The 72,089-nt window shown below is 38.8% G+C and overlaps 2 protein-coding genes, 2 long non-coding RNA genes and 1 other non-coding gene across 7 annotated transcripts in view; 1 reads left to right on the top strand and 4 right to left on the bottom strand.

Moving 5' to 3' along the window:
• Positions 1 to 285, top strand: part of LOC131234055 (myosin-binding protein 1-like) — a 10,339-nt gene extending 10,054 nt beyond the window's left edge. For both annotated transcript variants that reach the window (XM_058231030.1, XM_058231029.1), the window contains exon 4: positions 1 to 285. This exon is cut by the window's left edge and continues 254 nt beyond it. The gene's annotated coding sequence lies outside the window, so the exon portion shown is untranslated.
• A 6,130-nt stretch (positions 286 to 6,415) lies between these two features.
• Positions 6,416 to 7,289, bottom strand: LOC131233177 (uncharacterized). The gene is made up of 2 exons (XR_009165112.1): positions 7,132 to 7,289; positions 6,416 to 6,739 (listed from the first exon to the last, which is right to left on the bottom strand). It is a non-coding gene; the product is annotated as an uncharacterized LOC131233177 (long non-coding RNA).
• Positions 7,290 to 30,559: 23,270 nt separating this feature from the next.
• LOC131233904 (uncharacterized) lies at positions 30,560 to 30,863 on the bottom strand. Its single transcript, XR_009165405.1, has 2 exons — positions 30,786 to 30,863; positions 30,560 to 30,670 (listed from the first exon to the last, which is right to left on the bottom strand). It is a non-coding gene; the product is annotated as an uncharacterized LOC131233904 (long non-coding RNA).
• A 9,720-nt stretch (positions 30,864 to 40,583) lies between these two features.
• LOC131232975 (proteinase inhibitor-like) lies at positions 40,584 to 41,652 on the bottom strand. 2 transcript variants are annotated; one of them, XR_009165009.1, is made up of 2 exons: positions 41,296 to 41,652; positions 40,584 to 40,901 (listed from the first exon to the last, which is right to left on the bottom strand). XR_009165009.1 is itself a non-coding variant. In XM_058229517.1 (2 exons), the coding sequence occupies exons 1-2, from the start codon at positions 41,312 to 41,314 to the stop codon at positions 40,708 to 40,710; spliced, it is 237 nt and encodes a 78-aa protein (XP_058085500.1). In that variant the 5' UTR covers positions 41,315 to 41,443; the 3' UTR covers positions 40,584 to 40,707. The 2 variants fall into 2 exon arrangements, 1 of the variants encoding a protein (XP_058085500.1); XM_058229517.1 differs by having other exon boundaries at positions 41,272 to 41,443.
• A 20,256-nt stretch (positions 41,653 to 61,908) lies between these two features.
• On the bottom strand, positions 61,909 to 62,015 carry LOC131234150 (small nucleolar RNA R71). The gene has a single exon (XR_009165558.1). It is a non-coding gene; the product is annotated as a small nucleolar RNA R71 (small nucleolar RNA).
• Positions 62,016 to 72,089: the final 10,074 nt, after the last annotated feature.

The raw sequence follows: 72,089 nt of genomic DNA, 5'->3' as shown, positions 1-72,089 counted from the left end.
AACCTGCAGTGCTTGTAAGAGTCTGGAGAGTTGATTTTTGTGATTGATCTTGAGCATTTGAGTGATTGAAATTGTATAATTGGTGATTTTTGTATGTAGCATTCATAATTATTTGTCGGGTTGTAAAGGTCAGGTTCAAGTGGGCCCATTTGATGATTTTTTGTAAAATTCAACAGATTCATATTCACTTTGTTAGAAGTGATTATATGCAATGAAGTGTGCTTATAAGGATGAACCATCCATGGGTCTTTCAGAAATTATGAAAATCTTACCCTTATGGTTTGACACCATCGCTGTAATGCTTGATTTTTGTAAACCATGAATTGCTTTTATTTCTCATTGAAAACACTCTCTTTGCCATTGTAGTTTCTCTTTCCTCAAACGTTAGAACAAAAATTTGTTAAGGAAAAGGTAGAGGCCAAAATATACAAAAAGAAAAAGAAAAAGGGAAGGAATAGTTCCTTGGTTCAAAACTGTTCTCACTAAATGGTCATGTTGATCACTAAATATGGAAATTTAACCATCCATTTGCAAACCGCTAATGACATTGATGCATGGAAGAGCAAGAAACAAAAAATGAGAAAGATCACCTGCTTCAAGTAGGCAAAACCTTGAATTCAGAAAGTTATTTTTGTATCCACAAGATAAAAGAGAAATTTAAAATTTTATTATTCAATGATCTCCAGAGTTCCTGAGTACATTACTTATAAAGAAAAAGTGAAATCTTAATTAGGAGTCCTAATTTGACTAAACTAAAATTTACTTGAAATAGTAAATTTTATCAAAATAAAATGAACTCCTAAGAGGACTATATATACTAAAACTCTAGAGCTAGAGAAATACATCCAAATTAAAACTTACTAAAAATAGCAAGTTTTTCCTAAAACCACAATTTTGAATGGAGGGAAGTGTTTTCTCACGAAAAGGACTGATGCGACCCGCTATGGGTCAGTTGACCCTCAAATGGCCTGTTACAGTAAAGATTGATAAGTCGTACATCCCATAATGATGCCATATTAAAAGTTATAGCCAATTTATGGTTCAGACTTTGAATGACAATTTCTCCCTATCCGGAATGAATTTTTTTGAACCGGATGCGCTTGGGGCAATTACGTCATGCCTTACTAGGACTTAGCCCAGATTTGACAGATTATGTCCACTTTCATTTTGACTTCTTTCGGTCAAGCTCTGCCAAGAATAGTTCTGCGGCCCGCTCTACATCAGAAATGGCTAGGATCATCTAATGGATTGTAATGTGAGAATCGCCCATCTGATGGACTACCAAATGAATTGCTATAATAACTAAAGATTAGTCGTATCTATATTACATGTCGCATGGTCCTCTAATCTGTATCTATATTAGACGTGGCATGGTCCTCTGATGAGTGTTTTACAATGATCCACGTGGTCCAGCAGGTTAACTACAATCTACTTAAGTAGTCCCCTTAGTCTTTTGGATAAAAGCCTAAGGGCTAGATCCCAGTCTCTCTGATCAGGTAGTCAGCTGTGCCATACCCAAGTTTCTTATCTGTTGGGTTCCACCTTTTTTTTTTCTTCATCGTCGATGGATACGAAACAACCCAAAAAAGGTACCTGACGGGTGATCTTGATTGTCCAATTGGGCCCTCTAATAAATGTGGCATTGGCCCACATTAGCAAAGGGTGAGAGTCGAGGTGGGCCAATCAATGTCTATGCTCATTAGATGGATAGGATTATTCCAAGGAAGCAGTGATCATTTGCTCTATATGTACATGGGAGAGCCGAAGCGGATTGCAAGATGTGGGTGAAATGGGCAGAGAAGCAGTTGTAAACAGAGCTGGGTATAATCCGACCAAGTTAGGGCTGACCTGACTCGATCTAAATTGAAATAGACCTAACCGGAACTTGATCCGACTCAGTATGGAGTCCAGCATGCCTGACCTGATCCGAGTTCGGGTCTAGCCTGGACTAATTCGGCACCGAGTCGGGCCGGTTGCAACGGGTATCCACAGGCTGAAATCACAACTCAAAACCCAGGTACACTTGCCAGAAATGCAGCCTCTCCATCAGCTACATGGCATCTCAAATCTGAAATGTTATACATACACACACACACACCTGCGCACCTTCTTATGTGAGCACCCTGCGCAACTTTGCACACGTGTCTTGGGCACAGAATTTGAATAGTGCACGTGATGCGGCACCCTTGAAACTTCGTGAGCTTAGCTTTCAGCCTGATACAAAACTTTGGTGGCCCATGCAAAAAGGAAACAGTTTCCTCGCTTGATCTGCATCTCTCTCTCTCTCTCTCTCTCTCTCTCTCTCTCTCTCTCGATCTCTCGATGGCCCACTAGAGTTTTGGATCAAATTGGGCCTAGGGGTGCCACATTATGTGGACCATTCAGATTATGTGCGTATGAGGTATGCATGGAAGCTTATATATATATATATATATATATATAGCCACACACACACACATGAGTTGAGTTTCAAATCGAGTCGAGTTGTTGCCGAGTTGGAATACGGGTTGAGTTATTGAGTGAACTAAACTTGTCTTGGTTTTGAGTTTGGATTGGACGAAGTCTACTCGGTTTTGATCGACTCACTCACTTGGTTCGGATTAAGTCAAGTTTGAACAAGTCAAACATTCGAGTTTGCCGAGTCGAGTGGACCCATGCCCAACCCTAGTTGTAAAGGGAGGATTTCTTTTATTAAGGGTGCCAATGGCTGTAAAGCATGCCCAACGAGCCCGACCTTGCTTTGGGCTGGACCTATTAGCAAGGCCTGTGGACTGGGCTTGGGCCTCACATTCTTGGTCCAATGAATTTTCAGGTTAGGCTCGGGCGTAAATCATTTTAGATCCGACCCAACTTGACCCAACTTTACTATCCTACAAAATGCAATCCTAATCCTTCGTTAGGCAATCAATTCCTTTGAAATGTCTCTTTTTTGTGCATATGTGGCCCACTTGATCAATATTAGATTATAAATGTTTAAGCGGTGAATAGGGATGTTATATTTTGGGCTGGATTGGTCGGGCCAGGCCTGGCCCAACCATATTTTTTTGGGCTCAGCCTTGAGCCTTCGGTTTTAGTACCCGGTGCAAACTGCCCATTCCACCCTTATCTTTAATACTCTGGTGGTTGGTTATGCTTCTAAGTAGTGCTTTCTGATTGATGGTGTAGATCCTCCGGCATTAGATGAAATTTCTCTTGATCACTTTGCTGCACTTCTACACTTATTGCCAACAATTAGATGGCTTGTGCGGAAATTACATTGATCTGAACCATCCGTTACCAAGAAGACCATCTTTATAAAGTAGTTTAGATTTCGGAGCCTGAAAGTTCCTCTTACATTTTCCCTCCTTTTGATTTGGATGGCACATCAATTAATGGGCCATGGAATGTCAAATTATCAAATGGGTTCAATCTAAGCTGTTCAAACTCTGGCCTCAACCAATCTAGGCCTCCGTACAATCAGTTCACACAAAGCAATCTACTCACGATGACATCTATTATATTGATTTCTGTGACCTAATGGTATGAAATGTAACTCCTGCTACTGACCGTAACCATTGATTCAAATCGATTTAGTTGTCCCTTAAGCCCGTTTGGATACTACCAAATAAGTAGTTTTTTAAGTTACAGTAGATAAATTACTTTTCTTAAATAAGTTAGTCTGGTCATTAAACTTAAATTAAGTAGTTTTTTTTTTTTTTTAAAATAAAATAGAAAAAGTAACTTTTTATTTATTTATTTATTTTTTATTATTGCTTTTCAACTTCCAAATATAATTTATTTCCTTCATTTCATTGGTGATACAACAACTTAGAAAATTATTTAAGGGAATATGCCTTTAGTGGCCATGAACCCCTTTTAAGTTCATGAAATTTTAAAATCATCCAATGAATGGGTAGATGATTTAGTGGGCCTCACATGATGATGACCCATATCGAGGTGGTCCCACATGATGGATAATCGACATCTCTATTGATGAATGGCCCACATCCAAGGCGAGCCTCACATGATGAGCAACCCACATTGAAGGTGGGGCCTACATGATGGGCGACCCAGAATGACGGTGGGGCCTGCATGATGTGCACTTAATAATGGCGGGCCCTACATGATGGATGATCCACGTCAAGATGGTCCTCACGTGATAGAAAATCCACATCAAAGGTCTGCCTAATGATGAGTGGCCCATATCCAAGGTGGGTCCCACATGATGGATGACTAACATCAAAGGTGAGCTCACATGATGGACGATCCACATCAAAGGTGTACTTCACATGATGGGCAATGGATGTTGAAGATGTGCCCCATATGATGGACAATAACATTGATAGTGGGCCCCACTTGATGGCCCCACTTGATGGTTGACTAACATCAAAGGTGAGCCCTACTTAATGAACTATGCACATTAAAGGTTGGCACCTAATGATGAATGGCCAACAACCAAGGTTGGCCTTGCATGATGGACGGTCTACATCAAAGGTGGGGCTACACAATGAACGATTCACATCAAAGGTTGGCCCCACATGACGGACGGTAGATGTGAGGGGAACCAAATAGACTTTTGGGATAATTACTTATGATATTGGAAATCAAATATGCTTTTTAATTTTTAGATGAAAAATATGTTGTTTGCCAATCATACCTATTGGCGGATTAAGTAGAAATAAAATATAAGTTACTTATGACATAAGTAGCTTATCTAAAGTAACTTCTCATCCAAGCACTCCCCCAGTGTGCGCACCTGAGCAGCACCCCATAGTCTTGTAACTCCTCATATAAATCACATTTGTATAGGTTGAACCCAGGTCAAATTATGGCTGGTCTAGGGTGAACCCAGGTCTTGTAATGGCCGGGCTAGGGTTGGACCTGGGTTCGCCCAAGACCAGCCATAATGTGCCTAGCTTGTCCTCTTAAGGACAAAAAGTTAAGTGATCAAAGGTTTTCTAATGGGTCCAAATTTCTCACACATATACATGTGTGTGATGTGTGGGGGGATATATATCCTCCATTCAGAGTAAATCGTACACGTAATTAGTTTGGACCATTAAAAATGGTTAATTTAAGCTATTAAATGTGCATCAGTAGGTAACCATTAAAAAGTGTCTTTAAGCTATTTAAGGGTGGCCAACTTAATGATTGGATGAGATTGATGCACCAGGCCAGGACGTTCATAATTGAACTTGGCCCAGTCCAGCCCGAACATCTGATCTACATTTCGGGCCGGGGTCCAGTCCTCCGGTTAAGTTTAGTGGGCCAAGCCCTGGCACTCCTGGATTAGTTCACCTAGGCTAATGGGGTGGCCCCATTGTTACCCTTACCTTAGTGTACAGGTTTGAACGACTCAAAATTTAATCAGCCAAAGTCTGACCATCAAGTCATAAATTCACCTACTAATTGCGCTTAGGCAGGGCCTTAGAAAGAAAATTTTCTAAACCTACACCCCATCCCAACCTTAATAAATTAATTGGGCCTAAAAACAGGCCTCTGATGGATCCACTAGCCTATGCACAACCCAAGCCTGACCCACATTAGGTGCTGCAAACAGCCAGGCCCACATATATATTGAGAGTACATTCCCTTGATGGGTGCACCAGCCTTATTTTTTGCACCGGATAATTTTCATAGTCTGACTCGCTTTTGCATGGCTCCTATATTTTGCATGAGCTGACAAGCTGCCTGGAAAGTCAGGTTTGCGTGTGAAAATTTAGTTGTTTCAACGTCAACATTTTTTATCTGTATTTTATCTGTAATTATATACGGCGGTCAGAAAGCAGGGCTGAGATAGAAACGGATTGGCTACTACCCCTGCCATCAGCCGGGTGGCTGATGGTCGGTGCTCTATGGGCCCCACCATGATGTATGTATTTCATCCATGCTGTTCATCCATTTTTACAGATCATTTTAGTGCTTCATCCAAAAAATTAGAGGGATATAAATATCAGGTGGACCCCACCACAGGAAAACAATAGTGATTGGATATCCATCATTAAAATCCCCCTAAAGCCCACTGTAGTGTTTATTTGACATCCAATCTGTTGATTAGGTCATACAGACCCAGATGAAGGGAAAAACCAAATATCAGCTTGATCCAAAACTTTTAAGGCCTCCAAAAAGTTTTTAATGGTCAACGTCCATTCGACACTGTTTCCTGTAATGTGGTCCAATTGAGATTGGGATATAGCTCATTTTTTAGACTATATCAGAAAATGATCTATAAAATATATGAACGGCATGGATGAGACAAATACATCATGGTGGGTCCCACGGAGCACCGACCACCAGACATTGGCTGGTGGCAGGGGCAGTAGCCCATCCGATTGCGGCTGAGATCTATCCAAGTCCAGACCAATTAGATCCACCTCCCAAGCTACCTTAATGTGGTGACTGAACATATATCCATGGCTTTCAGATCTATGTTAGATTTGAATAATGAAGAATAGAAGGATTTTATTTATAAAGCATACATGAGTGAAGAAGCCTCATGTGAGGTCATCCTTTTCAAATAGTAATACAATAGTTCATACGAGTTTTTCAATTCCATGTTCCATGTTCTACCCAATGCTTGGAATCCTCGTAACTACACCATAGGTGTTAACCCGAACCCAAACCCTATCACAGCGAAAGTCCTGGATGACGATCGCATCCTCATCAATGATGTAGGCAGTTACTGATGGATTCTCTCTCTCAATCGTCGTTTTTGCAACCTCTCCCGTTACATTCAACAGCTCCGGCCATTGGCTTTTACCTTCACATTCAAAGAAAAATAAGTATCATTCAACACTTTATGATAAAGATTACAGATAAACTAACATAGCCTTTTCTACTCGCATCTAAGAAACAGACACAACCACATGTGGCACATGTGTGAGATTCAAGACACTTATCAGGAGAACACCAGAATTAGATGGCCTTCACCCCAAAACCAGGCCGAGCCACATGTATAGAGAACACTGGATGGTTTTATAAAATTTTTTCAAGTGGTCCATTGCGGACCACGGTTGTGGCTCACGAAAATGAATTGGGCAGTCTGATTTTGAGCCACGACGTACATTTGTTGGGGCCATCTAATACGTAGCTTGGATTTTGCGCATGTGCTGCATGTCGGCAAAGAACCTGCATGGGGAAACAATCGCTTACCAGTGCATTCAGATGCCATCTTTTGATTTCTTTGTTTGTTCTGATTTAGAAACTCACAGGAGGATTTGGGTATTTATAGAATGGTGTCTTGCAAGTGGGAGTTGTCTCACGTTTTGGAGTTCTTGACTAACTAGCTGTTATATTTGAAGTTTGAATATTGAATTGAGAGAGAGAGAGAGAGAGAGAGAGAGAGAGAGAGAGAGAGAGAGAGAGAGAGAGAGAGAGAGATTTAGACGTTTAAGGGAGCTGCCACGGCATTGTTAGGTTTACCATGTCAAAGCTTATCGAGAAGGGAAGCCGATTACGTGGCACACACCATCCATCTTGGCGGTGTGTTAACCTCACCAAGTTCTGTGGGTCTCACGATGATGGTTCTTGACTAACTAGCTGTTATATTTGAAGTTTGAATATTGAATTGAGAGAGAGAGAGAGAGAGAGAGAGAGAGAGAGAGAGAGAGAGAGAGAGATTTAGATGTTTAAGGGAGCTGCTACGGCATTGTTAGGTTTACCATGTCAAAGCTTATCGAGAAGGGAAGCCGATTACGTGGCACACACCATCCATCTTGGCGGTGTGTTAACCTCACCACGTTCTCTGGGTCTCACGATGATGTATGTGTTATATCCACACCGTCCATCCATTTTTATAGATCATTTTAGTTTATGGGCCAAAAAATGAGGCAGATGTATGGATCAAGTGGACCACAGAAAAGCGGTGGGGATAAAATGCTTACTATTGTAAACTGCTTGGGGACACAGAAGTTTCGGATCAAGCTGATATTTTTGCTTTCCCTTCATCTAGTTCTGTGTGACCTTATTAACAGGCTAATGACAAAAAAACATCATGACGGGCCACTGGAAGGTTTCAACAGTGGGCGTCATGGTCCCTAATTCTTTCTGCAGTGTGGTCCACTTGAGCTTTGAATCTGCTTCGATTTTGATCTCGCAAAATGGATGGACGGTGTGGATATAACATAATACATAATGGTGGGCCCCACAGAACTTAGTATGTCAAAAAACCACCGCTGGAGGTGTGGTGCGCGGCACACCATGCAGTCTGCTTCCGTCGAGAAGGAACAAACCTCCATAAGCAATCCCCAAAAGGAAGTACTTTCGAACTTGTTCTAGGCATCCTACGTATCAGGGTGCAAATGGGTTGTATTGGACACGCGGACAATATTCATCTTCATGGGCCACCAACATTAAACCAAACTGGATTATCTTGACCATTGGATCAATGGCTTGCATAATGGACAGTTTTCATAAATGATAAAATAACAGTATGATCATCAAAATAGATGGTACACTTGGTAGGCCCCAACTTCCATTAAAAAAAAAATTATGAATCGACTTGGATCCAAAGACTCTAACCAGCTGATTGGTGTCTTGGGAAATAGATGGCTACAACAGGAGAAATCATTGATTGGATGGTTAGGATCAACTGATCCGTGTGGTTACCATCTATTGGCTCATGAGGAATGGGCTGGGATATATTGGACGATCCAGATAAAAAATTTGGACTTTCATGTATCCAATTCATCACATTTGCACCATAATATGGGGAAACTAGTGGGATGGTATGCTAGTTAAAGTTTAAAACTCAATGGCACCATTTTAAAATAGATTAGCCAATTTTGACCGGTGGAACCATAATATGGTAGAGCTACATGGCTGGGTTAAATGAATGTTGTCTGACATGTCTTCAATCTGTGAAGACAATAGGGGATTGATCGATAGACTAGCTTGGTCGATTAATTGAGTGAACCTTGGATCAGACAGATTGGTGTTTGTCCAATTTTGGATAGGTTCGGTTGATTGACTTAGAGGCTTGGGTGATAAAAAAAATTCAGAAAATACTTGTGAATTCTCTGTACCCTTTTGAGCATGCTCAAGCAATCGAACATGTAATGCTTGATTGATTGAGGGTTACTCGATCGATGTCAATCGATTGATGCTTATATTGACGATGCACGATTTTACGTAATTATGTGGGTTGTTTCTTATTTCAAGTATTATACTATAAATATAAGTGTAATGTAGGATTATGATATGATTAAGAGGGCTTAAATATTCTAAGAGGGTTTTGAAGGGAGTTGAAGGTTTTATGAAGAGTTTCGTATATGTAAGTAGATCTATCTCTTGCAATATCAATATCGTTTCATGGTCAATTTTGTTGTCACTTTGTGATATGATTTTTTCATGCGAGGGTTTTTCATATAAAATTTGATGGGGTTTTTCCTCCTCAGTCCGTGCTGCTCGATCGGTCGAGGCCACTCGACTCAAAGTCCAGTAGGCGGGCTTTTTATTACGCGACTAGTTTAGGGATTCGCTCGACCAGTCGAGGACCCGGCTCGACTAGTCGAGAGTTACGCAGATTCAGTCCGGATTTGATGTGGACCCTGTAAATTTGAGGCGGTTTTCGCAGAGGTGCAGAAAAGAGTTTCCTAAACTATAAATAGGGGTCCTTAACAAAATTCAAGTATTCTTATGCATGCTTTGTTGTATTTATCTTTCGCTTGTTTGATTCAAATTCAAAATTTGCTTCTGCAGTTACTCAACAATATGAAAACTATGACCATCCATCTAGTGGGGTAACTACAAGCAAATGCTATCCATCACATTTCCTTAGTTACGTACAATGTTTTTATGGTTAACCACATTTGCTTCCCATTATTAGAGTGGGTTAGGGTAGTTTTTCAATTTCCTTTTTTGTCAAGATGTATATAAGGCCATTAATGGGCCAAGTTGGTCTATTGGGCTTTTGGACATGGCCTACCTAAGGTTAGACTTGGGCTGGAGTATTAATGTAATAACCCAATTTTTTAATGCACGTGTGACCATACACCATACACTCATGCATTCCCCTACCCTATCATCCACCACATATATGATTAAGGTATGTGATCACCCATTTACTCGTCCTTTTATAACCTACATGATTGATCAACTAAATACATCCCAATCGTCCACTCATTTATGATATAACTCATTAACATAGCATAATTGTTTACATATGTGCATGAATAGATATTTAAGGGGGTAGAATGTAATAACCTAATTTTTTAATGCATGTGTGACCATCAACTAGAAACTCTTGTATTTCTCCCACCCTACCATCCACCATACACATGATTAAGGTATGTGATCACCCATTTACCCATCCTTTTATAGCCTACATGATCGACCAATCAAATACATCCCAACCGTCCATCCATTTATGATGTAACTCATTGATACAACATAATTGTTTACATGCATGTAGTATAAATATATATTACGAATATGTATGGTTAAGAGCATACATTCATCAGTTCATTTTTAATTAAAGTTTATATTATAAATATTTTTTTTAATAAAACAAATGAAATACTTGCATGTGTTAGTCACGTGGGTGTATAGATTTTACAAAGTACAAGGCACATGATCAGGATCGATGATCAATAATATAGATCGTCCATCATACCTAACAACTTTACTATTACAAAATGTCTAAGTTACAAGATTGCCTTACCATCCATTCAATAACTTAGACCAACAACATACAACCGTTAAGTTCATATGCAAAACCATCATTGTCCATTAAACTTCAAAATCTATCCACTACCCAAATCCATTAATCAATCTGATCAATCGACCATTGTACATCAATGATTTCATGTATACATCTATGTATACACTGCCCAAATGAGCACCATATACATACTTTTCTAAGCATTACAATCGTCACATCATATATACACGTGGGTCCATTATTATAATCAATGATGGAGTAAGTGCTTTGTTTACTAGAGATGTCATTTAAGGGTAAGTTAAGGTGATTTTAAGCATGTGTACATTTAAGGTATGTTTTAATCATTTTAAACATGTGTGTATGGTGGGACTCATCTATTATAAATATGAGTGTATGTGTAGGTTCGAGTAGTACAACGTGAAAAAAGAAAAATAAAAAAAAGCTTCTTGAAGTTTTTGTTATGTAGGTGATCTTAACTTAAAGTTTAAAATTTTCAGCTTATTGTTTATGTCATTTTATTTCAAAATTTAATAATAATATTTCTTAAATTAGTTTTAGATTACTTGTATAATTATTAATGTGATTGATTGTTTTTCAATTAAGATATATTTATTTAATTTAGTTTAGTTGTTGGAAATTTGAGATATACCTTGAAATAATTATTAAATCAAATCGTTTTGATTTACAGGATAATTCTAATTTAATATTCAAATGATTTAAAAAAAGAAAAAAAATTGAATCTTATTTAACTTAGAATATAACATAACTCAAATAATAAATTATTGAAAGCATAATTTGATTTAAAATTTAAAGTAAAAAGCTGATTTTAATTAAATTTTTTTTTTTGAAATAACTTTTTTCCATTAACCAACATTATATACAGCCATTCGGGTGGGTCCCTACAAAAAGGAAGAGGACCACACCTATCGTGTAACCACAGATAGAAAAACCAGAAAAGAAGGCAAAAGGTCCCTTCATGGGACGCAGACAACGCTATGCAACACAGACCCCCAGTTTCGAAAGAGGAAAAGGGTCACGGGAGTTTAACAGCACCCAATCCCGTGTTGTCCAGCAAGAACTGTCCGCTTACAAGCCTCGGGAGAGAGGAACGGCTTGTGTAAATTTGATCCGGGCATCCGTCACTTGCCAATCTAGCTAAAGCATCCGCCACCGAGTTCCCCTCACGGAAGATGTGAGAAATGTAGATTGAGGCTCCATCTTTTTTATCTAATTGCACCTATAATATACCAAACTTTCCAGGGAATGGAAGTTGTGAGATCCTCCGCTGCTTCAACAGTAACATTGGAATCTGATTCAACGACGATGTTGGCGAGCCCTATGTTGGAGCAAATGATCAAACCATCAAGCATGGCTTGGGCTTCTGCTACCTTGTTAGAGGCGGTCCTGTAGTATCTATGAAAAGCGAAAATAAGCTTTCTAGAGCTGTCCCAACACACACCTCCCCCTCTGCTCTCCCATGGATTGCTTCTCGACGATCCGTCTATATTGAGTTTCAGCCAGTCTTTCGGGGGTTTTGACCATCGAACAATGGTCAGTTTACCAGGCTGAGAAGGAGAGGGGTTAGAAATCTGTAAGACGCTGAGAAAGGCGTTCTCAGCCATGGATTGCCCGTCTGAGGTTGGGATGTTCGAGCCAATCTCTCGCAGCCAGCGGGAGACCCTAGTGATGATGGATTTTTCAGACATGTTGTGGCCTTTGAATCTTGCAGCGTTTCTGCTTAACCATAGCTCCCAGATGAGAATGTAGGGAAGGATGACAGTTAGGATGGCAGAGCAAGATTTTTGGCTAGCTGAAGAAGTCCAAAGTTGGATACGTTGAAGAATTGTTTGGCCTTGGATATAAGGAATGTCGAATAGCCTACTAAAGAATCCTCAGGCCCTCCTAGCAATATGACCATGAGAGAAGAGGTGATTTAGAGTCTCCACCACGCCCTGCTGACTGTCAACGCCCCAAACATGCTGCTGGTTGCTGGGAAGTAGAGTATCAGTGCGGTTGCTGTCAACTGGTGGAGGAGCGTGAGGATGTGGCTGAACAGGGAGTTGTCCGTTGTGGGCCAGTCTCGTAGAAGACGAACCTGCCGAGTGAGGAAACCTGCAGCATTCACATTTTGATACAATAGGGACACCAAATCTCTGTAACGCTGAATCAATTGGGACCGCCCTGTGAATCGTTTTCCACGCAAAAATTGCTAATTTAGGTGGAAGGTGTTTATTCCAGATCCATGTGCTCCATGGAATCTGGGATTGGTGCCTTCTGATGCCATTCCATGCTGTTTTAAGGGAGGAATCTAGAAGAAGATAAGTCCCATATCAATTTATCAGGATGGTCAGAAATAGCTACCTCAAAAGCCAAGATTGTCTGCATCGCTGTAGGGGATATAATATCCTCGATATCAGAAAATTTCCATGAACCTGAAATGGGATTGAAGTTGCTGACTGAGGCATTGAGTAATTGATTTGGGATGGTTGTCACCGCAGCTCCAGCCAGAATCCCATTTTCCGACCAATTGTGGAACTAAAAACTGATGTTCCCTACTCCAAGAAGCCATCTAGAATGAGAGAGGGTGAATGGTAATACCCTTTTAAGATCCTTCCATGTTTGAGATGTGGCAGAGTCCACCCGCCCATGGTTGGAAAAGAATTTCCACAGATATCTGGCTGAGAAAAATTTAGCCCAGAGGGACGTGTCTTTCAGTAGATTCCAGGCCATTTTAATTCTAAGAGCTCTCATAACTTCCTCTACTCTCCTAATTCCCAGGCCACCTTCTTGAAGAGGAGCACAGAGTTTCTCCCATCTGATCCAGTGCCTCTTGTTACCTTCCTCGGAACTGCTCCAAAAGAAGTTAGCAAAGCTTTGTTTAGGGATTTACTTACTGCCTTTGGGATATTAGTTGCTGATAGGAGGTGAATGGGGACACTTGAAAGAACATGTTTGATAAGAAACACTATGGTAGCAGGATTGAGGAGTTTTGCTTTCCATCCATCGATCTTGTTAGTGATCTTCTAGACGATATGCTGCAGAAGTGGAGACGTGATTTTTCCTTTGGATAGTGGAACGCCTAGGTAAACTGTTGGGAAGAAAGCTTGGCTGAAGCCCATCAGGTTGCACAATCGTTGGGCTTTGCTTCGAGACATCTTCTTTGGTGCAATGAAGGAGGTTTTGGCCGCGTTGACCTTCTGGCCTGATGCACTTTCATATTCTCGAATAAATTTGAGGAGAGTTCTCACGTTAGGAAGCTTGCCATTAAGATACAGAATAACATCATCAGCGAAAAAAAGGTGTGTGATTGTAGGATGTGATTGGGGAAGGTGGTAAGGTTGACAGCTTCCCGTGGAAAAGAGATTTGTGATGCCTCTGCTAAATGCTTCTGCTACTAGGATGAAGATAGACGGAGAGAGCGGGTCCCCCTACCTTAGGCCTCTGCTGGACTTGAAAAAGCCAAAACTCCTGCCATTGATGAGAGTAGAAAACCAGACGTCTTTCCAGCAGCGCTGTAATTGGGCAATGCAGTGGGAATTGAACCCAAATTTCTGAAGTGGTTGTGAAATGAAGTCCCATTCCAAGCGATCATAAGCTTTTTCCATATCCAGTTTGATAATGAGATTGCCTCCATACACTTTTTGGTCTATCTCATAGGCCATCTCTATAGCTATGGAGATGTTTTTGGCTATCGATCTTCCCTTAACAAATTAATGCTCCTTGCCCTTTGGATATTAGCATGGGAAGAATCTGAGCTAGCCTTGAAGGCAAAATCTTTGAGAAAATCTTCCTAATGTAGTTACATAAGTTGATCGGTCTAAAGTATGTGACATATTCTGGGTTTTTCTTCTTCGGGAGGAGGCATATCTGGGTGCATTGGAAAGCTTTAGGAATCGGGCCTCCTTGGAGGAAATCTTTGGCCGCGCCGAGAATGTCGTTGCCTATCACTTCTCAGTATGAAGTATAGAAGGCCCCTCCAAATCCATCAGGCCCGAGAGTGCTGTCAATTGGGATGGAATGGGTTGCGGCTTTGACTTCTTCCACAGTCGGCTGTCGAGTGAGCCATTCATTCATGCGGTCATCCACCAGACTTGGGATACAACTGAGAATTTGGGTCGAAGAATTGCTGCTTTCTGAAGAAAAGAGTGCTTAGAAATAGTTGGAGGCTTTGTCTCCAATGACAACTGTGTCCGCAATAATTTCACCTGTAGGTTTCTTGAGGTGGTTGATCGACGATCTCCTATGATTGTCCATGACTGATTTATGGAATTTTTTTTTGTTTCTGTCTCCTTCTTCCAGCCATGTGATCCTCGATTTTTGCTTCCAGAAGATTTCCTCTTGCAAGTAGGCCTTCTTTAGTTTCGCCTGAGCAATATTAAGACTGATGAGATCATCATGAGTGTGAGAATTAAGGTGTAGAAGCTCCGCCTTGTTAACCTCGTTCTCAGCCTCCTGGACGTTTCTAGCCACGTTGCCGAAGACCTCGTTGTTCCAGATTTTCAGCCTTGATTTCAGGATTTTCAGATTGATATGGAGCTTATACATAGGAGTGGTGACTATCTCATTGTTCCAACTATCTTTTACTAGCCGCATGAAATCGTCGTGGATAGTCCACATTCTTTGGAATTTGAATGGTCGGGGGAAGTTTGTAGACTCATCTTGGATGCTGAGGAGAATTGGAGAGTGATCTGAGTAAGCTCTTGTGAGATGGTCGACCTTGAAGCGAGGGAATGTTGATAACCAGTCAACATTGGTAAGCATTCTGTCTAGTCTGGCCCATCTTTGACTTCTTCTCGTTCGATTGTTACACCATGTGAACGGGGAGACTGAATAAATCGATCAGGCCGGTATCGTTGAGAACTTCCTGGAAGTCATTCATAGAACTAGTCATCTGCGGTTGGCCACCAAGATAATCGTCGGGTGAGGTTGTGATGTTGAAGTCAATGCATTCCAGCCAAGGGCCCCTTATGGCTCTGAAAGTGCCTCTAAGCTCTTCCCAAAGATGATTTCTATGATTCCTAGAGCAGCTAGCGTAGATGTTGGTAATTTCTATGATTCCCAAAGCTGATTTTAATTTTAACCTTTTATAAATTAATAATTTAACATTTGTTTCTTTTTAAACTAATCGAATTCACAACATTTGGAATTTATTTAATAAATTTGTTAGATTATAATTTGATTGATTTAAATGAATTTTATTCAAAGTTAAATTTAAATATAAATTAATTTCTTAATTGCAAAAATACTTGGTTTATATAAATTTGTTAAATTTTGATTTAATATCATAACAATTTAAAAATTTATTTGTTAAGTTTATATTATAATTTAAATAAATTTTAAAATTTAGAATTTAGTGAATAAAAAATATAATAAATTGTTTTTATGTTAATATGATATATATATATATATATATATATATATATATTCAAAAATATGATTTAAGTGAAAATTTTGATTTAATTAAAGTTAGAATTAAAATTTTTTATATACATTATCAAAATTTGAAAATTCCTAAATAATAAAATAAAAATATTGTATTTAAGAAATTTAATTATTAAAGTTTCAACAAAGTTATATATAAAATTTAGAAATTAAAAAAATTGTATTGTTGATATATTTATAATTCAATTAAGTAATTATTGATTCTTATAATAAATTTGGAATATTATTTTAAGAGTATTAAAAGTATGAGAATAAATCTGTGATAGCTTTTTGTTTATATTTTCAATTGTGAAATAATGATTCACTTTACATATATGTCTAACATTCATTGAACATCGATATTGATATGTTGGATGTAATGTAAACAAGTAGGGCGATCGTGTTCCTTGTGTATAAGACCCTAAAACTAGCAAGTAGGGTGATTGTGTCCCTTAGGTGAAAGACCCTAGAGCCTAATAGATCCTTTAGAGTTTCTTTTGTGTACGACATATGAGTATAATTGTGTGCACAGACATATATCAAAGGTACAACTGGAGCAGTAGTTTGACTAGCTAATGTATAAATGGATCCCTCACCTAGACGTACCAGCGTGTGGCGTTAATGCAATATGGCTATCCACTTGGGTATGGTGTTGTAAAAGATGATGTTTATTATTTATGAGAATTCATGAAAAATATTACAAGCATAACATATTTACGATTATAGTGTTCAAATTTATGTTTTTTTTTTTTTTATATATGTATTCTATTTTTTTCTCTTATTTATAAAAAAAGATATAATTTGAACATTTTAAATTTTGGGTAAGAAATGATCCTATTGGGCTGTTATACTCACCCTATTACAATAAATGTATACGTACAGAACTGGAATACTACGAGCAGGCAGGCCTCTACTGTTAGTTTTTTTCTAGCAAATTAGGTTTAGTTTAGCTTTTAATTCTTTTTTATTATTTACGTTTACTTTGAATTTCAAATTTCGATGTAGAACAAAAAAACTATCAAAAGAGTGGAATTTAGTAAACATTATATTATTTCAACAATATTTTCCTTTTAGATGACACTGAATATCTATTAAATTTGATGGAATTATATGGATTGTAATGAATATCAATCTATTAAAATTGACGAACTTGGGATTTTGGTCCCGAATACCTTACTCGGTTACCCGGATTTCGAGGCGTGATAAGTTGGTATTAGAGTGTAACGCCTCGATTTTCGAGACCCGAGTATATCACTCATCTCTTGAAAATTCACATGTTAACTGATAAGCATAAGGCTAATCAAACCCAAATCAAAGTGCGATTAACGGAAACAAGCATAATATAGATAAAACCCAAGCAATAATAATATCCTAGGCCACTCAGTTGGGGCCCATATACAAAACCTTAATTCTCAAAATGAACTGAAATGTTAATAAACAAATAGACTACTGATTCAATCTAAAATAAGCAGCTGCCTCCTGGTACGACTCCTCATTGTAAGCCTCCTCTTCGGCCTCCGTCGCCTCCAGCTCCTCCGTAACTCCCTCTGTCCCTGTCCTCTGTACGGTTGAATATTGATGAATGAGTGGCCAACTCAGTGTGAACTTCTGCTAAGATTACACACTGCCGCCTTAAACAAGGAATAACATAAAAGCATACAGATAATCCAAAACACAGTAGATTTCTCCGTTTTCGGTTCATCTTTCAGCGAGTGCTTAGAGAGTCTTAAATGTGTGCTGAAAAGATGTGAAGAAAAGAACTTGGTACTTAATTGGGAGAAGTGCCATTTCATGGTTTATAAGGGAATTGTCCTTGGACATATTATCTCGTCCAAAGGAATCGAGGTGGATAAGGCAAAAATCGATCATATTTCTAACCTACCTCCACCCAAGAACATTAGAGACGTGCGATCCTTCTTAGGACACACAGGATTTTACAGGTGATTCATAAAGGACTTTAGTCTCCTCTCTCATCCTTTATGTAATCTACTTCAAAAGGATGCACCATACAAGTGGATTGAGACATGTCAGGAAGCTTTCATTAAGCTTAAGGGCATGTTGACTAGTGCACCCATCATACAACCACCCGACTGGGGCATTCCCTTTGAACTTATGTGCGACGCGTTTGATTATGCTCTTGGGGCGGTTCTAGGCCAACGAAAAGATAAGAAACCCTACGTTATTCATTATGCGAGTAAGACTCTAAATCCTGCCCAAGTGAACTACTCGACTACGGAAAAGGAACTCTTGGCCGTAGTGCTCGCTTTGGTCAAATTTCGGTCCTACTTGATTGGATCCAAGATTATTATTTGCACTGATCACGAGGCGCTCAAGTATCTTCTGTCTAAGAATGATGCTAAGCCCCGCCTGATACGATGGATCCTCCTACTCCAGGAATTTGACCTAGAAATAAAAGATAAAAAAGGAGTAGAGAATGTAGTGCCTGACCACCTTTCTCGCCTTAATACCTCTGATTCCCTTGAGGCGACCCATATCAATGATATGTTCCCTGATGAACAACCGTTCAGAGTCTCCCATTCACCTTGGTTCGCTGATATTGCTAATTATCTTGCCACAGGTTCCATACCGACATATTGGACTGCGCAAGATACGAAGAAATTCTTTACCAAGGTACGCAAATTTTTTCTGCGATGATCCATATTTATTTAAATATTGCTCAGACCAAATCTTAAGGAGATGTGTGTCAGACGTTGAGCATCAGAGTGTCATCTCTTTCTGTCATTCACAGGCCTGTGGTGGTCACTTTTTTGCCAAAAAGACCACAACCAAGATTTTGCAGTGTGGCTTTTACTGGCCCACTATGTTTAGGGACACTTATGAGTTTTGCAAAGCTTATGAGCATTGTTAGAAATTGGGAGCATTGTCTCGTCGAAATATGATGCCCTTGAATCCCATTCTTATTATCGAGGCATTTGATTGTTGGGGCATTGATTTCATGGGACCATTCCCCCAATCTTTTGAAAATCTATATATTTTGCTCGGTGTAGACTGTCACTAAATGGGTTGAAGCGATTCCGTGTCGGAATAATGACCATCGCATGGTCATTAAATTCCTAAAAGAGAACATCCTTTCCCGATTCGGAACGCCTCGAGCTATCATTAGTGATGGGGGCTCACACTTTTGTAATAGACCATTCGAAAGCTTAATGAAGAAATACGGTATCTCTCACAAGGTGAGCACCCCATATCATCCACAGACAAGCGGACAAGCTGAGATTTCCAATAGGGAGATCAAACATATCCTAGAGAAAACAGTTAACCCTGATCCTAAGGATTGGTCAACCCAAATGACCGATGCCTTATGGGCATACCGTACTGTGTTTAAAACCCTATTGGAACATCTCCTTTTAGACTTGTCTATGGGAAGGCTTGTCACTTGCCTGTGGAGTTGGAACATAAAGCGTATTGGGAGATCAAAAATCCGAATTTCAATCTGGACGACGCTGGCTCGCTACGCAAACTTCAGTTGAATGAACTCGAAGAAATCCGGAACGATGCATAGGAGAACTCGAGAATTTACAAGGACAGAATGAAGGCGTTTCTTGACCAACGTATTCTATGAAAATCATTCACACCTAGTCAGAAAGTCCTTTTGTATAATTCTTGATTACATCTCTTTCCAGGTAAGCTTCGATCTTGTTAGACTGGCCCTTACATTGTGGTCACTGCATATCCTCATGGGGCCGTTGAGATAAGAGATCCTGACAATGGCAAAGTGTTTAAAGTAAATGGACATCGCTTAAAGTCATTTGTTGAGAAATTTGATTCAGAGGACATGTCCATACCTCTGACTGATCCTGTTTACCAGGATTGATCTCCTAGTCTGATGGAGGTATAGGTAGGTTTCCGGTTTTCATAGGATTATGATAGTTTGCTTTATGCTATTCTAGGTTAATTTGTTTTCTACATTGTTTTAAGATAGTTTTCTTTTGTTGGTTTCTCTCTTGTGCTAACTTGCTTTCATGCTGAGATCTTTGTGTAAAAACTTCTTGAATCCCTCGTCCAGGTACAATCTTCCCATCACTTTTCATTTACTTTCATTGTCTCATGTACATTGTGAGCATATCCTTTACATTGAGGACAATGTAGACTTTACGTTGGGGGTGGGAGATTAGGTCTCCTAATCGGTGTTTTCTTGGTCTTGAGCAAAAATTATGAAAATTTTTAACTTTTTTTGGAATTTATTGTAAATTCGATACGATTTTGACGGCCATCTTTGATTTAGAATTATAAGACACGTGATGTTGGTAATTTATGACTCTTGGATTCAGTTATCTATTAGATTTCATAGTTAAGTTTGAAGTGTTAATCCAAAATTAGAAGTTGTAAACATTGATTGAGTCATGATTTCATATGTCACATCTTGCTTTAACATAAAGGTTTCAATTTGATATGGAAGGGTTAATTTGGAAATCACTAAGCATGTAAGGAACCAGCCTGAAAAATTTGCCCGTCATGATCAATTGAAGAAAAAGAAAATACCTAGAAAAAAAAAAAATACCCTTGTAAAGGGTTGTGCAAATAATCTTCACCATAGGTTTGCTCCTTATAGGTGTAGATTTACTTCCCCATGTGGGTGATATTGGAAAAGGGTTGGGTGTACGGTCTTCACCCCAGGTTTGTTCCCTATAGGTGAGGATTTGATTCTCCTTCTTGGTGTTACTGTTAATGGAAAATCAAAAGTTGAAAGAATGAAAAGATGATCTATGAGGCAAGTCTTGGTTATCATGAATTCTCTTGTTAATTACCAATAATATCCTGAAATAAAGAAGTGAATTTTAATGTTGATAAGTCGAGATTAGACAATACATCCATGGAATTCAATGTTTAGAATTGTTCCAATTGATGGATTAATACTTTGAATTTAATTATGAAGTTTACCGTGTGCTTGAGTCTAGGAGAGAATTATGCCCAACATTCATGAATCTTATATTTTTCGTGTCTGAATCGTTCTTCAAAATATCACTCGGTTTCACAAGAATTGTCTCGTAATTCTCAACTTATTTTTCGCATATTTTGGTCGGGACTAGCAAAATGATGGTTGGGGGTTGTGTTGAGGTTCAAATATTGCATTTTAGACCCCATTTACTACCTAAATTTACGAACATGACACTGCTTAACGGTTTATTTTAATTGTGTTTGTGATGCAAGGTGAATTTAGGAGCATGGACTGGAAAGGATGCTAAAAGTATGAATTTAACGCTCAGGCATCACCAAGGCATTGAACGGGATGCCATGGGACCAAGATTGAGGATTCACACACCAGAGATCAGAGAGATTCCAGCCACTCACTTCAAACAGGCTTGAAAAACGTCCAGAATGCAAGATCACAAGGTTCTTGCCATTCGATTGACTCGAAAATTCATACATGGGATGGGAGCGATAAATAAACCGTACATATTAAATTTCAACCATTGAATATCTCGAGAAGTGGGCTAACGGATAGATCAGCCCATTAATCTCTAATTTCAGGCCCACCTGATATCTGGATATTCGTCAAGTTTGGTCTCAACCACTTAATCTACAAGAGGAAAGGAATAAGCGGAGTGGATCGATCACACACATTACAGTAGACCCCACGTATGACATGCGTGTACACAGCACGTCCGCACGCGAGCCGCACCGGACCAGGAATCCCACTCAAAGTCGGCGTACCCGACTCTTTCCGCACCATCAACAGTGGACGCACCAGCATCCGCTGATTTCTCTTAGTGGGGCCCACTACTCATTCAGATAACTGATCTGGACCGTCCATGAGATTCATGAGGACCATATCACTCATGCCTGGGTGGCAAATTTTCAAAAGGTACCGGAGATCCGTTTTTGATCATCCAAAAGCAAGATGGATGGCGAATGGATCTGTTACAATGGGCCATGCCGAATTTGAAACAAACCCACCTTTCCTGACCAGTTTTTCGTTAGGAATCCAATGGACGAAGTGGATTTCCATGAAGACATCAATCAGGGGCCCACCGATCATCACAGAGACGTCCCCTGCGCATGCGTAACGCACAAGGTGTGTCTGGACACTGCCCGGTATCTCCGGCCATTGTGCGGCTTTGGTGGCGATTGGACCACCAATCCGGACCGTTCAGATGGAGCATAAGCCCAGGCCGACCCTAGCTTTGCGGAAAGATTCAAAGGAGAAGCTGTCAATCATCCAAAAATCTTCTTCAAACGCAACAGATTTGCATTTCTTCCGACTGGGAAATAGAGTCGGTTGTGTAAACCGACTCGCTTACGCACACCCGCACCGACTTTAGCAGCAAAGGAGGCTCCTTTCCACTGTCCTTTCACATCTATAAAGAGACAAGAGAGATGAGAGAAAGGGGGATCTGTGGTGGAGGCATTCAGTTGGCTCGGACATCAGGGAGAGAGGAAGAGAAACAGGGAAGTATTTGTTTAGAAATTTTTTATTATGTTTTTATTTTTTATTTTTGAGAGATCTAGTCCCATCATGATTGGCTAAACCTCTTAGCTAGGGCTAAGAAGTGAAGCTTGTAGCGTGATGGGAGAACTTGTTGCTTGTGCCTTTTGTTTAAACTGGACCGATATTGATTTTTGGTTTTAATTAAGGGAATGTTTTTAGTTTTAATGGTCTGTTGTGACTAAAATTACAATAGGTTTGCAATAGCTTTAAGCATGTTCCTTTTCCCTTTTATGTTTATGAAGTCAGGAAGCCCTATTGTTCACCATCGTCTTCTGGGCATGGTCGGATGATGGTACCCTTCCTAACCTTCATATCATGTTAATTGGTTTTTAATTAGTTTAATTCTATTATTTACTTTGTCTCCTGGGCATGGTTTGGTGATGGAATCCATTCTAATTCATATACCTTTCATCTCTTGAAAACTATATCAAAGGAAGTTCAGTCTTGATTTTCATGGTTACACTCTTCAACTGGATGAAGATGAGACTCTAAGTCCAGTTGAGTTCTTGAAGCAGGCATAAGATCTCCCTGATCTCGACAAGTGGATCCTCTGAATCCCTAGTTTCCTATCATTAAATTTTACATATTTTAGTTTACTATTTCACCATTATTTCCTCATATTCACCTGATTAGATTTCATCTTAGTCTAGTTCTAGTTCTGGTTATTTTTAGATTACGTACAAGTTCCAGTCCCTTGGGATTCGACCTCGGTCTCAGCGAGTTTATTACTACATCACAACCCTATACTTGGGGAGTGAACATGACCCTCACCAGAGACACCTACTCCTCATGTTATTGAAAATAGACAACTGATTGGCAGGATCCTCAGGGCTATAGGAGAACTTACGACCCTCGTATGACATCAGGTCCGTAAAAACCATGCTCAAATAAATAAAATAACTATAAAGTACAAATTTCTTGTACCACAGATGGACTATATGTTTTACATGTTAAAGGGGGTAAAACTATTTTCTAAATTGAATTGGATGAGCGTTATTATTGGCCATAATTGAAGCGTGATGTTGGAAAAGCGGTATAACAATGACATACGTGTCAGACATCTAAGAGGCAGTCATAGAACCGAGGCCCATACACTCCATTCCTAGTATTTGACGGCCCATGGGAGGATTTATCTATGGATTTTGTGCTAGGCATCCCACGGACTTAGCGTGGAACGGACTTAGTATTTATTATGGTTGAGAAATTCTCCAAGATGGCTCATTTCACACCGTGCAAGAAGACTCTCGACGCCACACATGTAACGAATTTATTTTTCTGAGAGATTTTTTATTTATTTAAAAGATTCTATATTATATTAATTGAAACTAAGGAAATTACAATAGAGATTTCGGGCGGACCCCAGGACAAATAGAGATAAGGGCCCGCCTATCGTAAGAAGGACTGAAAAAAGAAGGTTTTCTCGCTCTCAGATTGCCCAACCCCACCCTGTCCAGAAAAAGAAGACCTTTGGGGATATGTGGGACCTCTACCAGAGAGTTGAGAAACTTAGACAATTGGGAACCACTGCCAAGTTTAGCTAGGCTGTTGGCAACACCATTTGCCTCCCTAGGGGAGTGAGGAAAAGAAACTTCCATAACTCTCCCGAGCGCCTCGATCTGGGACCGCTAATAGCACATAGACCACGAAGAAGGAGATGAAGCCTCTGCAAGAAGGGAGACAATAGATTTGGAGTCGCTAGCTACTTCTACTTTAGAGAAGCCCAACTTGGCACAAAGGGAGAGACCCTTTAAGATGGCTCTAATCTCCGCTCTTGAATTGGACCCAAAGCCGTATCCCAAATAGAAGCCAAAAAGGAACTCGCCATCGTTGTCTCTATCGACACCTCCCACACCCAAGGGGCCCGGGTTCCCAAGCGACGACCCATCTACATTTAATTTAATCTAGACACCCTTAGGCCTTGACCACCTGACAACTTGTAACTTCCTAAACTTCAAAGAAGCCCCGTCAACACCCAAATCTGCCAAAATTGAGGCTGAGAAATGATTAAGCACCTTAGGGAAAGGAAGGGAAGAGCTGATCCAAGCGATTCAGTAATGGATAGATGATACCACCTTGGCGACACTGGGAAGGTAGTTGTCAAAAACGAGCTGCGTTTCTAGCTTTCCAAATCTCCCAGAAAATGAGAATATGGGCTAAACCTCTCAAAGATTTGAGGTGACCAGATGTGGTCGGAAGATTCCACCACCTTGTTGATCTCCCCATGACGGAGCTGTTCGTAACCGGTAAAATGTGGAAAAGGGGTTGGAAATGGGCACATACCTTCAATGTTAAACCACTCGAGGAGAAGACATGGTCGATGGTTTCAATGTGGGGCTGGGCCAAGGGGTATCAACATACGCAAGTAGAGGCTAAAGAGATACCTCTAGACTGAATTCTAGCATCTACCGGGACTGCCTTATGGATGATCTTCCATGTAAGGAGGGAAAGTTTAGGGGAAAGTTTAGAGTGCCAAACCCATTGAGCCCAAGCTTTCTTGACTTCCACCGGCCTGACCGTCTGCCGAGAGGTTATATGCCTACATGATGTCCCAAAATCTATCACCTCAAATCATGACACTAAGTTCCTCAGTCACACTTGGAGGACCTTGTGGAGGCAATTTGACACTGACTTACGGTTCAACAATATATATCATTTGCAAACAGATGGACAAACCGAGGTAGTGAATCGTACACTTGGGAATCTTATACGATGCTTTTCGAGTGATAAACCCAAGCAGTGGGATTTTTCTCTTGCTCAGGCGGAGTTTGCCTTCAACAATCACTACACCAAAATCGTGGATTTGCGATGGACCAAATCTGTCGTAAAACCAAATAAACGACGTATTTTGTCCGTCGCTGTTTACTGGGTCATTTTTTCTTTGACTGATGAAAGCTGTTGTCTAATCTGCGACAAATAAGGTCCGTCGCATATTTCCGACGGATAAAATCCGTCGTAAAAAATAAAAAATTCATCGCTGAAATTTGAAAAAACCAACCAAACTATTCGTCATTTAAAATAATAGCGACGGATAAGGTCCGTCGCTAATATGAGGAGAGCGTGAAACCTCAATTTTGACAATTCACTTGTTCATAAATTAGCGACGGATTTGGTCCGTCGCTAAAATATCTGTAAATTAAAAAATTGTCTTCAGTCTTTTTTTTTTTTTTTTGAATCTTACACCTGATAGTCATTCATTAATTTGCACAATTTTTTTAAATAAGAATGCTATTCACAAAATTGATAGATACACAGTTTTATTATAACTTCCTTTCAATACATAGTACCCAATTATACCTTGTAAGAAAAAACAAAAACAAAACAAGGGTTGCATCTGAAAAAATATGCAAAGAATGAAAAAATATGCAAAGAAAATAACAAGCCTTACTACGTAACTGAGGTAGATCACTCCACACTACCAAACGAAAGAAATCTAAAAACAAATCAAGGAGGATCATTAACTACAGAACCTCAAACATAGGCATGGAATTGTCTCTGGTAAATCGGGAATTTTAAAGTATAAATTGCAAAAAGCATTTTGCTTAAATATTGCTTCTCTATGCTAACTTGGGAGTGCCCTTTAATTTTCTTCTAAAATTTTTTGCACTTGTTGTAAAACCTGTACACTTCATACAAGGTACTTGAGAACCAGCTATGACATAGATGCATTACCCTTTAGGACAAGATATGCATTGCACTTTAAGACATGGCCAGCAACTAGAAGAATTTCATTAATAAGATGATCTTCTAAAAAACATTGAACAAGAAAACAACACAATACAAAAAGCCAATTGGGGTAAGCACCTTGGGAACACCGGTTCTGTTTTTCAGTAACTTTTGGGAATGGATGTTCCATCAAGCAAAAGAGCTTGTATAAGAAAGTAAAGTGATTGTATAATAGAAATTATAATAATGGTGCCTCTTGTATACCAACAACCATTTGCACCAAGAGATTAATGATATAGTTCTAGAAAAAGGCACTAAGTTACCTGAAAAATGTTGAGAAAAAGGGATGAGCCCTTGAGATGAGATTAGCAAGATCTCACTATTGAATTAGCTCTTTTATTTCTTTCTACATCTGCACAACAAAAGGTCGTCTATGTTTTTAGGTCATAGAAACTTTGGCTCTCTAAACACCTAATAATTTTGAATCCAAAAATCAACAATTGGATTTGGGTTCTGAATTTCTGCAGTTGAGGCCCTAGGAATTTAAAAACCCAAAATTAAAGTTACCATTTTCTAGCATTGGAGAGCCAAATTTGAAGAAACAAAACAACCAAATGCCATTTCAAAGTCTTCCAGAAAGGTGTAAAAAAAAAAGGAAAAGAAAAGAAAAACCCACTTGAGTTCTTTGAAATCCGTACCATGAAGCTTGTGTTTCAAGATCATGGCTCCCACTAGAATCACCTCCACTATTGCCATCGGGATGTTTATCAATCAATCGCCTCCTTTTCTTGGTCATCACTTCAAGAATTCAACTTATCAAATATCAAAATACTATCAAACAGATCCCAAACCAATTTCCAAAGAAATGCAACTTTAATTCAATGAAATCATCAATGAAAATAGAGAATTCTGCATAAAAAAACACAAAAAAAAATGAACCTTTTTCTATGGCACTCTTTCTTTGCACCAAGGCCACATCTCTTCTGGTAAGCTTTCACGTTAAATTAATGTGTATGATAACCATCAGTAATTTTTCAGCAATGATCTAGAATAAGAAAGAAAGAACCAACATACAGAGGTGAAAGAGAAGGAATAAACATACACAAGTGTAAGACATGCAAAGTTGTAGGGTCTCTCCAATTACAGCTAGCAAATGTCTTCTTTGCAAACACAACACAATTAGATAATGATATTCAGACAATCACTGTAAGAGCCTCTCCAATTACAGCTACAAGAACATTTGTGTCTAGGTCCCATAAAGTGACAATATCTTCTGCAGCAATATAGCTAGAACAGAGCCATCACCAGAAAATACAATAGTTGTCATTGACCTTTTCTTGCATGGAAATCAAGTTCTCAATCAGAATGTGGACTAGAGAAGTCCAATCTCTGTCATTTTTAGCTCATTGCTCACCAATGTAGTGACAACCGGTGCACAGTCCCAATCACTATAAATAAATAGAAAACGAGATGCGAAAATCTCATTTAAGGCATGCATTTGTAAAACTAAAGATTTTACATATATTCCAACCATCCACATTCAAAAGAAAAGAAAAAAAAATTGCTAATTTTATGAAGTGACATTTCATTACAAAGATTATCTAAAAATAAACAATTATAAATAAATAGAACATGAGATGTGAATATCTGAGCTAAGGCATGCATGTGTAGATCTAATGATTCTATATGTACTCCAACCATCCACACTCAAAAGACAAGAAAAGAAAAGAAAATTCTTTTTTTTTGCCGAATTTTATGAACTAACACCATTCATTTGAAAATTTAGCTGAAAATAAAATATAAAAACAATAGAAAATGAGATGCAAAAATCTGATCTAAAGCATGCATTTATACATTTAATGATTCTACATGTATTCCAACCATCCACACTCAAAAGAAGAAGAAAAAAAAAAAACTAATTTTGCTGAATTTTATGAATTGACACCATTCATTCCAAAAATTACTTGAAAATAGAAAGTTACAAAAAATGAAAATGAGATGCAAAAAATTGAACTAAGGCATGCATGTGTAGATTTAAAGATTCTACATGTATTCCAACCATCCATGCTCAAAAGAAAATAGAAGAAAAAGCTGACACTATTCATTACAGCTGACACTATCCATGTATTTTGTGAATTTTAAGTAAAGTGCTTGAAATGTCCACTTCAAGCACTCGAAAACAAGAATGCTAGAAAAGTCAAATGTTGTCAGCTCAGACAAACAACCATTTTTTTCCACACCCTCAAATCTATTGAACAGGATGAAAATTTCCAAGTAGCAGTGAATGAGCGCACCATAATAGACAGTTAACTTACCACTCCAAGCGTCGAAATGGGCGGCCCAGATTAAAAATTATGTCTAGAGGAAAGACGTGCTATTTGCTTAAATGGGCATCAAGCCATACAAAAGATCTTTCAGGATATCTTTGTCATTCAATCATCTCACAAACCAAAACATAGGTATTAATGTGGATTTTATATTTTCTATCAAGCCTTCATAAGCATTGGGAAAACAAATATATAAAAAAAGAAAGATGTATTCTTATATTTATTGGATTAATGTGCAAGAAAAAAAAACTTCGTAGTTTCAAAACCAAGCATTATATTAAATCAACTTTTGGACAAATGAGAAGACATACTTTGAGGACTATGAGCTAAGTCTCAAACCCAAAGGGTGCCTACCACATAAAGTTGTGGGTTACACACCACAAATGCAACATTGATGCATTGATGCATACATTAATTGTTTATAATTATAAACAATTATAATTTAAAATAAACTGGATGTTAATTCTTGGCATACATTGATGCATGTCAAATGTATAGCATGATGTTTATATTTCTGATTCCTAGTAAGTTATCCTTGCTAGATTAACAAGTCAAGGAACAAATATATGATCCTTAATGCAGGCAATGCATATACATGGTATACCTGATTTTCCAGTTTGGATGAGTGGGGCCAATGGTTCAGCGATCCAGGCCATTGTTCTTCTAAGCACCACCATGGATGGCCCATCCTATGAGAATCTCCCCAACGGTAGTGACATAAGACAACCTAACTTTTCAAGTTATGGCTCAAAAATACATGGTTAGGAAAAGGAGTGCAGCAAAAGTCCCCATCTAACTGAAAAAAGGCCTAAGCATGGAGGCTAGGGTCTTCCAATCTAAGACAATTCCAAGGCATGGTCCGTGTCGGTGTTGGCACCGCACGTACCAATGGTACAGACCATTGGACAATGGACCAACTTGTTCAAAAAAAAATGACAGTATGCATATGAGGATCATATAAATGCTTTCCATGGTCTACGACTGAAAACAATAGTGTTTTGCTTGTTCCAGGAGGACCATAAAGGAGAACACCCTGAAAAAAAATAGCAGTGGTTAGGATTGATTATGCAAATGCTTTCTGTGGTCTACGACTCTAAACGAATACATATAATTTCATCTCAATTTAAATTGGTTAACCTCTGATTTAGTTAGGCAGTGCAACCTAAAAACTAACAGACCATATCTATAGAGTATGCCACCATCAAAAGGTTACCTTCGGCGGTTTGACAAATATGTTGATCAATCATGACCATCCAACTAATAGGTAACCTAATGGATGGGATTGTCAGTGGACCGGCTTGGGCCAAGCAAAATCAAAATTTTGAGTAGTCCGGGCCTAGTTCAAAAACTAGGCCAAAGCCAGTGTCTGGCCCAGCCATTGACAGCCCTACTAATTTTGGAGTTCATGACAATACTAACACTCCTCTAATAAAACAAAGACAAATCCACACTCAAGCTAATTTGATAGCTCCAAAGTTCCTACATAGACTTAAGATTCCTAAAAAATTGGAACTCCAACTATACAAAGCTTAGCCACAAAAATCCCTTAGTGCAGAAAACAACCATACATACATAAACACTTGCCCTTGTGTAAAAAGAAACACAACTCAAAATCTGACCATGTAGAGTCAAAGTAATTAACCTAGAGATATATATTATATTTTTAGCCACATAAAAAAAATATTGGACCTAGTATTATCTACTACATACTAATAACATACAACCAATATTGGGGCACTATACCATACGCTACAAGAATTTCATGTCCCCTTAAACAACGTATCCTCCATTGATAACATATATATATATTTATATATATATATATATATATATATATATATATATATATATATATATATATATATATATATATTAAGTTCTTTATTTTCATTTACATTTGCAAATACATTCATCATCCATCCAACTATTAACAACATTTACAAAAATAAAAGACATACTTAAATATAAGTATCCAAATTCTCAAAGACAAGATGCCCAATGACATTAATGTCTTACGGCAGAGCGGGTTCTGAGGAGTTACAAGTTGACCCTGACGACAGCATATAAATGAAGTGATAAAGATATAAATGATTCAAGATTAATTTAAGGTTTCGAGAACTTACGGTTTCTAACAGATTTATAGGTTCACCAAAGAGGAAGGAGTTGGACCTGAACATAAACATGATTAAAACTTTCGACCGAGTGGATTGAAACTAGCGCTGAGAGTGGATTGAAACTTTCGACCGACCTAGGATGGGAACAAGGTTGAAAATAGGCTCCTTACCTATCTCAAATTGCCGACCGATCTCTACACATTCATCGAATGCCTCCAAAAATGTACCCAACCGCACATCCACAGTCAAGCACAAACTCATTATGAAGTAAATCCTCAAATTTTGCAAAAGAAAATCAAGAAAAATCATACATTTTTAGCATTTTCAACCTTCTTTTCAAGAAAATTAAAATATAGTTTTAATCAAAAGAAACTTGCATTATGTTTGAATGTTTGATTTCGTTGCAATAAATATTGAATAATGCGTCTATATCTACATGATTTTGATCCTAAAGTAGAGAAAATAAATGGCAACAACAAAAAGGTGTATGACATAAAGTAGATACTAACAGGCTTTACCAAATTCATTAGAAAACTTATCTGATTGCAATAGCTAGATTTCGGTAGCCAACAGAGAACAATGTGCATCGTATGCTCCAACGAAAGGGACTTTATGTTAGAAGGTGCAAAATCCTAACTGTGGCTGCACCACCACGCTAGAGCAACAATGCTGAGCAGAAAAACTGCAACAACTACAAGGCATAACGTAAACAGTCCCTCCTAAGATTATAAAAAGTAAAGCACTCCTTAGGCAAGATAGTAGCCATAATACAAATCATTTGAAAAAAAAAACCAATCTACTTCAATGTCAGATTTGTGGCCTTTTTCATATCGATTTTACAGCACATGCAAAGGGATATTACTAACTTGTAGATATCCTATACGGCATGATTGTCTGAAAAGCATGCGCCGCTCACTGACCTATGACCAATAGTTCCCGCTTACTATCAGTTCTAAAGTCAAACAAATAGAAGGGCAAATATCAGCCTGCAACTTATCTATAGTATAGAGTTAGTCATGTCAGAACACTCTCAATATCAGCATTTTGCATTGCAGAATGTATAAAATGCACCTAATGAAATGGGATATAGTTAAACATAACAACCAAGGAACATTCTAAGTCAATGGATTGATCTGTGCTAGTGTCCGAGTGCAACTAGCAGCATGAGTATCCTCTTGAGGGCAATGGAACATCTCTCACATTAAAGTAAGCCATTTGAAAGTCTGTACAAAACCATATGGGCCCACACATCTCTAGTTTTTGAACAATGCGTGAATATTACTGTGAATGCATGATAATCCGGAAGGTCAAGCTGATGGTATGCTTCTACATGTCAAGGTAAAAGACAAATCCAATTTCCTACCACTCACCATGATGTCTACATGACGTCTACTCCATCCCATCAGTTTTGTTATATCATGCTAGGAAGTAAAGACTAAAAATAAATCAAGAAGATCCAAAACTCAAGGGGACCACACTAGAGAGAAAAAAAAAGACGAAGAGTGGAATGGAAACACCCACCATTGAAAACTTTTTAGGGTTAACGATGATGTTAATATTCCATCTAGCCTATTCATAAGTTTACTCTCACCAAGGTGAATGGAAAACACAAATGTGGGCCTGAAATAAAATGTTTGTGCACCCTTAGAAGGTTATGGTAGCTGTTTAACCCCAATTGCTTATGGTGCCTCTCATCCTAGCATGAGCTGATCACGAAACTGATAGATAGGGCTGATGTTACATACATTAAGGTGGGTCCACACTAGAGCTTTAAATGTGGGCTAGTTATACACTTATATTTGCAGTATAGTTACAGTTATCTTGAGACATAATTTTCATGACCTTTTCTTCTTTAAAAAAAAAAATCCTTATCTCAACTGCATGTAATCTAAGTAGCCACAACCAATTATTTCATGACCTTCTCTTCTTATAATAAATAAATAAATAAATAAATTAATTAAACCTTACCCCAAATAAACGATGTTGGTAGGTAATGGTTGCATCAATAAAAGCATATGCAGACCTAACCTTTCTGCTGGCCCATTGGTAAACAGTCTGATTTCTGGTATTGATTCGTCAGGGGAAGAGGCTGAAAAATGGGAACGTATGCCTGAGTCAAGAGTGACTCGAATGGTAAACCAGATCAGGTAATACAAAACTGAGTAGGTGAAATCCCCAAATATAAAAATCCTCAGATCCCCAAAATCCTAAAAGCCCCAAATCCCTAATTTGTAAAATCAGAAAAACCCCAATTCGGGGTCCACATTCAAATCTGTAAGCCTTAAAATCCGCAAATCCCTAAATTAGGGTCCACACAAATCAAAAATCCATAAATTACTAAATCCCCAAATTCCTAAATTGGCATTGAGATTGAGAGAGAGAGAGAAATACCTCACGTTCGACAAATAGTCTTCAACCGAGCTTCAGAGAGAGAGAGAGAGAGAGAGAGAGAGAGAGAGAGAGAGAGAGAGAGAGAGCGTGCGTGGGCAGGGCGTTCGTGGATCAAAGACACACAAGAAAGGTTAGGGAGGCAGAGAGAGAGTGGGAAGAAAGATCGAGAGGAAGAGAGACGAGAAAGTTCCTGCGCAAGGATGCTGGGTGGGCCCACCGATATGTTTGTGTGAAATCTACTCCATCCATCCTTTTTGAGAGGGAGAGGCGTAGAGGGAGAGGCGCAGAGAGAGAGAGAGAGAGAGAGAGAGAGAGAGAGAGAGAGAGAGAGAGAGAGAGATTGGTTAGGGTGCTAGCCCTAACTAGCCCTAGTTAGAGGATGCGGATTTCCTGCGAAAGCCAATCGCATGAAGTTCCTGCACAAGTACGATGGGTGGGGCCCACCACCATGTTTTTAGGAAATATATTCCGTTCATCCATTTTTTAAGATAATTTTAGGACATACTACAAAAAATTAGGTGGATCCAAGACTCGAGTGGGCCACATGAAAGGAAATAGTAGGGATTCAGTGAGAACCGTTGAAACATTTTTTAGACCATAAAAGCTTTTTTCTAGGATAAATTTTTTGTATTTTGACTTCATCCCTGTGTTAATGACCTTACAAATGGTTTAGATGGCATATAAACATCAAGGTGGAGCCCAGGAAGATTTCAATGGTAGGTATTTCTTTCCCCAATTTTCCCTCTCGTGTGGCCCACTTTAGTTTTGGATCCACCTCATTTTTGGTCGATTTTCCTAAAATAAGGTCGACAAACCGATGAACGGAGTGTTTCCCTAAAACATGGTGGTGGGCCCCACCCAGCATCCTTGCGTAGGGACTTCCTGCAAAGGCTTTAGTAGGAAATCCGCATCCCTCATTAGAAGTTTTTAACGGTGGTGTCCCTCTCCCCACTGTTTTCTCTGGTGGGGTCCACTGGAGCTTTGGATGTGACTCATTCTTTGGATCTTAGCCTAAAATGGTCTCTCAAGATGGATGGACGACGTGGATTAAAAACATACATCATGGTGGGCCCACAGAACTTGGTGACGTTACTTCGGTAGCAGTCTCCCTATTAACTTGTCAGTAGGAAGTAGCCAATCTGCCGTGCTGAGAGAGGGGGCTGGGTGACGTCAGCAAGTTCTGTGGGTCCTATCATGAGGTATGTGTTATATCCAAACCATCCATTCATATGGTGACCTCGTCGTAAGGCTTGAAACAAAAAATAAGACAGATCTAACTATCAAGTGGACCACACAATTGAAAGCATGTGGGGATTGAACATCTACCATTGAAACCCTTTTGGTGGTCACAGAAGCTTTGGATCAATATGAAATTTGTTTTCCTCTTCATCCAGGTCTTTGTGACCTTATGAACAGATTGGATGGAAAATAAACATTATGGCGGGCCCTACAATTTTTTAATGGGGAAAATCATCACCTCAGCTGGTATTTGTGGTGTGGTCCATTTAATCTTTGGATATGATTCATTTTTTGGATAATTCTCTAAAATAATCTCAAAAAATGGATGAACGGTGCGGGTTAATCCCAAATTTTCGGTAAATCCAAAGCTCAAGTGGACCATGCCACACGAAACAACGTGGAATAATGATCTCTATGGTTGATACCTTCCCTGGGCCCACAGTAATGTTTATTTACCATCTAACCTATCCAACCTGTTCATAATATCAAAAAGATGTGAATGAAGAGAAAACAAAAACATATGCTTGACCCAAAACTTCTATAGCCTCCAAGATTTTTTCAATGGTAGAGGTTCAATCACACTATTTCCTGTGATGTGGTCTACTTGGGCTTTGGATATGCTTCCTTTTTGTTCTTTAGACCTCAAATTATCTGTCAACATAGATGAATGGAGTGGATAAAATAAATAAGTAATGGTGGATCCCACAGAGTTTACCCAGTATGTTAAGGATAATTAGTTACTCACCTAAATGGAGTGAAGAGGGGTTTCCTTGAAACATTCATAATCATATATTGGGGCTTGCCTAAATGTGATTCACATATCCAACCCACTCATTATGTGTGTCCCACTTGGATGAGGGGTCAGACCAAGTTTCAACCGCATCCAAAACTCATGTGGGCCCCACCAAGTGCTTTTATATTTTTTAGGATGTCTTCACATGGTTTTAGATGGTATGGCCAACCTGAGTTTTGTATACAGATGAATTTTGAGATATCTCCTAACCTAAAGGGGATACATCAAATGCATGGTGTTGATGTTCGACACACATCATAAGGGGGCCCACAAAACTTACTAACATCAATTCTTAGGTTCTCGCGAGTTCAATAAGTTGGGTCTCAATTTTGACCAAAATATTTGGCCCATTTTATATGTTTGGTCCATTCACTCTATATAATTGATCTATACCCTCAATTTGACTAGTTAATCACCTTGATCAGGCTATATTTATTTTTTTTTTCACAGATAAATTTCAATTTTCATTTAAAAGTAACTTTTTTTTTTTTTCAAAATGTATATTTTTTACGCTTAATTTTTCTTGTAAAACTTTTAACAACATATCATTTTTATTTTAAAATATCTCAAAAAAATTAAAATAAAAATTTTGAATTTTTATTTTCAAAATCTAAAAAAATTTCTCAATTTTTAATTTTTTTTTCTCAAAAATTCCAAAATGCCAATTTTTTTTTTTCAAATGCATCGTTTTGTTTTCAACTTTTCGATTTTCTTTTTTAAAATGATATATATTTTTTTCAAAATCTCAGTGTTTTTATAAATAACGTTTTCTTTTAATTTCATATTTTGAACATTTTCAATTATTTTTCAAATTCACAAATTTTTTTCAACTTCTTTATTTTTCGTTTCAAAATGTTTGTTTTTTGTTGAAGTATCGATTCTTTAATATCATTTTATTTTAAAATTTTCAATTCTTTTTAACTTATCCATTTTTTTAAAATCATTTTTTTTTCAAACTTGCCAATTTTTATCGAACTTCTCAATTTTATTTTATTTTTCAAAATACAAACTCTCATTTTCTTTTTTAAAATATTTTCATTTTTCAACATTGTCAAAAATTTCACATTTTTTTTATATCTTTTTAATTTTCTTTTTCAGAATATTATTTTTTTCTTGAAATCAGATTCCTTTTTTCAAAATTATCAACTTTATTAAATATTCTTTTTTTTCCCCCACAAAATAGATTTTTTATTAAATCATGATTTTTATTTATTCAAAATCTCATTTTTTCTCAAACATTGTTAAATTTTTTTAACTTCCCAATATTCTTTTTCATGTCATATTACAAATCATTTAAATATTAGTTTTAAATTAAAAAAATAAATAATTTCCACTCATTTGATATAAAAACAAAATAATTTTTTTATAGCATTCAATCAATTGTTAAAAAATAATATTAGATACAAATATGTACAATTAAATGAGTGAAATTGTATTAAAAAACAGTTCTTAGACTAGAAAAAAAAATAATTTTCCACCATATTCTTGAAAAAATGAAAAAAATAAACGTTTAAGGCAGAAGTCCTTTTTCGACGGACCATGCTCCGTCGCAAAAGCAATTGAAAAACGTCATGAATTGCTACTTGGGCGGGAATTTGCGACTACATTTCGTTGCAAAATCAAAATTTGCGACGGATGTAGTCCGGCGCTATGTAACGATGGACCAAAATCTGTCGTAAATCAGGTTTTAGCAACGGATTTAGGTCCGTCGCAAAATTCCATGACATTTGGAGTACGGATTTTTGAGAAAGACGGGGTTGGTGAAGGACTTTTTTCGTTAGTGACGAATTAAATCCATCGCTAAACTAAGTGATTGTTACGACGGATGAAGTCCGTCGTAAATATCCGTCGCAAATTCATAGTTTTGGCGTAGTGAATATGTAAAATTGTTCCATCAACAAGTTCCCATTTGAAGTTGTCTATGTATGGGTGCCGCGACATACTCTGGATTTGGTTCCTTTGCCCAAGCTTTCGGACGTGTGCGTTGCTATAAAACATATGGCAGACCGAATCATTGACATTCATGTTTTTGTTTAAGCCAAGTTGCAAGCTTCTAATCAAAAATACAATGAGCTGGCTAAGAAACATCGGCATCTAAAGGTGTTCAAGGTGGGTAACAACGTGATGGTTTATTTGTGCATAGAAAGATTTCCAACTGGGACGTACTATAAGTTGAAGAACAAGCTTACAATCTAGTGGGGTAACTACAAGCAAATGCTAGCCATCACATTTCCTCAGTTACCTACATTGTTTTGGGTTCGAGTCCTTACCTCAGTGGTATATTATGAGGAGTTTCAACACGAGGTCTTGGGTTCAATACCCATAGGTGGTGAAATCCCACTATGACGTGCGTGGGTGTGTGTAATAAAAAAGAAGCTGAAGAACAAAAAGATTGGATCGGTACCTATCCTCCATAAGATCAATGAAAATACTTATGTTGTTGATTTTCCTAAAGACATGGAGATCTCATGCATGTTCAATGTGGTAGACTTGTACGAGTATGATGAATCAAAATCGGGGGATAACTCGAGGATGAGTTTTCTTGAAGTAGAGGGGACTGATGTAGGACATGGATCAATAAGCCCAAAGAGGAAGCCAAGGATGAGTTAAAATTCAACATAGTTCGACCGGTCAACAGATCTAGTCAATAGGTTAAAATTTTGCAAGAAATTTCAGATTGGTTGATGTACTATTTCTGCCATTTTGGCAGGTCGACAGATCTAGTTGACAGGTCGAAGGCCCTGTTCAATAGGTTGACCAATTGGGTTGACATAATTCACAGAATTTTTGGTTTTAGTATTTGGACGTTTTTGAGCTTGTTCAACCAATCAATTTGACTAGTCGACATATGAGGAAAATTTGCACGTTTTTCAAAATTTGTTTCCTTATTTGATTTGGATTCTGTAATTATGTTTTATGAATTTTTTTAGGGTTATTTAAGAATGTTAAATTCAGGGTTTTATTTATTTATTTATTTAGAAAATAATCAATAAAATTTTTAGGAAACTTTTATATCTCTTGCATATTCAAGAATTTACTGATGTGGATTCAAGAGTACCTTATGGATTCAAGATGTTAATTGATTAAGGAAGATGGTGATCGACCTCATCACATCCTTCCCTATGTCATTCGTCCCTTTTGAAAACTCATTTTAGGACATGATCCTAAAAATAAAGCAGATCCAAATCTTAGGTTGACAATAATACAAGAAACAATGGTAATTGACCATTAAAAACTTCTCGCGGATCATAAATGTTTTGGATCAAGCTGATATTTGTGTGGTGAAGGTCTTTGTAACCTTATCAACAGGTTGAAGTTTTTAATGGTGGGGATTCAATCATGACTGTTTCCTATGATATAGTCCACCTAAGATTAGAATATGCTTCCTTTTTTGGATCATGCCTTGAAATGAACTGTCTAAATGGATGGACAGTGTGGATGTAAGGAACATACATTAGAGTGGGCCCTACAGATAGGGATCTACCCTAACCACGCCCTGCTGCATTTAAGCTCCTTATGGCCCGTTGCCATCTCTCTGTTGAAGAAGAATATTGTTTGGAAATCGGTCCATAGAGCGTGCAGACTTATGATGAGCCATCATGGATGGCATGTTGATCAAGAATCCACGATTTTGGACGGTATCTCATCACCCATTCGGTTGGATTTGAGCTTTTTTTCTTTCATTATTACTTTTTAAATAGGAGTCAAACCCTGTAAAGCCATTACACAACGTCTACAATATTTTATTCAAACCGTGTATCGTTTTCATGATAATATTAGAGTTTATCATATATAGGATTATACAATGCCTGAGAAGTCTTGTATGACTTTGACATGCCCCAGGAATTGCGGTGAATAGTTTTTGTAGTGTAATTTATAAAAGAAATCCTATTCATAAGAAAAATCCAAAATCAGCTGCATAATTGATGCGGGCGACACCATATGAAACAGTGTGAAATCATGCTTAAAATATCTAGAAGCACCTGTTGGAGCCCCACCTGTACTATTGAAACGTGTTATGATCCCTTATCCAATGGGACACATATAATGAATGAGCTCATGAATTTCTAAACCGCATATTAGTAGGCCTTATAAGCTATCATAAAGATTTCAATAGGTGCATATATATCTACTCTCAACTGTTGTCTATGGTGTGGCCCACCTAATTAATGGATTGGCCTTATTTTTAGGCCCATTACCGTACATTTAATTGATGGAGAGGATGTCTGTCACACATCACGGTAGAGGATCCACACAATTCAACCTCATAGGAAGCTTCCCACAAGGTCGACCTCATAGTACTTTCATCCTACACAGACAAATATATAAAGAAGTTACAAAGGTGCAATAAAGATTAAGATTTATCAAACCACACACTGAAATTATCGCATATATCTCCAAGTGACAGGTTGCAAATGACAGTAATCCTATGAAGGCTAAGGGGAAACAAAGGTTAAGAAGAACAAGAAACTCTCCCTTTTGGATTAAAAATAATCCACACACACACACACACACATACATCCATTTGATGATTTTTTGTAAAATTCAACAGATTCATATTCACTTTGTTAGAAGTGATTATATACAATGAAAGTGTGCTTATAAGGATGAACCATCTTTCAGAAATTATGAAAATCTTACCCTTTTGGTTTGACACCATGGCTGTAATGCTTGATTTTTGTAAACCATGAATTGCTTTTATATCTTGGGGGGGGGGGGCATTAAAAATGGTTAATTGAAGCTATTAAATGTGCATCAGTAGGTAACCATTAATAAGTGCCTTTAAGCTATTTAAAGGTGGCCAACTTAATGATTGGATAAGATTGATGCGCTGGGCCGGGATATTCATAATTGAACTTGGCCCAGTCCAGCCCGAACATCTGATCTACATTCTGGGCCTGGGTCCAGACGTCAGGCTAAGTTTAGTGGGCCAAGCGCTGGCACTCCTGGATTGGGTCACCTAGGCTGATGGGGTGGCCCCATTGTCACCCTTACCTCAGTGTACAGGTTTGAACGACTCAAAATTTAATCAGCCCAAGCCTGACCATCAAGTCATAAATGCACCTACTCATTGTGCTTAGGCAGGGCCTTAGAAAGAAAATTTCTAAACCTACACCCCATCCCAACCTTAATAAATTAATTGGGCCTAAAAACAGGTCTCTGATGGATCCACCAGCCTATGTCCAACCCAAGCCTGACCCATATCAGGTAGTGCAAACAACCAGGCCCACATATATATTGAGAGTACATTCCCTTGATGAGTGGACCAGTCTTATTTTTTGCACCGGATAATTTTCATAGTCTGACTCACTTTTGCATGGCTCCTATATTTTGCATGCGCTGACAAGCTGCCTAGAAAGTCAGGTTTGTATGTGAAAATTTAGTTGTTTCTACGTCAACATTTTTTATCTGTAATTATATATGGCTGTCAGAAAGCAGGGCTGAGATCTATCCAAGTCCAGACGAATTAGATCCACCTCCCAAGCCACCTTAATGTGGTGACTGAACATATATCCATGGCTTTCAGATCTACGTTAGATTTGAATAAAGAAGAATAGAAGAATTTTATTTATAAAGCATACATGAGTGTAGAAGCCTCATGTGAGGTCATCCTTTTCAAATATTAATACAATAGTTCATACGAGTCTTTCAATACCATGTTACAAGTTCTACCCAATTTTTGGAATCCTCGTAACTACACCATAGGTGTTAACCCGAACCCAAACCCTATCACAGCGAAAGTCCTGGATGACGATCGCATCCTCATCAATGATGTAGGCAGTTACTGATGGATTCTCTCTCTCAATCGTCGTTTTTGCAACCTCTCCCGTTACATTCAACAGCTCCGGCCATTGGTTTTTACCTTCACATTCAAAGAAAAATAAGTATCATTCAACAATTTATGATAAAGAATTACAGATAAACTAACATAGCCTTTTCTACTCGCATCTAAGAAACAGACACAACCACATGTGGCACATGTGTGAGATTCAAGACACTTATCAGGAGAACACCAGAATTAGATGGCCTTCACCCCAAAACCAAGCTGAGCCACATGTATAGGAGAACACTGGATGGTTTTATAAAAATTTTTCAAGTAGTCCACTGCGGACTGCGGTTGTGGCTCACAAAACTGATTTAGGCAGTCTGATTTTGGGCCACGACATTCATTTGCTGGGGCCATCTAATACGTAGCTTGGATTTTGCGCATGTGCTGCATGTCAGCAAAGTACCTGCATGGTGAAACAATTGCTTACCAGTGCATTCAGATGCCATCTTTTGATTTCTTTGTTTGTTCTGATTTAGAAACTCACAGGAGGATTTGGGTATTTATAGAATGGTGTCTTGCAAGTGGGAGTTGTCTCACGTTTTGGAGTTCTTGACTAAGTAGCTGTTATATTTGAAGTTTGAAGTTTGAATATTGAATTTGGAGAGAGAGAGAGAGAGAGAGAGAGAGAGAGAGAGAGAGAGAGAGAGAGAGAGAGAGTTTTAGACGTTTAAGGGAGCCACCACATTGTTAGGTTTCCCATGTCAATGCTCATCGAGAAGGGAAGCCGATTAGGTGGCACACACCACCCACCTCCGCGATGTGTTAACCTCACCAAGTTTTGTGGGTCTCCGGCTCTTTTCTGTGAAATGAAATCTGTTTTCTCAAAAAAAAAATAAAAATAAAAAAATGATGTGTATTTTTATTAAAAAAATTAAAAAAAAGTTCTGTGGGTCTCACGATGATGTATGTGTTATATCCACACCATCCATCCATTTTTATAGATTATTTTAGTATATGGGCCAAAAAAATGAGGCAGATGTAAGGATCAAGTGGACCACAACACAGAAAAGCGGTGGAGATAAATTGCTTACCATTGAAAACTGCTTGGGGGCCACAGAAGTTTTGGATCAAGCTGATATTTCTGCTTTCCCTTCATCCAGTTCTGTGTGACCTTATTAACAGGCTAATGACAAATAAACATCATGGCAGGCCACTGGAAGGTTTCAGCAGTGGGCGTCATGGTCCCTAATTCTTTCTGCAGTGTGGTCCACTTGAGCTTTGAATTTGCTTTGATTTTGATCTCGCAAAATGGATGGACGGTGTGGATAGAACATAATACATAATGGTGGGCCCCACAAAACTTAGTATGTCAAAAAACCACCGCTGGAGGTCGGTGGTGCGCGGCTCACCACGCACTCTGCTTCCGTCGAGAAGGAAGAAACCTCCATAAGCAATCCCCAAAGGAAGTACTTTCCAACTTGTTCTAGGCATCCTACGTATTAGGGTGCAGATGGGTTGTATTGGACACGCGGACAATAATCGTCTTCATGGGCCACCAACATTAAACCAAACTGGATTATCTTGACCATTGGATCAATGGCTTGCAAAATGGACAGTTTTCATAAATGATAAAATAACTGTATGATCATCAAAATAGATGGTACACTTGGTAGGCCGCAACTTCCATTTAAAAAAAAAAAATTATGAATCACTTAGATCCAAAGACTCTAACGATCTGATTGGTGTCTTGGGAAATAGATGATTACAACGGAAGAAATCATTGATAGGATGGTTAGGATCAACTGATCCGTGTGATTATCATCTATTGGCTTATGGGGAATGGGCTGGGATATATTGGACGATCCAGATCAAAATTTTGGACTTCCATGTATCCAATTCATCACATTTGCACCATAATATGGGGAAACTAGTGGGATGGTATGCTAGTTAAAGTTTAAAACTCAATGGTACCATTTAAAAATAGATTAGCCAATTTTGACCGGTGGAACCATAATATGGTAGAGCTACACTGCCGGGTTAAATGAATGTTGTCTGACATGTCTTCAATACGTGAAGAAAATAGGGGATCGATCGATCGACTAGCTTGGTCGATTAATCGAGTGAACCTTGGATTAGATGGATTGGTGTTTGTCTAATTTTGGATAGGTTCGGTTGATTTTTTTTTTTTCAACACAAGGCCATCTTTGATTGTATTAAATTAAAAGAAAGATATATAGCTCACTCAACTAGATAGCAAAGATTCGAACTCCCCCTCGAAAAAACCGAAGGAGGAGCCTATTGTATGGTCCTAGAGTTTCTCCTGAATCTCCTTCTGACCGCCCCTAAACCCACCTTATCAAGGAAAAGTTGGCCCTGCACAAGATGAGGAAGGTTATCCTAGGAGGATATCAGGGTGTAACCTTGATGCTCACTACCCCACTTGGCCATCCCATCCACCGGCCCATTACCTTCTCTACAAATATGAACAAAATTTACATTGCAAATTCTACTAATCTTCTGGATCCTATTGATCCAATATTCCCATTTCTAGCCTGCGGTTGATTAACCTAGAGGCTTGAGTGATCGAAAAAAATTCAGAAAATACTTGTAAATTCTTTGAACCCTTTTGAGCATGTTCAAGCAATCGAACATGTAATGCTTGATTGATCAAGGGTTACTCGATCAATGTCGATCGATCGATGCTTATATTGATGATGCACACAATTTTACGTAATTGCATAGATTGTTTCTTATTTCAAATATTATACTATAAATATAAGTGTAATGTAGGATTATGATATGATTAAGAGGGCTTAAATATTCTAAGAGGGTTTTAAAGGGAGGCGAAGGTTTTATGAAGAGTTTCGTATATGTAAGTGGATCTATCTCTTGCAATATCGTCAATTTTGTTGTCACTTTGTGCTATGATTTTTTTTCATGTGAGGGTTTTTCATGTAAAATTCATGTGTTCTTATGTATGCTTTGTTGTATTTATCTTTCGATTGTTTGATTCAAATTCGAGATTTGCTTCCGCGGTCACTCAACAATGAAAACTATGACCATCCATCTAATGGGGTAACTACAAGCAAATGCTAGCCATCACATTTCCTTAGTTACCTACATTGTTTTTATGGTTAACCACATTTGCGGTTAGGGTAATTTTTCAATTTCCTTTTTTATCAAGATGTATATAAGGCCATTAATGGGCTAAGTTGGCCTATTGGGCTTTTGGACATGGCCTACCTAAGGTCAAACTTGGGTTGGAGTATTAGTGTAATAACTCAATTTTTTAATGCACGTGTGACCATACACCATACACTCATGCATTTCCTCTATCCTATGATCCACCACACATATGATTAAGGTATGTGATTACCAATTTACTCATCCCTTTATAACCTACATCATGATCATCGACCAACTAAATACATCCCAATCATCTACTCATTTATGATATAACTCATTAACAAAACATAATTGTTAACATGTGTGCATGAATAGATGTTAAAGGAACTAGAATGTAATAACCCAATTTTTTAATGCACGTGTGACCATTAACCAACCATACACGTGATTAAGGTATGCGATCACCCATTTACCCATCCTTGTATTACCTACATGATCGACCAATCAAATACATCCCAACCATCCATCCATTTATGATATAACTCATTGATACAGCATAATTGTTTACATGCGTATAGCATGAATAGATATTAAAAAATTTGTATTGTCGATATATCTATAATTTAATTAATTAAGATTATTGATTCTTATAATAAATTTAGAATATTATTTTAAGAGTATTAAAAGTATGAGAATAAATCTATGATAGCTTTGTGTTTATATTTTCAATTGTGAAACAATGATTCACTTTACATGCATGTCTAGCATTCATTGAACATCGATATTGGTATGTTGGATGTAATGTTAACAAGTAGGGTGATCGTGTTCCTTGTGTATAAGACCCTAAAACCTATTAAATCCTTTAGAGTCTCCTTTGTATACGACATATGAGTATAATTGTGTGCACAGATATACATCAAAGGTACAATTGGAGCAGTAGTGAAACTAACTAATGTATAAATGGATCCCTCACCATGATGTACCGGTGTGTGGCGTTAATGCAATGTGGCCATCCACTTGGATATAGTGTTGTAAGATATGATGTATATTATTTATGAGAATTCATGGAAAGTATCACATGCATAACATATTTACGATTTTAGTGCTCAAACTTATATTTTTTTATTATCCATATTCTAATTTTCTATCTTATTTATAAAAAAAATGATATAATTTGAATATTTTAAATTTTGGATAAGAAATGATCATAGTGGGCTGTTATCCACACCCTATTACAAAAAAAATGCATAGGTGCAGAATTGGAATACTAAGAGCAGGTGGGCCTCTACTATTATTTTTTTCCCCAGCAAATTAGGTTTAGTTTAGTTTTTAATTCTTTTTTGTTATTTAGGTTTACTTTGAATTTCAAATTTCGATGTAGAACAAAAAAAAAACTATCAAAAGAGTGGAATTTAGTAAACATTATATTATTTCAACAATATTTTCCTTTTAAATGACTTTGAATATCTATTAAATTTGATGAAATTATGTGGATTGTAATGAATATTAATTTATTAAAACTAACGAACTTGGGATTTTGGTCCCGAATACCTTACTCAGTTACCCGGATTTCGAGGCATGACAAGTCGGTATCAGAGCCCAGGTTTAAAATCAAATTGAGGACCTAGGGGAGATTTTAACATAGAATCATTAACATAAGATGCATTTCCATAACAATATCTAAAAAAGAAAAACTTAATGTGTCGTGTCTTACTTAGATGTTAGTACATTAAAGCTTATTTGTTTAAATAATCATAGGTCATGTCAGAATTCAACTTGAATGACGGAGCCTCATCAGGGACACCTACTCCTCACGTTATTGAAAATGGACTACTTATGGCGGGATCCTCAGGGCTATAGGAGAACATACGACCCTCATATGACATTAGGTCGATAAAAACCATGCTCAAATAAATAAAATAACTATAAAGTATAAATTTCTTGTACTACAGATGGACTATATATTTTACATGTTAGAGGGGGTAAAATTATTTTCTAAATTGAATTGGATGAGTGTTATTATTGGCCATAATTCAAGCGTGATGTTGGCAAAGCGGTACAAAATACAATACGTGTTAGACATCTAAGAGGGAGTCATAGAACACAGGCCTATACACTCCATTGCTAGTACTTGACGGCCCTTGGGAGTATTTATCTATGGATTTTGTGTTAGGCCTCCCACAGACTCAGCATGGAATGGACTTAGTATTTGTTATGGTCGACAAATTCTCTAAGATGGCTCATTTCACGTTGTGCAAGAAGACTCTCGACGCCACACATGTTACAAATTTATTTTTCCAAGAGGTGTTTTTTTTTTTTTAAAAAAAAAATTTAAATTTTAAGATTCTATATTATATTAATTGAAACTGAGGAAATTACAATAGAGATTTCGGGCGGACCTCAGGACAAAAAGAGACAAGACCCGCCTATCATAAGAAGGACTGAAAAAGAAGATTATCTCGTTCTCAGATTGACTAGCCCCACCCTGTCCAGAAAAAGAAGACCTTTGGGGGATATGTGGGACCTCTGCCAGAGAGTTGAGAAACTTAGATGATTGGGAACCACTACTAAGTTTAGCTAGGCTGTCGGCAACACCATTTGCCGCCCTGGGGGAGTGAGGAAAGGAAACTTCCATAACTCCCTTGAGCGCCTGGATCCAGGACCGCCAATAACACATAGACCATGAAGAAGGAGACAAATTAAGCCACTGCAAGTAGGGAGACAACAGATTTGGAGTCGCTAGCTACTTCCACTTTAGAGAAGCCCAACTTGGCACAGAGGGAGAGACCCTCCTAGATGGCTCTAATCTCCGCTCTTGAATTGGACCCAAAGCCGTATCCAGAATAGAAGCCAAAAAGGAACTCGCTATTGCTGTCTCTATCGACACCTCCCACACCCGAGGGGCTCGGGTTCCGAAGCAACAACCATCTACATTTAATTTAATCCAACCACCCTTAGGCCTTGACCACCTGACAACTTGAAACTTCCTAGGCTTCAAAGAAGCCCCATCAACACCCAAATCCGCCAAAAGTGAGGCTGAGAAATGATTAAGCACCTTAGGGAGAGGAAGGGAAGAGCTGATCCAAGTGATCCAGTAGTGGATAGAGGAGACCACCTTAGCGACACTGGGGAGGTAGTTGTCAAAACGAGCTGCATTTCTAGCTTTCCAAATCTCCCAGAAAATGAGAATATGGGCTAAACCTCTCAAAGATTTGAGGTGACCAGATGTGGCTGGAAGATTCAACCATTTAGTTGCTCTCCCCACGACGGAGCTGCTCGTAACTGATAAAATGTGGAAAAGGGGCTGGAAATGGGCCCATACCTTCAATGTTAAACCACCCAAGGAGAAGACATAGTCGATGGTTTCAATGTGGGGTTGGGCCAAGGGTGAGCAACATACGTAAGTAGAGGCTAAAGAGATACCTCTAGACTGAATTCTAGCATCTACCGGGATCGCCTTATGGATGATCTTCCACATAAGGAGGGAAAGTTTAGGGGGAAGTTTAGAGTGCCAAACCCATTGAACCCAAGCTTTCTTGACTTTCACCGGTTTGACCATCTGCCGAGAGGTTATATGCCTACATGACGTCCCAAAATCTATCTCCTCAAATCATGACACTAAGTTCCTCAGTTACACTTGGAGGACTTTGTGGAGGAAATTTGATACAGACTTACAGCTCAACAGTATATATCATCTGCAAACAGTTAGACAAACTGAGATGGTGAATTGTATACTTGGGAACCTTATACGATGCTTTTCGGGTGATAAACCCAAGCAGTGGGATTTTTCTCTTGCTCATCGGCAAGTTCCCGTTTGAAGTTGTTTATGTATGGGTGCCCCGACGTACTCTTGATTTAGTTCCTTTGCCCAAGCTTTTGGACGTGAGCGTCGCTGCGGAACATATGGCAGACCGAAACATGGGCATTTATGTTAATGTTTAAGCAAAGTTGCAAGCTTCCAATAAAAAATACAATGAGTTGGCTAACAAACATCGGCGTCCGAAGGTGTTCAAGGTGGGCGACAACGTGATGGTTTATCTGTGCGTAGAAAGATTTCCAAATGGGATTCACTATAAGTTGAAGAACAAGCTTACAATCTAGTGGGGTAACTACAAGCAAATGCTAGCCATCACATTTCCTCAGTTACCTACATTGTTTTGGGTTCGAGTCCTTACCTCAGTGGCATACTCTGAGGAGTTTCAACACGTGGTCTTGGGTTCGATACCCATAGGTGGTGAAATCCCACTACAACGTGCGTGGGTGTGTGTGTAAAAAAAAAGAAGCTGAAGAACAAAAAGATTGGATCGATACCTATCTTCCATAAGATCAATGACAATACTTATGTTATTGATTTTCCTGAAGACATGGAGATCTCATGCATGTTCAATGTGGCGGACCTATATGAGTATGATGAACCAAAACTGGGGGATAACTTGGGGATGAGTTTTCTTGAAGTAGAGGGGACTGATGTAGGACATGGATCAATAAGCCCAAAGAAGAGCCCAAGGATGAGTTAAAATTCAACATAGTTCGACTGGTCGATAGATCTAGTCAATAGGTCAAAAATTTGCCAGAAATTTCAGATTGGTTGATGTACAATTTTTGCCATTTTGGCAGGTCGACAGATCTGGTTGATAGGTCGAAGCCCCTGTTCAATAGGTTGACCAATCGGGTTGAGAAAATTCATAGAATTTTTGGTTTTAGTCTCTGGACATTTTTGAGTCTGTTCGACCCATCAATTCAATTGGTCGATAGACGATGAAAATTTGCATGTATTTCAGAATTTGTTTCCTTATTTGATTTGGATTCTTTAATTATGTTTTAGGTTATTTATTTATTATTTATTTTTTTTTAAATTTTAGAAATCTATCAATAAAATTTTTAGGAAACTTTTATATCTCTTGCAGATTCGAGAATTTACTGATGTGGATTCAAGAGTACCTTATGAATTCAAGATATTTATCGATTAAGGAAGACAGTGATCGACCTCATCACATCCTTCCCTGTGTCATTCGTCCGTTTTGAAAACTCATTTTAGGACATGATCCCAAGTGTGTCTATAATACAAGAAACAATGGTAATTGACCATTAAAAACTTCTCGTGGGCCATAAAAGTTTTGGATCAAGCTGATATTTGTGTGGTGAAGGTCTTCGTGACCTTATCAACCGGTTAAAGTTTTTAATGGTGGGGATTCAATCACGACTGTTTCCTATGATATAGTCCACCTAAGATATTTGGATATGCTTCATTTTTTGCATCATGCCTTGAAATGAGCTGTCAAAATGGATGGACAGTGCGGATATAAGGAACATACATCATAGTGGGCCCTACTGATTGGGATCTACCCTAACCACGCCTTGTTGCATTTAAGCTCCTTATGGCCCGTTGCCATCTCTATGTTGAAGAAGAATATTGTTTGGAAATCGGTCCATAGAGCGTGCAGACTTATGATGAGCCATCATGGATGGCATGTTGATCAAGAATCCACGCTTTTGGACGGTATCTCATCACCCAATCGGTTGGATTGGAGCTTTTTTTCTTTCATTATTACTTTTTAAATAGGTGTCAAACCCCGTAAAGCCATTACACAACGTCTACAATATTTTATTTAAACCGTGTATCATTTTCATGATAATATTAGAGTTATCATATATAGGATTATACAATGCCTGAGAAGTCTTGTATGACTTTGACATGCCCCATGAATTGCGATGAATAGTTTTTGTAGAGTAATTTATAAAAGAAATCCTATTCATAAGAAAAATCCAAAATCAGCTGCATAATTGATGCAGGCCACACCATATGAAACAGCGTGAAATCATGCTTAAAATATCTAGAAGCACCTGTTGGAGCCCACCTGTGCTATTGAAACATGTTATGACCTCTTATCCAATGGGACACATACAATGAATGAGCTGAATTTCTAAACCGCATATTAGTAGGCCTTATAAGCTATCATAAAGATTTCAATCGGTGCATATTTACTCTCAATTGTTGTCTATGGTGTGGCCCACCTAATTAATGGATTGGCCTTATTTTTAGGCCCATTACCCACCATGGAAGTACATTTGATTGATGGAGAGGATGTGTGTCACACATCACGGTAGAGGATCCACACGATTTAACCTCATAGGAAGCTTCCCACAAGGTCGACCTCATAGTACTTTCATCCTACAAAGACATATATAAAGAAGTTACAAAGGTGCAATAAAGATTAAGATTATCAAACCACATAAAATCATCGCATATATCTCCAAGTTACAGGTTGCAAAGGACATTAATCCTATGAAGGCTAAGGGGAAACAAAGGTTAAGAAGAAGAAACTCTCCCTTTTGGATTAAAAACAATCCATATATATATATATATATATATATATATATATATATATATATATATATATATATTGAAAGGAAGTGGACTGTTGCCACAAATTCATTAATCACAGAATTTATAGCGCTTCAGGTGTGTCTCAATAAAATTAAGAGACGCATCTATCATATACGAAATGGACCAAGAAAAGGGAACCAAAAAAACAGGGGAATGACTATGCCACCGCAGTTATGAGAGTTCCTAGTCCTAGACGATCTAGGAAGATCAGACCCCGCACATGAACTGGAAGAGATGCTGAGTGGAGATGAATGGCGTGGGACTAACTAATGCTACCTTCGTGGGCCATGCCATCTGTTGGGCCGTTACCCTTCTGTGGATATGATTGAATACGAATGTACCTAGCTGCTTCAATTGGTTTATCCTGGCGAGCCAAGGGCCCCTCCGCCATGGGGTCGAAATCTTCTTGGAGAGAAGGTCAACTCCGATTCCACAGCTACTTTATGTAGCCCTCTTTCCAAGTAAATCACCATTCCATCTTTTTTTTTTTAAAAAAATAAATTATTTTATTATTTTATTTTTTACACGCACACACACCCCACACACTCACGCTAGTGGAATTTCACCACCTATGGTACTCGAACCCTTGACCGGGAGTTGAAACTCTTGAGAGTCTACCACCTGAGTAAGAGTAAAGACCCCAATCACCATTCCATCATGAATTGCACGCAGCTCAGCAAGAATATAATGCTGAAAGGGAAATACATATATCGAAGTCAAAACTCCAGAAGACCACTGCATGCTCCATGCTCGACGCTGCTACAACTTAACGTCACTTGCACGCATCTATCGTGCATAAGCTTATATAAAGCTTAGTGGGTGGTGAAAGTTTGTATACAAGGTAAGTGCTAAGTAAGCAATATCAAAGTAATCAGAGTAAGCGGAAATACTGATAAGCCCATAAATCATACAATATCAGAATAATGCGAAAACATGCTAATAGGCTCATAAATACAATTAGCCTTATCCAGGCTATGCGATGCAAAAAATATAATAAACCAATATCATATACTGAGGAAGCAATGTAGATCAGCTATGCAATGCGGAGATAGTAAGCTAAATACTATGTGCTGAGGATGTAATGCAATATGCGATGCGAATGAAATGACCAAGATGGAGTGTGAAGTCGGGATGATAATACATAGTATCGCAAGCTACGGGGTCCACCATAAAGGACTTCTATCCAAACCAGTCCCATGCCTAAATTTGGATAGTTAGACTTAATGTGGTAAACTCCTGATCTTAGGTTAGTCGCACGCCCAACCAAAATCCTGGCCATGCGAAGGTACACATAACAAATAGTTGCACACCACCAGCCCGCGTGGATAGTGAATGAATGAGTATGCAATTCCTGCTCAATAAGTCCACATATCAGTACGGTTCTTCTCTGGAAAAATCACCGGGGTCTATTACACTCCAAACCAGGTTGTCGCCCCATCGCGTGTATCAAAGCGAGTGGAAGAGACCTCACTATTTGCTTGCCAATATTAGGCCCGGCTCGTCGATAGCAGACCCATTCCTCGAGCTGGTTAGACTCAGCCTATCATTGCCCCCTCCTCTCGGGCAGGTAAGGCCGTACCCTCTTCCAACCGACCACGATACAGTGGGAGACGCGGCTTAACAGTATACGGCCCTCATGCGCTCATGCATCCACTCGGTTTAGACGTTGCAGCAACCTCTGGAACTAAGAGGGTTTAGGGATTTCACCTAGAGATATCTATAACACCCCATGTAGAACATATTTCTAGTGTCCTATCTGGTCATCCACGAAATACCTATAGAGGCTACGACCCTGATGTTGCTAGGGCGTATGGTGGTCATGTCACACAAATGCGAGATGCATGAGTCATACAATCCAATCATGCATCAATCCTGCGCATACCGTGCACTCATGTGGGGCGACTCCGCCTATTAGGGAGCCCCATAAACAACCTGCCCCATGGCATATGCAATGGTCAATCACATCTCACAACAAATATGCAGATGATGCGTATGGGTATGCATTATGATGCTATGCTATCATATACTTGCAATCGGTACCAATAACTGGCATCGACAATCGGCCTCGATAATGTGGACATTTAATTAACATTGCCCCGAAGGGGTGGCCCACATAGAGCCCAACATATAGTGGACCCATGACATCACAAGGGGCCTGATATACAACACCATGGGCCTCACTCAAGAGCTTAATACACATCACAATGGCCTTTCACATGGGCCTAACATACATCACAATGGGCTCCATCGCCTGACTTTCAAATGCATCACAATGGGCCTTATCACATAGGCCTCATATACATCACATTGAGCCTTAAACACAGGTTAAATACACATCACAATGGGCCTAAAATACGGGCCGCATATACATCACATTGGGCCTCAAACATGAGCCGCATATACATCACATAGGCCGAATACATATCACAATGGGCCTCAACTTCGGGTCGTATATACATCATATAGGTCTCGACAATCGGTCTCGATAATCGGAACTGGCTTCGATACTCGGTCTCGACAATTAGAATCGGCCTATACAATCGGCATCGACAATCGGAATCGATTGATAATCAGAATCGATAAATCGGTCACGTCAATCGGAATCGACAATTGGTCATGACAATCTAAATCGATCGATAATCAGAATCAGTAAATCGGTCACGTCAATCAGAATCGACAATTGGTCATGACAATCGAAATTGATCGATAATCAGAATCGGTAAATCGGTCACGTCAATTGAAATCGACAATTGGTCACGACAATCGAAATCGATTAATAATCAGAATTGGTAAATCGGTCACGTCAATGGGAATCGACAATCGGCCATGATAATCAAATTTGATCGATAATGGAATCGATTGATAATCGAAATCTACAAATTGGTTACATCAATCGGAATCAGCAATCGGTCACGACAATTGGAATCGATCGATAATTAAAATTGACAAATCGACCACGTCAATCGGAATCGACAATCGGTCACGAAAATCAGAATCGATCGATAATCAGAATAGGTAAATCGGTTACGTCAACGGGAATCGGCATCGGTCATGATAATCGGCCTCGATCGCTAATCGGCAATCGGCCATGATAATCGAAATCGACAATCGGTAACGACAATCGGCCTAACAAAGGGCCTAAGGAAATGTCACAATGAGGACATTTAACCATCATTGCCCATCAATGTGGATATCCAACCAACATTGCTCCCAAGGAGTGGCCTACATAAGGAATTCATACATAATGTAATGGCCACATGTACATTACATCGGGCCCCGCTCATGGGCCTCACATACATTGCATTGGGCCGATTCAAATGGGCCGACCAAATGGGTCGATTCTAATGGGCCAAATCAAATGGGCCGAATCAAATGGGCTGATTCAAATGGGCCTTATATATCAAATCGGGTCGCACTAATGGGCCTAACCTTCATCAAGTGGGTCTCGCCATCTACACCATTCATCTATTCTTAGGGATCATTTTGGAGCATTAAAAATATATTTAAATCACATGGACTACACTCCAAATACAGTGGTGATAATGATTCCCACCACTAAAATTCTCAAGGCCCACCATAACATTTATTTCCCATACAATTTGTTCATAAGGTCACACAGACCTGAATTAAGATGAAGAAAAAATTTCAAATTGTTCCAGAACTGCTGTGACCCTGAGAAGGGTTTTAATAGTGGACGTTCACTCAACACTTTTTCTTGCAGTGTGGTCCACTTGATATTCGATCTGTCTTATTTTGGTCTCAAGCCTTAAACTGAGCTCACCCCTTTGGATGAATGGTTTGGATGTAACACATACATTAAGCATGGGTGCATACATTACGGTGGGGTCCCAAACCACTTATTGATGTCCTTAGTAGTGGGACCCACAGAACTTGCTGTCGTCAGGTGGTAGCAGGTCCCACCATCAAAAACAAATGGAGGGCATGTGCAAAACACATCCATCATGGCTGGGATTGTTCACTCCCCAAGTATAGGGTTGTGATGTAGTAGTAAACTCGGTAAGACCGAGGTCGAATCCCAAGGGACCGAAACCTGTACGTAATCTGAAAATAACTATAACTAGAACTAAAATAAGATGAAATCTAAATCGAGTGTGATTTGAGGAATAATGATGAAATAATTATTTAAAACTTAAAGAATTCAGGAATAAGAAACTAGGGATTCAGAGGATCCACTTGTAGAGATCAGGGAGATCTTATGCCTGCTTCATAAATCATGAAAATTAAACTGAACTTCCTCTGATATTATTTTAAAGAGATGAAAAGTATATGAATTAGAATGGATTCCCTCACCAAACCATGCCCAGGAGACAAAGTCAACAAAAGAATTAAACTAATTACCAACCAATCAGATGATTATGAAGGTTAGGAAGGGTACCATCATCCGACCATGCCCTGGAGACGATGGTGAACAACAGGGCTTCCTGACGTCATACACATCAAAAGGGAACAAAAAAAATATTCAAAGCCATTGCAGACCCATTGTAATTTCAGTCACAACAGACCATTAAAGACCAAAAACATTCCTTTAATAATCAACCAAAATCAAATTCAGTTCATGAATAAAATAAAGTCTCCCATCTCGCTACAGGCTTCACCTCTTAGCCCTAGCTAAGAGGTTTAGCCGATCACGGGCATGATTAGGCTAAACTCCAATTAAAAAGAAGAAGAAGAAAAGAAGAAAAACCAGGTCGGCCTCTGCTCACATCCAGCCCTACATCCACGTTCCACCCGAGATCTAGCCCACGTTCAGGCCCTTCGCTGCTCACAGCTCCACGTTCCAACTGCCCTCACCATTCAGCCCTCCCTTCAATCCTTTCCCTGTCTTCACGTTCCAGCTTCCAGCCTCCCTGGCTTCCTCCTCTCTCTTGCCCTTTATCCCTGTAAAAGACGGTGTGCAACTCCCTGCGCAAATAGGAAACAGCATGCGAGATGGAGCCTTGCGGAAGCCGAGCGCGTTTTTTTTAAAAACTGCTTTCGCACGCAGTCAGCGGCGTTGGGAGCAGGTTTTTGGAGTGCTGATTGTCGCAGCTTCACATCTGCCCTCTTGGTGGTGCTCGTCTTGAGTCTGGTCTTCATCTGGACAGATCAGATCAACCGTCCGATCAACAGGGGTGGACCACAGCCTCCTGGATCCTCCGAACCGTGGGAACAGAGGCAGCGCACGACAGACGCTGTGCTGATGGCGGGGCCCACTTCACTGTTGTTTTGAGAAATCCACGCCGTCCACTGCATTCTGCTCGAAAAACCAGTAAGAAATATCTGGTTTCAGATTATATTCTGTGTGGCCCACAGAATATTGAATTCCACCGTCCATCCTGAGTTTGATCGAGTCTTTCCTGTGTGTGCATGCATGGGAGCAGATAGCCAACATGGCGTTGACCTTTCCGAGCTCCTTTACAAGATGGATGGTTTGGATCGACCCTTTGGGCCATGATGGTGGCCCACCAGCTTCCGCAGTCTGATTGTCTGGGGACGGCTCTTGCCGTTTTTGAAGGAGCTCGAGTCCAGGACGGTTTGACTGTCCTGGAGTTTCTGTGCACGCCTGGTGCATATGCACATGTGCACACCCAACTCAGGTGGGGTCCACGATGATGTATATATCAAATCTTCTCTAACCATCTTCTTCCCCTTTTTATTTAAGCCGTTGAGTCCAAAACTGAAGCGTATCCAGAGATCAGGTGGGCCCCATATCACTATTTTGGTGACTGATCTGTCAGCTGGGTCACTTTCACAGTGATCTAGGAGCTGAAATTCGACGTGTACGGTTCATTTATGGTCCTCAGACCACGTATGGAGTTTCGAACTGATTAGATGGTGGGAACCCTATGATCTTGCATTCTGGACACTTTTCAGGCCACTTGAGCTTCAATTTCTCGATTTTCTTAGATACCTTGATCTTGGTCTCCTGGGGTCCGTCGCTTGCCTTGGTGACTTCAGACCGTTAAATCCATGCTTTTAGTACCCTTTCCCAGTCCAGGCTCGTGAATACGCCCTGCATCACAAACACGATTAAATCAGGCCGTTAAACAGTACTATGTTTGTAAATCCTGGCAATAACTGGGGTCTGATATGCAATATTTGACCCTCAACAGGGATCCACCATCCATGGGCTGGACGGTGGATGCAGCACATCATCACGGTGGTCCCACCGTCAGGATGGATGGACGGCTTGTGTAAAACACATACATCATGTGGGACTTGCAACTTGCTGACATTAAAGAGGGTAACTGTATGGACGCAGCATGTGCAGTGTTGCTGCCCCCTTTTTTTGCATAGAATGAATGATCATATATACTGCTATCAATCTTGGGCAGTATATATATATATATATATATATATATATATATATATATATATATATATATATATATATATAATATCTAACGTCCAGGCCGTCCAGGGCATGGACAGTTTACATACATCAGGGTGTTGCCCCCACATGTGGGGTGGGATGGACGGCTATGATAAAACACCTACACTATGGTGCGGCCCATCTAAATGAACGGACGACGTGGGTGGGTCTCATGAACCCCACCGTCAGTCCACACTTCACTGTCAGCACACACCCATCGTCAGTACACCTCCCCTATCAGTTAACACTTCACTGTTAGCTACCTCATTGTCAATACACCTCCCCTGGTGCGTCCACTGGACGGACGGTGAGGGTATGGACCTCATCAAGGTGGGTCCCACATGGCCCACCTGTTTTGGATCAGTCTAATATTTGTGTTTCCCTTTCATCCGGGCCTGTGTGACCATCCGTTCATGTGGACCCCGAATCGAGATCAAGGTGGCCCACTAGTTGGCTGGCATAGATAAAATACACACATCATAGGTGGGCCATTCATCATAGAGAGAGAGAGAGAGATTGGAGGTGACGGTGGGGCCCCGCCACTATGGGCCCCTCATGGATACAAGCATACAATAAGGTGGGTCCCACCACATGTGGCCCTTAAATCACCAAAGAAAAATTTACAAAAGAAGGAGAATGTGGGTCCAAGATCACCCACCGTCCACTTCTTCTTGCTCCCTTGACTTCCTTCGCTCCTTAACTTCGATCCTAATGGAAGAGATGGAGTTTGGATGGTTGAGATGGGAGATGAGAGGGTAGGAAGTGGGCCACACACAAAGCTCTCTTGGAGGCTAGAAAAATTTTGGACGTGTGGTGTTTTTGGTTGCTTGGAAATGAGCTTGAGAAATGAGAGAGAGAGAGGGTTATAAGGAGAGAGAGAGGGATGGGTGATGGAGTGATGGGTGAGGTGAGAGATTTGTTGACTTTGGGGTAGATTGTGTAAGAAGGGGTATGGGCTTGTGAAAGAACTTTTTGACTTATGGGGTTACTTGGGGATGGGTGTGAGGTGATGGTGTACTTGACATGTACTTGGCTTTGATGGGATTGATTGATTGATGGATGTGACATGTTGTAGAGATTCTCTTGGATTTTACAACGTACGGTGTTTTCCTCGAACTGAACGCGGGCCCACATCTCCTGGCATAGGTATCACCTCGACACGCGAGATGCGACATCGGAACCATGGCGATGGTGCGGTCGCAAGGGTACAGGTCTCGGGTTGAGTCAACTTAAGTTTGCAGGACTCGGCTTAGGATTGTTCGCAAATGCTGGTAACAGATCCAGGTCGTCAGATTTCGACCGGGAGGACCGCAGAAGCCTACGGAATGGTACGACCTAAGATACGGGCCTTATAGATTCGTCTATATTCGTTATAGTTAGGGTAGAGGACAGGGCCTTCTTCAATCTCTGTACCTCTCTGTTATCCATTTCAATCATGAACGGATCTGGGTCTTTTGTATTTACCTCAGGGATATGGGTATTACCTTCAGCATCACCTTTATCTAGCCGATGAGGTCGGGAGGCTATGTCCAAATAGGATTTCCTGCTATGCTGCTGAGGTTGCCGTTCCTTAGGGGGTGAAAGCTTTAATCTCAGCGTGCCCTTATGGCTCTTTGCCCTAGCAATGGAGACCACTCTACCATATATTCTTCTACCGTTCAAGCATTGGATTGTATTGAAAGCATCTTGCTCATAGGGGAAGCGGATGAAAGTGAAACCCCTAGATCGATTAAGGACTCGATTTTAGGGAATGAAAACGTCAGTCAGTTTTCCAAACCGGCCGAATATCCGTAGAAGATTGTCTTTAGTTGTGTCAAATGTGAGATTTGTAGTGAAGATGGAGAAAGGGAAGGGGGGTCGATGGGCTAACTACAATCTACTTAAGTAGTCGGTCTTTTGGATAAAAGCATAAGGGCTAGTTCCCAGTCTCTGATCAGGTAGTCACCTGTGCTAGACCCAAGTTTCTTATCTGTTGGGTCCCACCTTTTTTTTTCTTCATCGTCGATGGATAGGGAACAACCCAAAAAATGTACCTGACGGGTGATCTTGATTGTCCAATTAGGCCCTCTAATAAATGTGGCATTGGCCCACATTAGCAAAGGGTGAGAGGCCAGGTGGGCCAATCAATGTCTATTCTCATTAGATGGATAAGATTATTCCAAGGTGGCAGTGTTCATTTGCTCTATATGTACATGGGAGAGTGGAAGTGTGTTGAGGGTTGAATATTGTATATGAGACCCCAGGTATTGCCTGATTTTACGAACATGATACTGTTTAATAACCTGTTTTAATCGTGTTTGTGTTGCAAGGTGTATTTAGGAGCCTGGATTGAAAAAGGGTACTAAAAGTGTGGATTTGATGCTCTGAAGTCACCAAGGCAAGGGATAGACCCCAGAGGACTGAGATTGAAAAATTTACATGCCAGAAATCTGAGAAAATCACACCAGCCACTCACATTAAACGGGCCCGAAAATCGTTCAAAATGCAAGATCACAGGGTTCCCACCATTTGTTCAGCTCTAAACTTTATATCTAGTCTGAGGACCATAAATTAACCGCACACGTCAAAATTCAACCCTTGGATCAGTGTATAAGTGACCCGATGGGTAAGATTAGATAATAACCATTAAGAAAGCATCTTGGACATCCTTGGGAGATTGGGACCCAAACTGGACCGATGGAAAGAGCATGAAAAATGGGACATACTCGCCAAATTTTAGGGAATTTGGACAGTGCACTTTGATATAACAAACGTCGGAAGATGATTGAGGAATTGAAGGTAAATCTGTAAATAGAGCTATAGCCATGCATGCCACTGTTAAACAAATTTACAGTGAGTGCCAATTTCCACTTGTTTAGTAGGTGCAACCCACCTGAATTATGAAACTTCCTCATCTTTTACGATGAACGGAGTGGATTTCCCATAAGGTCATCACAAGAGGACTTCACACACAAAGGAAAAAAATTCACGCTTTAGGTAGTTTACGTAACCACTCTCGCTACGTGAGACTTGGTCTTGAACGGTGTGTGTCACCCACATCCTGAATGTGTGGCCCACCAGAGACTTGGAATTACTTCATCTTTTGGTTCGATGCCTAATATGACCCCACAAAACCTATGGATAGAGTGAATCTTCTAAAAACACATCATAGTGGACCCCACCTATCGTGTGTAGCAAAGCCAAGGAAATACAAAACATCCGCTCGCTATAGAAGCGTTCGGATGACGCACGAAAGCACCCTCGCGCATGCGATCGGACAGCGTTCGTTGGGAATTGCTGTGGTCCACCCCTGTGATTGGTCAAAATGATCCGGACCGTCCATCTTGTAAGCCATCCAAAACTGTCAAAAAGGACATTATCTTTTTGGAAAGAAAGAAAGCTAGGAGATTTGCATTCTTGAGTTTTCACTCAAGTTTCATGCGAATTGCAAAAGGCATGCGTAAAGAGCCTACGCATGTTCTCCACTCCAACTGACTCCAAGCTCTTATAAAAGAGAGGGAGAATGGAACGTGAGGATCGATCTTTCAGGGGACAGCCGTGGAGGCATCATCGGGGGTGAGCTGGGCACGTGAAGAAGAGAGAGAGATCCTGGAGCGTGGGTCTCTTTATAGAGTTTTCCTTCTTTCCTTTTAACTTTTCTTCTTCTTTTAATGCTTTTGTTAAGATTTTTCGCCTAATCATGTCTGGTTAAACCTCTTAGCTAGGGCTAAAAGGTGAAGCTTGTAGCATGATGGGGGTGTTTTATGACTTTGATTCATGGTTGATGAACCCTCTTAATTCTAGTTTGATTATAAGATATGCTTTTAGTTTTTAATGGTTTGTTGTGACTTAAATTACAATAAATCTACGATAACTTTGAGTATGTTCTTTTCATTATAAGTTTTGTGAATTTGGGAACCCTGTTGTTCACCATCGTCTCCTAAGCATGGTTGGATGATGGAATCCTTCCTAACATTCATACATCCCTTAGATTGGATGTGGATTAGCTAAATTCTGTTGTTTACTTTGTGTCATGGGCATGGTTTTGTGATGGAACCAATTTTAATTCTCGTACCTATCTTCTCTTGAAAACTGAATCAAAGGAAGTTCAGATTTTGATGTTTGGCGCCGTTGCCGGGGATTGACGGTTACGTTTTTCTGAAATTGACTAGTTTTAGAATTAGGTTAAGATTAAGATTTTCTATCTTTAGGTTTAGATTTTTCTGATTTCTAGAAGCTAACCTATTTTCCTGTTTTGTAGGACCTTGACATACACATTCTAAATTGGTAATCTCTTTCTAATTTTCTAGTCTTTCTGTTTTCTATTTTAGATTAGGTTTTATCTTTAGAAACTTTCTAATTCTAGGATTTCTTCAAATTTAGAAACTAATTTTCTTTCTATTTTAGGTTTAGAATTTTTTTAATTTGTTTTTAGAAACTTTCTATTTTCCTTTTTAGAAAATTTTCCTTTTTAGAAAGTAGTTTACTTTTTATTCTAGGAACTCCTGCTATTTTTAGACTTTCTATTTGTAGAAACTAATTTGGTTTGTTTTGTTTTGCAGGTTCTTAATTTAGGACTTCTATTTTGGTAACTTCCTTCCAACTCTTTTCTTTTATTTTCTAGATTTGTATTTCTTCCTTTCTCTTAGGTCTAGGTTTAGAATTTGAATTGAGGGCTGCAAGTGTTTCATGCCCAAGTGGGTTCGTGACAACACTCTACGTCTCAAGGAGGATTGGTTGTGGCATTATCTATCTATCGCAGGATTAGACATCACTTGAGATCCTCAGATTTAATTGAGATTATGGCTGCAAATCAACCTCTTCTACGCCAACCTAGTGGAGGACATCCAGGATGAGAATGAGGTGCATCAAGCACCCCCGCCTCGTACTTTATGAGATTATTTACAACAGGCAGGGGTGAGTATGTCTCATGCATGGTTTTTCTAGAAAATATAGGACACATGAATACCAAGCTAGGGTTGATCCAACTCCTTCCAAAGTTTCATGGGCTTGAATATGAAAATCCGTATATACACTTGAAAGAGTTTGATGAAATCATAGCCACATACTTTCCTAACGTATCTAAGGACACAGTCAGGCTGAAACTCTTTCCCTTTTCTTTGAAAGAGAAAACTAAGACGTAGTTACATTCACTACGTCCCCGATCTATTGGCACATGGAATGACATGACAAGGGAGTTCATAAAGAAATTTTTTTCATATCACAAAACAAACACCCTTAGAAAGTCAATCATGAACTTCGTCAAAAAGGAGGATGAAACATTCTTCCAATGTTGGGAGCGGTTCAAGGATCTTGTTAGCTCATGCCCACAACACGGATTTGAAATGTGGTGCATTACACACTTTTTCTATGATGGATTGACATCTTCCATGCGCCAATTGGTCGAGACAATGTGCAATGGAGAATTTATGAATAAAAATGTCGATGATGTGTGGGATTACTTGGATAGACTTGCTGAAATACTACCCAAAAAATGATCAAAGGATACGGACTAGACTAGTTTTTAGCTACGGATATAGACCGTAGCTACTTTGCTACGACTTAAAACCGTAGCTAAAAGATCCCCAAACCGTAGCTAAAAGGTAACACTTCTAAATGTTCAATTAGCCTAGGATAGCCCCATAAGTGGCTCTACGAGACCTATTAAAATGTGTGTACTCCATCTAATACGTCTGTCCATTTTGAAATAGCTTGTTAGGGCAAGAGTCCAAAAAATGAAGTAGATTGAATGCTCCAGTGGGCCACACGGTAGGAAACAGTGGAGATTGATTCCTACCATTGATTAATGGTATGGTTCAATTGAGCCTTCAATTTGCCTAGATGTTGGGGTCATTCCCTATAAAAAAATTACAAAATTAATGGACGGAGTGGTTATATCAAATGCATCATGATGGACCCCATAAAGCCCTCAACAAAACCGTCCGTCCAGCACCGTCAGACGTGGTGCGAACACGGAGGGGCTACAAAGGATGTACAATGGCTACAGTCCGAGGGCTTTTAGCTACAGTTTAAAACCGTAGCAGGACTGTAGCAGGTAAAAATGCGGAATCCGGGCTGCCTTTTTCTTTTCCCCCTCTCATGAAACATTTCATTTCCCTCCGCTCCTTGGAAAAAAACCCCATTCCCTCTCTCTCTCTCTCTCTCTCTCTCTCTCTCTCTCTCAATCTCCCACACCCCTTCCCTCTCTCTCTCTCTCTCGATCTCCCATTTCCCTCTCATGTCCCTCTCTCTCTCTCTCTTGATCTCCCGTGCCCCTTTTTCTAATCTCTCTCTCTCTCTCTCATTTGCTTCTCATTTATAGTGATCTAATCAGATCTGATATTCTGTCTTCCATCTCTTTCTTTCCTTTTGTTTGATCTAATCATCTCTATATTTTTCTTTTTTCAGCTTTAGATTGTAGGTGAAAATGGGGCTCACGTTTACGAAACTGTTCAGTCGTCTGCTCGTAAAGAAGGAGATGAGGATTTTGATGGTCGGTCTTAATGCCACAGGTAAAACAACCATCCTTTACAAGCTTAAGCTTGGAGAGATCGTCACCACCATCCCCACTATTGGTATCAGATCTCACCCCTGTCTCTCTCAATCTTGGATGCTGGATGGTTTTTGTTCTCTTTTTAAACCCAGATTGTGTAATTCTGCATGTTTTTGGTGATTGATTGATGTCTGATCTGGTTTTCATGCTTTTGGACTCAATTAGATCCTTTCTCTATCAGTAGAATCAGAACTGGGTTGTTGAAGCATGTATGTTTCTGGATCTATTCATCTGTTTGTACAGTTAGGTTTCTTAGCTTGATTCTATTGGAACTTGTATGCATGCCATAGATCCATACATTGTATTGTTGAAATCTGAAGATGTGCTTGCGGAGAATGAGAGATCCATACCTGTTGGTTTTAGTCGGGGCTCTGTGTTCATGGCTCCATAGGTGAGAGGTTGGGCTCAGACTTATGCTGGTTAGCCATTGTCTGCATGGTTTTAAGACTAGCACCAACTCATTTGGTCTTGAGATGAGTTGCACTAGAGTTGGGGTGACTCAGCTGAGTCACCACCATGTTTCTCAAAATAGAAGGAAAAATAAAGAAATATATAGAATTAAAAAAATGGCACCTGGGGTAATTTTATGATAAAATCTAGTTAATGTGTGACCTTGAAATGCACTAAATATCAATTGGCTGTGTGAAATGTGGATAGGTATCTGATTGATTTCTTTGGTAATAGATCCACACCATTCAGGAAAACATGTTTCTTGATGGTAGTTGTAACCTACATATGTGAAATAGTGCATCTTGACCATGGTAGCGGGAAACACCCTAGGGCCATCTGAAATGCATTTCAGAAAAGGCAGATTTGCATTTCAACTGTTCTGTCAGAATTGAAATGCATTCCCTTGTTGAAAATTTTTGTTGTTGTCAATGTGTTGGCCTGTGTGCATGCAAATTAACTTCAATTTTGTTGTTGTCAATGTGGTGGCCTGTGTGCCTGCAAATTAACTTCAATTTTCTTGTCAAAGCTTGCAAATTAAGTTTTAGATTGACGTTCTTGCTACTGTTGTGACAGTTTCCATTAAATTCTGATATCATTACAATTTCAAAATCTAAAAATGCAGTTACAAAATGCTTAGTTGACATTCAAGTATTTGGCAATATCTTCAGAAGAATGATTCAATGCTCGAACCCAAGGATATTTAGAGTATCCTCGGGCCTTTTGAGTCTCTACAAGAGGGTCACATGGTTTGGTGATCTAGACATGGATGGGCCATGTGCCCAAAAACGTCACCCCATTCTGACCATTCTAACCATTTGGTCCTTGGCCTGCAAATTGCGTCACTTGTCGTCTCGACAGTTTTACTCGCTTTTGCTAATGTTGCAAGTACAATGTCTTGAATTACAGTCACGAGATTAGGCAATTGGCATTTTAATCTTTGTTGGATATATAAATCTTCAAGGGTTTTGAGTCTGTTTCACAAATCATTTCTTCTCAATCAATGTTTCTCCAGGGAAGCATTTATTCTAGTTTGAACTACAGTGGTCCCACAACTTCAATCCCTATGCACAGTATACAATAAAATGAGTATATGAATCCGAATGAAATATCTCCACTGTTGCAGTTTCCTTTTAAAGAAAGGAAGTGGGCGCTTGGGCTTCAGGTCATTTCATCTGTACTCCATTCCAATGACAATCATTTCTTTATGATCTTAAACTCTGCATGTGGCTAACATGTGTAGGACACCTGGGCCGTGTAACAGGAGGGATTGCTATCTTGATGAACTAGCCTAGTAATCTGGCCATACAAAATCACCAGGTAGGCCACACATGTACAGAAACAATGGATGGTCCAAAAAAATTTGGCGAGTGCTTATAAACCAGCCATCATTTTCATACATTTGTTGCCCTGTTGACCTGCCTGATTTTTAGCCAAGTCATCTCATAGGTAGCAAAACTCTGTATTTTTGAAAAAAAAAAAAAAAACCTCATATAATTGATTAAGCATTTAAAACTCCCTATATTTTGAAATATAGGAAAGAAGAAAAAAAAGATTTTTGGGGCGAAAATGAATTAAACATGTTAAAAATAAAGTCTAATTTTTTAATTGAAGTTTTCTCTTTTAACCTTATTTATATATAACACACACGCGTGGATATATGGCCATTTTTTTTTTTTTTTTTAAAGTTCAAAACTGTATTAAACCAGAACTTCTTATTTTCCATTTTGCTATCTATCTATCATCTATACAGCTCAGATGTCCTACACATGCTAGTTTGCCACATGCCCATATATAGAGGTGTGCCTGTGGCTATCCTGGAAATGCACCCAATACTACTCTATGCATGAATGGCTTCTCTACTGATGGGCCTTCTATTGTCGAAACTGATGGAGTTGGCAGCGGATCAGATAATGCTGTTAAGTTTGAAATGCAGGTAATCTGGTGCCACTTCATGGCTCAGTTTCATCATTTGGCTCGATGGTTGTGCTGAAAATGACCAAAGTGTACCTGAGCTTCTTTGGAATGACTTTGTTCGTAAACAACTCTGATGGTTCTTTTTCAGTGACTGATGATTTAATGCCAATCATGCAAAATATAGAAAATTATCACTTGCACGTGTTTGGACATGTGGAATCCCTGGGTTTTTTAAAGAAAACAATATCCAATGGTAAGTTCTTGCTTATTGTAGAAAATTGGATAAGGATCCTATAAAATGGGGTCATGTTTGGGTATCAAGTGGAATTCTCAAATTCATTAGACAATAGGTACCTCATTTCTTGTGCCCAAGAATTTTGATCATCGATAAGAGTGATTATTACTATGTCAAGGTCACGTATCCAAATAGCCCAATTGTCTTGTCAGTGGAAAACAATTTCTATTTCCCCATGGATTTTTTGTATCCAAACATGCTTGAACACATGTACAAGATTTGAACCATTCCTCTAGTGGGCCTTACCATGGATGGGCATAGACTGAAAATCACACCACAGACAACCCAACCCTTCCACTGGAGGATTTTTCCTAACTGATGGTCAATCGTACCTTATTTATTTCTTCTAATCATCCATTTTCTTTCCTCAAAGTCCTCCAATTAAATGGCATAGAATTGCAGGAGTTGTGTTATTTGTTCATCATGGCCCATCCAAGGTAGGGGGCACAACTAGATGTGTGGCTTCAATTTATCTTTCATTTGTACAAGAATAGAGTTGCAGATAGCTTAAGAAAATAAGTACTTCACACTCTTTAAGTCTTTCCCTTATTAAAGTAGCTAGTAATTTCATAGTGAAAAGTAAGCAATATGAGTCTTGTTGTCTTTGTTGAATGACAATTTTTCAGGAATTCCCTTTTGTGGAGTAAATTTCATTTTTTGGCTACATATGACACTCAATACATAGGCACTTACAAATGGTATGCATGGCATTCATTAACTCAAATTAAATAGACTAAATTGTGGAGTTTTGCAAATATCAGGTTAATTGGACAAGGCTAACCTTTGATTGTTGACACTTATTTGTTGAAAAAAGATCATTGGATATTTTTCATTATTAACTATCCAATAAATATCTACAAATCTTTAGTTTGCGGTCCATCTAAACTGTTATACATAATTTGGATGGTTTAATTTGAATTACTTGAATGAAAAATGTGTGGTGTTGAAGTATAATTTCTAAGTACCTGCTTATCATCTATCTCACTCTGCCAAAATATCAAAGTATTTCTTTTCCTTTTTGAGTGGTTTTCTTAATGTAATCTATCTTGTTGTACAGCTTTACAAAACTGAGGAGAAGAAGTATCTACTTGATCTACAGAGGGTGATCTTATACAGCTTTTCAGTAGTCTACTACGAACACTGCCAAGGTGATCTTATACACTCTTTTAATGTCTGAAAGGTGTGTCTGGCATGGTTACTTCTAACATGGTGAGGCCCTCCAGATGAACGACATGGATCTCACACTCATGTATCACATTTTTAGTTATGGAATTACCGTAATAGGTTTTGTTACTCTGCTTCAATGATCAATAGATACATGAGAATGCACGAGTATGTGCCTTAGCATACATGGATATCTATTTCATGGGTGTTTGGGTCATAAGTTGTTTGTGAGTTATAGAAGGAAGCTATCATGGATGATTGGGCTAGTTTGATGCAGTTGGGTTGGGGAGTAGTGGAACCTCACCATCCCCTTTTGTTAGGTGCTAATAACATTATTCTTACTACTAAAGAAAGACAGTTGCACATGTTGAGGTGTGCATCTCTTGTTCATCATCATCATCATCATTTTTATTGTTTTTGTTCAATGCTTCCATCTTGAAATTCTGCCCTTTCCCTCCCTGCCTCCCCCCCTCTCTCATTTGAAAAAAGTTATATATGAGAAGATATACAATTATGGACCAATTCAGTTGTTCAAGTCAGTTAAAACTGATTGTTTTGCCACATATGCTAAACCAAAATTCCATTTGGTAACCTTGTAGTCTTGAGGCAGTTATTCAATACTTGTTTCCTCTCTTTTTTATTGTACCACTAAGAAAAATCTGTCGTCGACCTGAAACTAATTATCGGTTGCAACGAATGCATGCATCTAAGGATTCAACATCTATGGGGCAACAGAACATGATGAAAGATCCTTCTTTGGTAAGCTCTTCCAGTGATTTCAATTTGGTCGACCGAAAGATGATTAAGACAAACAAAAAGCAATTTCTACTGAAACAGAAATTTTTGTTTACTTAATGATGTGAATTTGGTTTTCATATTTTGGTAATTATGTGATTTGTTTATTTTTTTCATTAATTTTTCATTTCGTTGTGATGATTTGTTCGCTTCTAATCATGTGATGGTTGAAAGGCAACATGAACAGAGCTGTGTTTTCTTTAGCCTGGTGAACTTGCATGTTCTTAATAAAATGGTATTCTTGTGTTTTTATTGAACTGACCCATTCACTGAGGAGTTTCAGTCCCAGCCAAAAACCCGTCCTGTTCAGTGATGAGTTCTAATCCCAACCAATTCGACAGTCTGGTGCATTCCAGGTAAGTAAACACTGGCCATTGCTGAGGCTCATCAAACTGGAAGCTCCTCATTGATCAAGTGAGTTTAATGTGATTGTTTTTCCCTCTTATGATTGCTAGATGAATTTGATTATTTTCACTTTAGCCATACAATTGATGTAAATGAATCAGCTAGTTAGAAGATCAGATCAGCGAGATAATTGATCATCTGAATCAACTTGCCATGAAACTACCTTCCAAAAATGATAATGATAATATTAATAAAACTAAACTAAACTAAACAAGGTCTGAAACTTGATTCAGGCCTGCTGCTACCATAAACTAAACAAGGTCATTAAGGAGCAAATGTCTAGGTGAAGTTGAAGTAGTGGCTACCTTTCTCTTGGATAGTAGTGGCTACATTTCTAGCCTTAGCCTTAATTTCTTGATTGTAATTAGGTATTGGCTCTTGGCTAAAATATCTACTTGGCCTTAAAAAGGATCACATCATATGCTTGTTGTAAAGCATAATCATTTGCCTGTAGCCTCACCTTTTCCCTTAAGTCTTTCTCTATACTGCACTGCATACACTAGTAACAATAATTATAATAATAGTTAATCTCTTCAACGTATAAAGTAAAGAGCTGTGACATTTTTGCCCATGCAATTTATTTTAGGAGAGATTCGACCAGATATTAAATGATATTTCTAATATAAATTAGTGGTATTTCTTAAAATTTAAAAATATACATCCTTATAAATGAATGAAGTAGATTTAAGCCGTGTCAATGAACGCCTTGGATTTTATCCGCTTCTTATTTTTCTGTCTTTTTCACTTTCTCACCCCCTGACTTTCCCCAGTCATTACAATAATAACAATGATAATGGCCAAAGGGCAAGAAAACATTTCTTTAGATTAAGCGTAACCACTGGAATAAAGCTAGACCCAGACCATGGCATTGACTTAGATCTCATTGGCTGACAAACTGTAACATGTCTTTTGGGCTTTCCATTTATGAAAGTCTGACTCAGTTTTCCAGTTACCACACCCATGAAAAGAAAAAAAAAAAAGAAAAAAAAAAATCCTAAAACTCTAAAAAAATCCTAAAACTCTCAAGGGAATCCAATCAGTAAAAGATTTTTGAATTTGTAGGAGTTTTGGTCATTATCGCAAAGATTCTGACAAGGTTGAGGCCAACTCAGTCCTTGGAAAAAAAATCAAACCACATTTGGGTACATAAAAACACTGGTTATTGGTGGAATGTTGACCTTATCTAAAAATGAGCACACACTTGCCACTTGGAGCTAGTTTGATGGACTTTCTCCATTATGGGGAATGGGGTTTCTGCACTTTCCAAACAAGGCACTGATCTAATTTAAAGTGGGTGCATCTACTATGAATTAAGATGATGCAGTTGCCATTTGTGCCCCTCTCCTAATGGTGTGCCTTATTGTCTTGACAATAATAGAGTTTTTTTTTAAAGCCGGAGAGAATGGAATCAAGATCTGTTACTTTTGTGCAACATCAATATGTATTGAGGTAAAATTCTTGTCGGGAATCATTGCTATGATAGAATTGTTATTGTCATTGTTGCATAAAGTAACAATAGATGCTTGAGTTATCACTGTTCCTTCAGGTAGAATGTATACAAACCTCTTAACTTAAAGTGCTTTTTATTAAGTAATGTTTAAATTTTGTTCCACTCAACCAAGTGATAAATTTGGTAGAACAAGGGCTTTTCAACTAGATGCAATCCCACTTGCAGTTGGAGCATTTCTCTGGTCTGTGACATATCCTTTGACTGTAAGTTTGTAAAATTGGATTTAGTAGTAGCAAGGTATTTTGTGTAATGTGCTTAGCAAAATTTTGCAGTGCTACAGTCCATAGTGTACAAACGATGATAATTGGTCATTTACTTTCTGGGATTGGGATAGGCACTCATCTGCCATTGTGCCACTTTACATATCTGAGGTAGTGGACTTGGAAGTTAAAATGGTTCATATGTAATCTTTAGTGTTTGAATTTTTTCAAATTAAAAGGAAATCCTTTACTATATTTCTTCCTCTCATACGTCTATTTCCATCTCTGAAACACCAGATAGGCATGTGGTGTTTCAGACCAGATTTAGAGGGAGCTCATTTCACTACTGCTTATGGTTTTGGATATAGTTGCCAAATTTAAGAGAGATGATGAACATGGCAAAGAAATATGAGAAAGATGACATTATTGTAATTCTCTCTCTCCAGCAGTATCATCTTTTTCATAATTCTTTGCCATTATGAGATGATAATGATTATGACATTACTGTGCAGGTCCGCTGGGAGTAATTTGTGAAGTTTCTTGATGTATATTGTTGAGTATTGTTCACCTGATTCTAGAGAAGTTGTTGACCAATAATTGCCTTTCAAAATTTCTTTCCTTTTATTTTGGTGGGATATTTGTAAATATTCAAACTCTGACTTTAGATTTTTGAGACATGGTATTTTACTTGTATGATCAACTGATGACTGCCGTCCAATTTTATTTTATTTTATTTTGTGGGATATTCATAAATGTTCATACCATGACTCTTGATTTATGAGGCATGGTATTTCACCTGTATAATGAAATAAAGATGAGGTAATGAGTTGCATGAATGGGAAAGGACCATCGTGATAGGCTTGATTAAGTAAATGTAGGCTTGATTAAGTAACTTTAGAAATATGGAGTTTTGAAGCACCCTAACTTTTACTAGTGGACACCTTGACCATATGAATGACTCTACCCAAGTCATTGGCTGAGTTTAGCTGAAATGGGTGATTTATTCTGTTTTTACAAATTTAGTTGGTATTGCTATACCTATATTACTTGGTATTTTGAATAGCTTAATGTTTATTTTGTCTTTGGCTGTTGTAGATTTTGCTTGTTCAAAAATGAGAAGATCAGTGTATGCTCCTGAGTATTGTCTTTCTTTTTTTATGTCATCTTGTTGTCATTTTTCTCCATAATTTAGTTATTCAGTTTTGCGGCATAACTTTTTCATATGACTACATTGTTTGTATGATGAATTTGATTTTCAGCCATGTGCAGTAAGCTTTCAAATCAAAGCAAAGCTGGGAATAGGGTGTTAGTTGATGGCGAATTGATAACCAGTAAAGGCACATCCATGGAGTTCTCGCTTGCGATTGTTGAGAAGCTATTTGGCTGCGAGAAGGCATTGAATCTTGCTGTCAATGAGAACTTTAAATAGACATATAACTATTATGTTGGCATTGTACTTTTGTAAATGGACTAAAATGAATGGTTGTATTTTTGATTGAATGAATGAATAATTGTGTTTGATTGAATGAATGAATGATTTAGCCATAAAGTATTTATCCATATTAGCTTATATGAGTTGATCTATCAGGGCATGTACTACAATGGTAAGATATGCCATTATTATATTTTATTTGATTATTTATTATTTTTTTTAAAAATAGGCAGTAGCTATGGCTATTAACCGTAGCCCTTTATCTCAAAACTGTAGCTTTTACTAATTTTAGCTTATTGCTACGGTTCTTGCTCTACTTTTAGCTACAGATATAATCCGTAGCTGTATATACTCTAGAGCTACGGACAATATTGCTACGGATTTAAGCCGTACTTATTGTTTCTATGGCTACAGTTTAAATCCATAGCCATAGCTTTAAGACCTATGGCTATGGTACCAATGGCTACGGTCGTGCTACGGACTATAACCATAGCCATATGCCTTTAGCTATGACTTTTATCCGTAGCCTTTGCATAGTTTTCTGGTAGTGAAAACACACAAGCATGAGACACATACATAAAATCAAATACCACTTCTAGGCCCACTCAATTAAAGGAAATGAGCGGAGTATACCTTCTGAAAGAGGATGATGATCTCAATTCTAAAGTGGCTAATCTCATAAAGAAATTCGAGGCCA

This window comes from Magnolia sinica, chromosome 18 (genome assembly GCF_029962835.1).
Source record: "Magnolia sinica isolate HGM2019 chromosome 18, MsV1, whole genome shotgun sequence".
NCBI classification, from domain to species: Eukaryota; Viridiplantae; Streptophyta; class Magnoliopsida; order Magnoliales; family Magnoliaceae; genus Magnolia; species Magnolia sinica.
This window is presented reverse-complemented; position numbering and strand designations above follow the sequence as displayed.

Coding starts and splice junctions, on each gene's coding strand:
- LOC131232975 (XM_058229517.1), bottom strand. CDS start 41,314: ATGGCATCTGAATGCACTGGTAAGCAATTGTTTCACCATGCAG. Junction 40,902..41,271: donor GCAATTGTTTCACCATGCAG/GTACTTTGCTGA, acceptor TTGAATGTGAAG/GTAAAAACCAATGGCCGGAG.